This window comes from Rattus rattus, chromosome 11, assembly GCF_011064425.1.
Source record: "Rattus rattus isolate New Zealand chromosome 11, Rrattus_CSIRO_v1, whole genome shotgun sequence".
In the NCBI taxonomy this organism is placed as follows: domain Eukaryota; kingdom Metazoa; phylum Chordata; class Mammalia; order Rodentia; family Muridae; genus Rattus; species Rattus rattus.
This window is the reverse complement of record NC_046164.1, coordinates 30,122,156-30,194,244: the sequence shown is the minus strand read 5'-3', so window position 1 is coordinate 30,194,244 and position 72,089 is coordinate 30,122,156. Positions and strand designations below refer to the sequence as shown.

The window sequence follows — 72,089 nt, the reverse complement described above, 5'->3', positions numbered from 1 at the left end:
TCACATAATGGAGATCCCATGACTTAGAACCATGAGGACTTTAATGGAACAACTAAGACAGAAGTAAATTGTGTACAGCCAGCCACAGTTCAGAGAGTCCGTTTAGAGAGGTAGAGAGGTAGTGGGAGACTCTTGGCTCCACATGATGTCAAATGCAGCACCTTCTGAGTTCTTCTTCAGACTTGGTGTGATGCAGTTCACAAGGAGGTGTTCCGAGAGGGCCGCTCTCTTTGTTCCCAGCACCAAGGCACAGGGACTAAGGATGGCTATTGGGACATCACTGTCTGATTCATGAACTATGAAAGAAACCTCTCAGAACTGTTCCTCATGTGAGCATTGTTCAGGGAGTGCAGTCAGTCATTCCACAGTGACTGCACAAATGTGGTCAGCACTCAGACAATATCTGTCCTGTGAATTCACTGGAGCTGCTCAGTGAAGCTCTGAGTCAGGTTTTCATCAACACTCACCTCCTTTTCTATCTTTAATCATGGATCTAAGTAAAAACAAAAGCAAGCACATGAGCGAACAAAACGTTTCAAATGCTGGCCTGTAATCTCTCTGGCGATGAGTTATAAGTTTTACTTTAATCCTCAAGATTTTACAGAAAATAGTACTGCACAGGCAGTCTACACTCACAATGAAACTCGTCACGAATGCTTGTTGAAAACAGGCTGAAAGAAGCAAAACTTTATAACGCAAATCTTCAAGATGCTGAGGCAGGAGGATCATGAGCTCAAAGCCAGCCTGGAGTACATAGTGAGTTCTAGGCTTGCCTGGGTTACATAGTGAAAGCTTTTCTCCAAAATAAATATGTGTGTGAGTGCGTATGTGTGTAAATGTATATGTAAATAAATATATATTTATATATAGCAATAAATATAAATTTTTCCTTTGGGGCTGGAGAGGTAGATTAGCAGTTGAGAGCACCAGTGGACCCTGGCTCAATTCCCAGCACCCACCAGGCAACTCACAACTATCTGTAACTCCAGTTCCAGGGGATCCAACACCCCCAAACAGACAAACATGAAGGCAAAACATCAACACACATAAAATAAATAAATCATGTTTTTTTTTTCTCGCTACAGTTGCAGGGGACCCAAGTTCAGTCTCAGCAGCCATGTCAAGAGGCTCACAGCCACCTGTAACTGCAGCTTCAGGTGATCTGACGCCCTCTGGTGGGCTCTGAAGGACCTGAACTCACACATGCGCATACCCAAATACAGGCACACATAGAAAACATAACTTTAAAAATAATACTTGTGGTTAAACTGCAGAGATTTTTAAATCCTACAGAAAAAATCACTACAGCAATCTTTACTATCAGGACCTACCTGTCCAGGACAGGCTCCTGCCTGTTGTATCTGGTTCCAGTGTCACACAGTGAGGACCAGGGATCGTTCCCTAGCCTGCCCTTTCTCATTTTTGTTCAGCCAGGTCCTAGGTTGTTTCAGCAATGTTTAATTCCATACTAACCTTTTCTTTATTTTTAAATTTTTTGAGATTAGTGTTTTTTATCATATGAGATTTTTAAACTCCCACTTTCATCCCAGTTGCCCTCATATACACATGCATATACTGTAACTACTTACATACACATGCATACACAGTATCTGCTTATATATACATACATATACTGTAACTACTTACATACACAAGCACACACAGTATCTACTTACATACACATGCATACATAGTATCTACTTATATACACATGCATATACTATCTACTTATATACACATGCATACACAGTATCTACTTATATATACAAGCATACACAGTATCTACTTATATATGCATGCATATACTATCTACTTATATACACATGCCTACATAGTATCTATATACACATGCATGCACAATATCTACTTATATACACATGCATACATAGTATCTACTTATATATGCATGCATACACAGTATCTACTTATATACACATGCATATACTATCTACTTTATACACATGCATACACAGTATCTATTTACACATGCCTACATAGTATCTATATACACATGCATGCACAGTATCTACTTATATACACATGCATACACAGTATCTGCTTATATACATATGCATACACTATCTACTTATATACACATGCATACATAGTATCTGCTTATATACACATGCATAAACTATCTACTTATATACACATGCATACACAGTATCTATATACACATGCATGCACAGTATCTACTTAAATATACATGCATACACAGTATCTAGTTATATACACATGCATACACTATCTACTTATATACACATGCATACACAGTAACTACTGTTTTCCATTTAGTATAGGTTATTCAGTTACTGCACAAAAATGTCTTATGACATTTTGAAATTAAAATCAGAGGTATGTCAGTGCATTAAACATGCCTTCCTGTGATGTATAGATGATTTACAGTTCTTGATATTTTGCGTCTTGACTCTTATACCAAAAATATTCTGAAAAAGAAGTCACATATGGTCAAGCATGCTTGCTGGCTTATTTTAACTTTATGAGTCTGCAAATGTCAGCATCTTGCCATGTGACTTTAAGTACAATCCAATCAGATTGATAAACTAGGAAAGCCCTATCAGAATTATTCATTGCCAGGTTTGGCTAAGTGTAATTCTAGCTCCCAGGGATCTGACACCCTCTTCTGCAGTCTGTGAGTGCCTATACTCTCATGTGCAAATAACCACACACAGATATACACTCTCACATTTAAAACAGAATCTTAAAAAGATATTATGTGTACTATGGGCTGAGTGCAAAGTGCATGCGAAATTTCAGGGTAAGACATCCGAACTCCTAGCTCTTCTTTGACACCAATCTCTCAGATGTTGGGGAAACCTAGTTCACAACAATTGAACCTCCGTAGTTCTGTAAGCATTTTTAAGGGATACAGAACACACAGCCCTTTGCGCACTAGCAAGCTATGCATAAGTGAGTCTTTCGAGAGGGTGAGATTGATTACAATCTGACCCTGTAAGGTTTTGATGAAGTGCCTGTCATGACAGAGTCGTGGGAAGACAATGCAGAGAGAATCTGGGAAAGAAAATGAAATCTTCATTGTTCAGTGAGGAAACAAAATCCAAAACATTGGAGGAAGCGAAGGAGGGGTTCTTCTTTAGCTCAGAGGGCTCATAATGGAGACAGAGGGTGTAGCAGGAATAGACAGGGGCTGGCAGAAGGCTATTCCAGAAGGTTAGTGACACCATGAAGAGGAATGTCACCAGGGACAGGTGAGTTAGCTGTTTGGAGTTCAAAGATCAATGCTTTTCTAAAGCAGGTTTCCACCATGCATGAGGGAACAGCCTCCAACAGGGTCCCTCAAAGCAAGGACAAAGAATGGAACGTGTTCCTGCCACTCCACACAGGGACCAGGGTGTTCAGTGAGCAGAACCATACACATGTACTGGGACTCAGCTGCATACTGACAAGTTTGAACCAGTTCTGCTTCAGATCCATCCAACGTGCTTCTGGTTCCCCACCCCTTCTCCCCATCATCCCCTCCTTCTCCCTTCTCTCGTCTCTCTAATTAAGACACAGAAAAAAATCAACCAGGCAACGCTACTTCATTACCACAGCGAAGTGTGTACTGACTAACCAGAGGGTGAGTGACTCCTGCTGGGGGGAAACAGCAGTTGCCACACTGCCCAGCACTTGGTGTTGTTACCTGTAAGTGAGTGCCATTAAATCACCGAACTAGCAGTGTATGTAGGGAGACCAAAATAAAGTTTGTTCGTGACAAATTGCAGCAACTTGGCTGGGAAGTACAGATTCTGTATGATAGTCATCAGGGGTGGGGCATTCTAGGACATTAGTTGCCTAGGTTAATTTGGTTCCCAGTGTCTGGCACCCCGCCTCTGCACTAATGGAGAAACACGGAAGAGTCAAGCAGGTGGTGAACAAGAACTTAGCCTGTTGGACTAGGGAGACGGATGGCTCAGTAGAGTTGAGTTTGGATCCCTGTCTGAGTTACTCTTCTATTGCTGTGAAGAGACACCATGACCGAGGCAAGTTGTAAAAATGAACGAACGAATGAATGAATGAATGAATGAATGTTTTAATTAGGGCCTTGCTTACGGTTTCAGAGGGTGAGTCCATGATCATCATGGCAGGAAGAACAGCAGCAGACAGGCAGGCATGGCAAAAAAATAAGGAGGAGATGGGGTGACAAGATGACTCATCGGGTAAAAAGGTATTTACTGTGCAAACCTGGCAACCTGAGTTTGAGCCCTGGGACCCACATGAAGGTGACAAGAGAAAACCAACTCCACAAAATTATCCTCTGACCTCCACACAGGTTTCATGGGACATCACACACACACACACACACACACACACACACACACACACACACACACTTCATGCATACAAATACATACAAAATAAAATAAAGTTTGAAAAAAGTAAAAAAAAAAAAATGATACCCATCATTGACCTTTGACCTCTACCTATACACGCAGGGACACATATAATGCACACATACACACACACACACACACACACACACACACACACACATAAGCACATGCACAAGAACTTAGTCCTTAACGGCATCTGAATGTTGAATGGGACATGTGGATTAGATAAACAAGAAAAGGTCTCTAATTCAACCCTAGGCCAACACCACCATTAGCCCCTGTCCTAGAAACTGCAGGTGCCAGCTGCTGTCTGTATTCACAGAGCCCTTGCACACTGATGCTGTGGACAGAAGTAGAAGGGGAAGGCGCTGGATAAAGCAGACCAGCAACTCCTCCCTTCCCACGCCATCAGCTCATCCTCAGGGAGAGTTAAGAACATAAATCTGGCCAAAGCATTCACCAGTTAGTGTGGACTGAGTGTTTGGTGACATCAGTAAAGTAGGCGTGTACCCACTGGCTGGGTTCTAGGGCCAGCCACAGTATGAGGCTCATTGGAAGGGAGGAGCATTGACTATCCCGACTGGTCCAGTGTGTAGGTGGGACTTCTCATCCCAGCCAACTCCTTTATTTTGCTCCTCCAGTCCTAGGTGTATTGTCCTGGAGACACTGAAGGAAAAAGACAGAGGGATGGCAGAGGGAATCCTGGCACACTTTTCTCCAGAGAGCTCTAAGAGGCAAAGCCAGCTCCATGGGGGCAGGGATGGATTTGCATAAGAGCCCAGGGCTTTCTTTGAGAGGAGGAGGGTGGAGAACAACGCCTGTTTTTAGAGAGCTGGAGACTCAGAACTGGCCCATGGCAATGTAGTATTTTCCGGAAGACAATGACATTTGGGGACACAGAGCAGATCATAAGAAAAGAAAGCCTTTTTATTGAAAAATAAATAGAAGGTGGCAAGTTTTCAACAATAAGTCCCACGATACCCTGATATTTGTGCCCATGAACACATGCGTGCAATATTAGTTTAACAGCACTCAGTCAGTGATAGCGGCCACAGAGCAAGGCTGTGAGGACACTGTAAGCCATACCCAAGAGTGTAAGGTTATGGGTCAGTTAGTCACATACAAGAAGCTCGATACAGCGGTGGACTCCTGTAATCCAGCGTCTCTAAGACTGACATGGACGCCTGGAAGTTCAAAGCTAGCCTGGGCTACATAGCAAGACTCACTCTCAAACAAAACCAAACATAGTGTGAGTGAGAGTAGTGGTCGTGACGCGGCATAGCGACCACTTAAGCCATTCAATAAAACCTACATTTTCCACACTTCCCAAGGCAGCAGTAGACGTGTAAAATGATCACACGGGTTACAAATTATAATAAGCTTATGATTAAAAGATCTGATGTGACCTCTCCTGGCTTCCATTCAGAGCCGTGGTTCTCAACCTTCCTAATACTTCGACCCTTTAATACAGTTCCTCACCTTGTGGTGACCCCCAACCATGAAATTATTTTTGTTGCCACTTCATAAGGGTGATTTTGCTAGTGTTGTGAATCATAATGTAAATATCTTTTTTGATGGTGCTAGGTGACCACCATGAAAGGGTCCTATGACTCCAGAAGGGTTGTGACCCACAGGTTGAGAACTGCTGGTGTAACCCATGCACCGTATATAAGGTCCATAGTGTTGGGTTTAAAGCACATCTTAGAAATGTACTAGTTGGGTCCTGGGGAGAAATTAGTGTGCTCAGTGGTAGAGCGTGTTCACTAGGGAAGTTTCCTGGTGTTATTCCCTCCCCAGCTCCTTCCTCCCCCTTGGTGCCTCTCACGAAAAAAAAAAAAAGAAAGAAAGAAAAAAATGTACTAGTTGTTTATTCATTGTTGTTCATAAGAGGCCCAGGCTTCCTGATGCGCCCAAGGTCAAATCATGGGAGCAAAACTACACCAGTTTCCTATTTTCTATTCATGCTTTGGAATGTACATTCAGGAAAAAAATTAATCCTGAGTTCTCTCTGTGCTAAGCTGCCTTTCCACTGCTGAGTCTATACATTCACATTTTGATCATCCGTCTTGTTTCCACACAGACAGAAAGAACAGAGTGCACTATGTCTTTCTGTGATTAGGTTAGCTCCCTCAGGATGAATATTTTTCCAGTTCCCCAACACCTCCCTGAGGAACAGAAAATGGTAGTGTGCTGTTGCAGATCTCCGTTATAAATAAGTGTGAAAGACTCTTCTTGGGACCCCAGCAATGTGTTCACATTCAATGGCCTCAGACTGATTTAGAATGGTTGTACATGGGAGTTTTTCTTTCTCCGCAAATGAGACATTTAACTACAACTGGTGTGAGACAGCTCAGGGTTGTTTTTGAACTGCCCTTCACACTTCTTTCTTTGTGTTTTCTCAAAGGTTCCTCAGAGTTCTTTGTTTTTGCCCCAGACAGTTGTCTCCCCTCTTGGATTCTGATATTTTTGGATAAAGGCCTCTAATTGATTTGGTAAAGAGTTTTTTAACTGTCCTAACCACAGTGTGCCTTAATTATTTTATGGATTCTTGGGGGGTGTTTTGTTCATAAATAAGGTTGGAAGCCACAAATACTCCCTCTCATTATTTTACTCAAGAGCAGAGGTTTTATTTTAAGATTAAACACACACACACACACACACACACACACACACACACACAGTGGGACGTGAAGCAAAATGCTTACTGTGAATTAAGGCAAGAAGGTCAGGAGAAATTAGTCTCACCCGAAGGAACAGATTGTAAAGGAAAGATTTCAGATGTTGCCCAAAGGCAATAATTAACCAAGAAGAAAAGAAATTTCAAGTAGAGGTAACACGTAGATTTTTTTTTTGACTGTTTGATAATCCCATTAGTGCCAAATCGTAATCATCAGAACACCAAGAGGGTACTTACTTCACGCTAATTTTACATGGTTCAGTGGAGCCTGTCAGCCTGACAACCCAGGGCCAACAGGGTGGAAGGAGAGAATTGACTCCCACCAGCCATCCGTCTGACCTCCACAGACACACTGTGTCCTCCCATACACATGCACTCTGTCCTCGCCCCTGAGTTTAAATAAATAAATAAATAAATAAATAAATCTAAAAATATAGTACTACATCAACTTTACCACAAGATAGACATTGTCGTGGACCGGCTGATGAGTTCAGCCAGCTCAGTGTTCAGGATTAGTTACTGCACAAGGAGACCAGGTAAAATCCTGGAGTCTTACATGGATGACCTCCATGTCCCCAAATTTGACCACAAACCTCCAAATAGACATGCTACCAAAGAATTAGTAATCTGGGGGGGAGATTCTTTTCAACTCTAAATGGCAAAGAAGCGTTGATGAACCGGGACAGATGGGAGTCTAAATTGACTGAATTCTTATTCTTGCTATAAAAAAAAACATATTCCTTTTTAAAGATTTATCTTATTTTTAATTATGTGCATATGTGCAAGTGTCAGCAGGGAACGTCATCAAATCTCCTGGAGCTGCAGTTACAGGCAGTTAGGAAGCTGCCCAACACGGATTCAAGAACTGAGCCATCTCTCCAGCCTTCATTTCAGTTTTTAAAGAGCGAGAAAGAGCTTTTAATATGGGGGGGGTGCTAGAAGAGGTGGGTGAGGCAGTAATTACTTGTTAAATGGTCTGCCTGTGCTGTGAGCTATTTGTTTTCAGTCTTTGGAAATGTGGAACTTTAACTGTAGTTCCTTTTCTTATGCTAAAATGTTTTCTGCACACCTGGTTTTGTATTTTTCAAGTGTGTGTGTGTGTGGTGTGTGTGTGTGTGTGTGTGTGTGTGTGTGTGTGTGTGTGTTTAAATTTAAAGAAAGTCCTTATAACTGAGTAAGCCACAGGTTCCACAAAGCCTGCCCTGAGGTATCAGTCAATAGCCTCCTTAGTAACATGAGACTACTGTGGTCTCTGTGGTCTAAGCTGTACTGAATGCTTGCCAGCAGGTGGCGGTGTTGGATAGCAATTCTAAATAGCGGAAAGCATTTGTGGTGGAAGAGATCAATCAAGATGAAAGACTGTGTGTGTGTGTGTGTGTGTGTGTGTGTGTGTGTGTGTGTGTGAGAGAGAGAGAGAGAGAGAGACAGAGAGACAGAGAGACAGAGAGACAGAGAGAGAGACAGACAGAGACAGACACAGACAGAGACAGACAGACACAGACAGACAGAGACAGACAGACAGAGACAGAGAGACAGAGACAGAGAGACAGAGACAGAGAGACAGAGACAGACAGAGACAGACAGAGACAGAGACAGAGACAGACAGAGACAGAGGCAAACAGAGACAGAGACAGACAGAGATAGAGACAGACAGAGACAGAGACAGAGACAGGCTGGTCTGGAATTCACAAAGATCTTCCTGCCTCTACCTCCTAAGTGCTAAGATTAAAGGCATGCACCACTATGCCCAGTGAAATGTTATTTTTAATACTGCCTTGTATCGAATGTTTGTTTTGGCTTCGGATATGTTTTTGGAAAGATGTGAACCATGCCCGGAACTCTTTTGTACAGTTAAGACACTGTATTCATGAAGTAGCATGCCGATCCCCACTCGTGTTATAGTCAGCTACCTATTACCAGTGCCCGAGCTTTGCTCTGGGGTTGTATGAGAGTTAAAGGGATTCAAAAATGGGTACTCAAAAAATAAATAAATAAAATAAAAAAAATAAAAAATGGGTACTCTTCCCTGCTATACTCTTCTAGAGAGGTCGCAGTGCTTGTATCTAAGGACAGCTTCTAAACTTCTGAAGAAAACACTCATTTGCAGGCTCTGACACAAACAAAACTAAACACATGTCCTATTGATAAACAGCTGGAGCTATTACAAACCTGACATGTGTGACCGCAAGGCAAAGGTGACACCTCCAGGTCCTTCTCAACATGAACGCCCAAGCATACAGAAAGAGCAAAGAATCAATGACGAAAGGCAGTGTGCCCATGGGGCTGGCTTTGCCGGCCTGGGTTCCGTCCGCATTCCTTGCATGCGTATTTACTTGAATAATGCTCACCAGTTATGATGCCAGGTGATGCTTTTTCCCTTCTTGTGCGCAGATAAAGAAACTATCACAGCTATTAGTAACTTACTGGTATTGTTTAGATCCTAAATGTCTCTCAAGGTCAGCATGGTAAAAAGCCAGACCATGGCACTGTTGGGAGATGGGAAACTGGAGTCCGATGGGAGCAAATTAGGTTGTTAGTGTGTGTCATTCAAAGGCATGGTGTCTCTCTTTCCCTGCCTCCCTCTCTCCCTCCCTCCCCCAGCCTTCTCTCTTGGCCCTGACAATGAGGTGAGCAGTTTTGCTCTACCATCCCCCTCCCTCTACTCCCATCTCTTCTGCCAGGGTATGCTGCCTCACCAGAAGCTCAGAATCAACAGGCTTGGGCTGGTGAGATCAGTAAGGTGCTTGCACGTAACCACGAGAACCAGAGTTCACATTCATGAGGAAAGCTAGACAGGGTACTGAATGCTTATAACCTGGTACTGGGAAGCAGGAGATGGGAAGGTCCCGAGGCTTCTGAGTCACTAAAAAACCTTGTCTCCAAAAATAAGGTGGACAGCAACTAAAAAAGGCACAGATACCCAGACAGACAGACGTGCACACACACACACACACACACACACACACACACACACACACACACACACACACAGGCACATCAGACTAAACAAACCAATCATGGACTGAAACAAACAAAACAAAACAAATCTGTCGAGCCAAAAATAGACCTTTCTCTCTGTGCATGCTGGTTATTTTAGATGTCTGTCACAGGGCTGGAAACCTGAAGTCACAGTGTCAGTGACACAGCCAAGTTCAGCAGCCTGTCTGTCACATAGCTGCCAAGCTATTCTGCCTTCTGCTACAAGACCAGTCTGCTTTGTTCCCTTCAAGAGAGAGCATCACGCTAAAATAATCGGTAGGCTGTCCCCAAAATACAACCTTTTCGATAGTCTAGTCTTTAAACAGTGGGGGAAGATGGGACTATTTTTCACTGCCCCACCCATTGAGAATGCTGCACTGCCCCACAGGAAAGAACTCTGGATCCCCATTCTAGAGGTGGATCAGGACAGCAGCCAGTGTTGAACCACGGAGACTTCTGACCACTTGTTTCTCTTGAGTCAGCCTCTGCTTGGCAAGCTCTCTGCAAACAGAGAGTGCCTTCATTCCCACCCACTAATCACCCATCCTCTGGTCTTCCTGAAGCTTCAGTCCTTCAGTTCCCAGGAAGCCTGTCTGAGGGAGGCTCCCAGGAGCCACCCATTAGCCACCTCTCTAGGCCTCGTCCCTCTTACCTGGGTTTTACAGCCACTCTCCTAACCAACTATGCTCCCCTCTCCCAAGTCTTCATCCTTCCTCTTCAGACACCCCTGTCTCTCTCCTTCTCGGGCTCACTCCTCTCTCTTTCTCATCATTCTAACTTCAGCTGTTCCCCAGGTCCTAGAAACTCCAGCAGAGACTTGTTCTAGTCTCTTTGCTCGGATCATCTTTCCTGAACTTCGTCAAGTACCTAGCTCTCTTCGATGTCCTCACCCGCTAAGTCCAAAATCTCTCCCGCTCACCTACCACATTTCCCTTCTGACTTGCCCATGGTGGTGATGGCAGTGCCATGCCCCAAAACTGAAAAGCACCGTACCATCCCTTCCCCAGATCAGTAAGGGGTGGGGACATTTCCTCCACTGTCCCCAATCTTGTGTTCACTGCCAGTCTCCTAGGTCAGTCTACATTGTCGCAGTGCAATACCTTTTCGTGTCTTCCAGCCTTTCATCTGCACTACCCCACCTACCCCCGACCTCCTCCCCAGCACACTTTTCTTCCTAAAACCAGGACAGAGCTGTCAGACATTGACTGTAAGATCGTAGGTGGCCTCCCTGGGTGTGTACCATGTTCTGGCTATGATGACCTTTAATGACTGCCAAGTCCTTATTGCTCCTAAAGTTCACCTCTGCCCTTTCTGTTCCTTCGCTCAGACTCTGACTAATTTGGCCACACGGGGGCACTTTTGTCCGCAGCTAGATAGTGGTGAGAATAAGCCTCTTAGTGACTGGGCCTGTGGATCTGTATCTTACTCTGCCAAAAACTATTTAATCTCCTTGTGCTTCGCTTCCTTGACCTGTGAAATAGCCACAACGTCCTTTCCTGAAGGATGATTAGTTGTCAAACAAATATTTATGGAGAATCTGCCAGCTCATAGAGCATTGCTCCCAGGTCTCAATAAACATCAGTTCCTTCTGTGTTAGCTTCTCGGGACCTACTTCCCCTCACGTTTTAAAAATGGCTCCTTCAGCAAACCAGCTCACTCAGTACTCAGTGCTCAGTGCTCGGAACTCAGTGCTCAGAACCAGAACTGTCGTTTTCTTACCTTCCTGCTGGGTCTGTTTCCTCTTGTGGAGGGGAACATTGTCAAAGTAGACAGAGTAGTTAGGAGGTTGAGGCAGTTGAGGTTGAGGATTATGAGCTTATGCAAGCCTGGGCTACACAGAGAGAGTCTGTCAAAGGAAGAGAGAAAGGCATGGTGGTGTCTTTTGTGTCTTTGCATCTTGGGCATCTCATTATGTGCACACATCCCTGGAAGAGAAAAACAACAGCTGTGTTTACCTACTGTTACCAAGACTCTCTTTTTATGATCCCTGGGAATTAAGTGTTAATGTGCTTTGTGTTGAAGTATCCTGGACATTTTCATATTGTGCTGAAAAATTGCTTACCCTGATACAATATAAAAACCTTTTGAACTCCATTCCTTTGTAAAGAAGGTAACTTTGAAGTCCATTCTTACATTTTGAAACATTTGTAAGGAGACCAGTTGGTGAAGTAAGTAGCTCCCTAGGAAGTGGCCATTGTCTTGGCTTGTTCATTATTTTAACAAAGTTTCAAATTAGGGTGGTTAGCCTTGCTAGTTTCTCCTGAAGCATTCATTTTTCCTATCTGCCTCCCCTTAGGACAACACAAATGTCCAAAAGTCTGACACCACGTCTGACTTACTGCTGTGTTAGCAAAGCCTAAAGCAACATTGAATGCTTGTTGATTAGCAGCTGGAGAGATGGCTCCGTGGTTAAGATAAGTGACTTCTCTTCTGAGTTTAACTTCCAGCACCTACATGGTGTCTTACTATTCTCTTTAATTCCAGTTACAGGGAACTAGTACCTCCCTCTGGCCTCTGAGGGCATCAGGCACACACAGAGTACACACATATACATGTAGACAAAACACCCAAACACATGAAAGAAAATAATAATGAATACGTGTTGACTAAATGATGAATTTATATATGCTGTTTTCTAGTGTTTAGTAGACTACACATCATGAAAACATTGTGCTTACACAGGATGTTTAAGAAATTAATGGAGGGTTGGGGATTTAGCTCAGTGGTAGAGCGCTTGCCTAGCAAGCGCAAGGCCCTTGGTTCAGTCCCCAGCTCCGAAAAAAAAGAAAAAACTATTAGAACATCTAGTATTTCCATTAATTTCTTTTTTTCTTGACCTCTTAGGTGCCCTTCTATTGGTGGTCCTAAAGACAGGAAGCAGACCCTGTGCGAAGGACAGGGTTAGCTGACTGTGGGTTTGCTGTCTTGAGGGAATGTCAGTGTCTGCACAGTTGTAAGGAAGTTACTACTTCAGAGTGGTCCAGCCCATCTTAGACTCTAAACGACCGAAGCAGCCACGCTTTCTCACTTTTATATGCATAGGGCCTCTTGCAGTTCTGTAGCCAAGAAAAATTATGTTTCAGGGTTATTTCAGAATATTCTGGTTTTCTGCACTTGCCTGTATGCGCGCATGTGTGCGCGCACACACACACTCACTTGTCCTTCACATAGCATCTCCCCAAGGAAGCCTTCCACCTTCGTTCCCCGAATAAGGTCAGTGTCCCTGTGACCAGTCAGCAGATGCCGACAAGAAAGCGCTGTGCTAAAAAAGGAGATTTTTTTTTTAAGTTAGCCCAGAAGGAGTGGGGAGAGAGAGGTGGAGGATGAGTTGTAATGTCCTGAGACCTGGAGAAGGCAGAGCAGGGTAGCGGTCATTTTCTACAAGGCTAGAAAGGGGGGCCTCCTGAAGAATCTGTCCTTACTGCACCTGCCAGAGTCACTACAAGACAGTCTTGGGTTTTAATGAAGGGAAAGAGCGGTTGTTTTCTAACTGCTCTAGTCCCATGGACATCGGTGTGGGCATACCTGGAAACACCTCACTACATGAAAGAAGCCAGCCACAGTTACCTTTTATCTTGAAATTCTAGTTACAGTCAATGAAATAGGCAGAAAGAAAAAAAGTAGACTTGGATTGCCCTCGGGGATGGGCAGTCGTTAGCCACATGAATACACACACACACACACACACACACACACACACACACGGATGTGCATACATGCAAACACACTCATGCACATACTCGCACACATACACACACATGCATGCACACATGCATGTGCACACGTGCAGGCACATGAACACAGAGAGAAAGATCAAGGCTAGCCTGGGCTACTTAGTGAATCTGAAGTCAGTCAGGGCTACACAGAGAAAACTTATCTCCCCAAAAAATTAATAACTAAGCAGAGTTGTATAATTAAGGTGTACTTTACATGGTGTAAATTGCATCTCAGTAGAGCTGTGTTTCTTCTGGGTTACTGTTCTGAGTTGGTACAAAGTGACTCCTGTAAAGACATGGCTTATTTTCTCTCTCAACCGATGAGATAAAGAATAATCTATGTGAAATGCAGAAGAACGTGCAAGTTCCCCCACGTGCGAGATGATCAATTACACCGAGCAAACGTCTTCATTCATGAGGAAACCACTCCTAACAGTTTTATTATCATATAAAACCGCGAGGTGCGACTTAAACATCCAGTGTAAAAAGTGATTAAATGATGACAGCCCCTCTGTGTGGAAAGACGTGTTGGTGAGAATTTGAAACAACATGGGGAAATAATAGTGAAATTTCTGTAAATGGTCCAAGAAGATAGAAAGGGGGGTTGCCTCGTCCGACCCCAGCATCATAGAGCAGATGGATGGGCAAACTCAGCATGCTCAGACTGTAAAGAGAGCTAGGTGGCGCTCCAGGCTGAGCAAGGAGAAGTTAAGTAGCACCAATGGCAGCTAAGGACTATGTGGTTCAGATGGTGGGGTGCTTGCCTAGCATGAGCAAAGCCCTGGGTTCCATCCCCAGCAATGAACAAACCAGCATGGTCGAATATGCCTGAAACCCAGAACTCAGGAAGTGCATGCCAGTGAATCAGAAGTTCAAGGTCAGATTGGAGCGGTAGGGTAGCTCAGTGGTAGAGCACATGCCTAGTTTAGATGCTTCGAAGCCCTAGGCTCAATCCTCCGTCCTAGGGGTCGCTGTGGGGGAAGCCAAGGTCATCCATGGCCATAGAGGGAGTTAGAGAGCAGCCTGGATGAGACCCTGTCCCAAAGTTAAAATAAATAAAAGGTACCTGTGGGTATATGGTGAAACATTCTTGTTCCTGCGATTGTCCTTTAGTTCTTAGCTCTCCCGCCCCAGAGGCAACAAGGCAAGTGCTTGGAAAGTCAACAGGCATGCCAGGGCAGGAGACCTCTGGTATCCAGTGGGGAGGGTGAGCAACTGTCCCAGAACAGAGGGGAAAAAAGTGTTTCTAACTACCTCTTCTCCCAAGCAGTTCACCCTAAAGGAGCAGAGCGCATGACTTCCCTAGCACGAGGGCCACACTGGTGTGCTGGGGCTCCTTTGATCCTCTACGTTTTTTTCCACTTTTCTCCCTAATCCTAAAATCGCTTTAACTGGAACTTTTCATGCATCATTGAAGATAAAAGGCTGCAGATGCCAGCAGTGGGTGAGCTGGACATGGAAAAATTTATCACACTGAGGCAAGACTGGTCCTGCCACTGCCAGGTTGACTTTGGGGTCCGTACATATCCACCTGCTGAGTTTTCCCCTAAATTAACTAACTTGAGCCTTCTTAAAAATCCTTTAAGAGGAAATGGCCTCTTATTATTGCCCAGTCATTTTGTTTCCTTTTGTTGTTATTTTGTTTGGAAAGCAAACCTGGTACCCAGGGCCTCCCGAATGCCAGGCTAGCTCTACAGTTGACGGACAGACTCAATCCATGGGTTACTCTTGTTTTGTTTTTTATATTTGAATATAGCATTTAGAGTTTAAAAATATGTCCATGTGCCTCAGGGCTGCATGGAACACTGAACAACACAGAATGAACGAGGCGGGCCGAGTGGCGGCTGAGTCCGAGGACTCAGTCCCAAGTCACCGAGTGCACGTGCCCACCTGGCTCACCCTGCGCGCCCGCTGGTGCACCCGACATTTTCTAGGAGCCAACTGGAATCCACCCAACTTTTTATTGCTAAATTAACCTCCCTAAAACACAAATCTAGTATTTTGTTCTCCTGGTAACCCCTTCTGTTCACTGCTCACTGCCCCATATCTGTTCACAGAAAGACATCCAAACGCCTTTAATTTGGCACTCAAGCTTTTGTGATCTAATCTAAACCTGTCTTTACTTTGTCCGCCATTGATCTATTGCGCATCTGTTATGTTTCCGTCTTCTGGGTTTTTTGTTTGTTTGTTTTTGGGGGGGGGATGTTTTGTTTTGCTTTTGTTTTGTTTTGTTTGTTTTTTGTTTTGTTTTGTTTGCCTGCAACACATCTTAACCCCTGCCAGTCCTCGACCCCAGAACTAGCCGACCTCCTTCCCAGGGCTGAGCCTTCATGCACACTCCTCTACCCCTCCCTCCGACCGCACAGTTCCTATCCAGCCACCTCAATCAGTCACCATGCTACATGCACTTCAGTTCAAATGCCCTGTCTTCCACAAAGCCACCTCCCATCCTTTGGACCAGACAAGATGTTCCCATCTTAGGCCCACGTGTAGCTTTGGAAAACTAACAGAGCATTGGGGGTATAACAGCTACATCTGTGCCTGTCCCCACACTTTGACCAAACGAGTGATCCTGAAAGTGATCTTGCCTGACCAGCCTCCCCAACCCCATCCAAGGACCAGCTCAATCTCTCCTGTCCTTTAATGATGTTTCTTGGGCTCGGTATGTAAACTAGACATGTATCCTAGCAACAGCCTACCCATTTTCCAAGAGCTCATGTTTTAAAAACACAAGTTAGCTCCAGGAGCACGCATGTGCTGGGCTGGCTGTCCCTCAGCCAGGAGTACCTGTATAGAGAAGTTTTCCAAGTTGGTCCACCTCCAAGCTCCCCATGCTGTGTCATTCCAACCAATCACATAGGGAGCCAGGGAGGATTGTATCCAAAGACACAGGGAATTGAAAATGCATAAATCGTATCTGTGCCAGCTAGTTAAAACTCGCATGTGGTGTAAAAGATGCCAAGAGGGAGAGTCCCCTGTGAGTCTACACAGTGGTCATGAGAACAAGACAAACATTTTCAGACGCCCCCGGCGAGATGGCTCCATTTTTCTTAGCCTGTGATCGAGAGGCCTCTGCATGCTTTTTGTACTTACTCCTTGGGCTTTTAGCCATGTTCAACTTCTACTCAATTTAAAGACTCTACCAGAAGAGGTGGTTCAGCAGAAGAGCATTTGCTGCTCTCCCAGGCGGCCTGGTTTGTTTCCCTGTATCCACATCAGTGTCTCACAACCACCTTGGAACTCTAGCTCCAGGGGAATCGAAGCCCTCTTCTGATCTCTGATGATCTGGACACACACACACACACACACACACACACACACACACACACACACACGCAGAAAAATGATTAAAATTGATCTTGAAGGACAATATAACTCATCTCTGGACCTCAAAAAAGCGACCTCACATTTGCTCAGAGCTTCCTACACGTGCACCTGCCTCTTGGAGAAAACATCCCAGAACTCGTGAACAGAAGAAAGTTAAGCAAAGCCATACTTGATCCTTCCCTCCCTTCCTTGCTCCTTCCCTGCCTCCTTTTATTTCTTTGTTTCTTCCTCCTCCTCCTTTTTTGAAAAAAGTTCTCAGTATGTATCTCCAGCTAGCTTGGACCCACTCACTAAGTAGCCCAGGCTAGCCTCATACTTATATCCCCCGGCATCCTCCTCCTCAATGCTGAGATTCGTTCTGAACCACCGTGGCCCACCAATGTCCTCATCCTTATACAGTGACAAGCTCTTGACAGGGAATCCCTGAGTGACCGGCCAGCCACCAAGTCTCACTTTCCTTCAGGACTCTGTGGCTCTAATCTCTCACCTCGACAGTTCCTTAAGCTTACTCCCTCAGTAAGGAGGCAGTTTATCGACGGATAGGAACCCTTTCCTTCCTCCTTAACATGGGCGAAGCAGGATAGGATTTCCTCAAAGAATAGAAAACCCTGTAGGGCACACAGGGTGGAAAACAACAGATAAAGAACCAATTCCGCTCAGCGTTCCTTCACACTGGGGTCTAGGAAGTATTGACAGTGTCCAGGGACATCTCTGCCACCCTGGGAGATGCTGAGGGGAAGCACTGAGTGGAGAACCCCATTCCCTCTGCTGAGGTTCCTCTGGTGCTGCCCTTCCTGCCTTCCCGAATGCCCCCTGCTGCAAGAACTCAGGTGATGGACTGAATCCCTGGTCAGCTTGCTCGGTTTCTCCTTCCCAGGCCCAGCCCTAGGTTATACTAATTGCTGAGATCCCTGCACTGGTTCCAAGGGGTTAGCAGGGACATCCTCTTTGACTCTAATCTGTACCCACATGGAGGACGGTGTGTGAAGACCTCCTTCCCTGGTCTCTAATCCTCTTCCTGTCTGAGAAAGTCCAAGAGAAAGGAAGGCCAACATGTTAGCCACCTACCTATAGTACAACCACTTTAAGCTTGTCCCTGTCTAGTTTACAAATAAATGAGACTCAGACTGTGGTTATTTTATTTGGCTTTAACAATTATTAGGGGAGTCACCCCCTAATCTACTCTTCTAACTGCTGGCCTGGCTACCTCCTCAGGGGTGTACCACAGATACTTGCTGTTTTTCTCCTGGTCATGTGTTCATGGTCCATCTTCCCTCAGGGAAGTTCGTTTATCTCTTCTGTCCTTTCTCCTCCTCTTCCTCCTCCTCCTCTTCTTCCTCCTCCTCCTCTTCCTCCTCCTCCTCCTCCTCCTCTTCCTCCAGTCAGGTCACTCCAATCCCACCTACCTCTAATCCCTCCACTAATTGACTGCAGCCAATTTTATTTAACCAATAGTTTTAATTCAAGGAACAAGGTTTGTACAACAAAAGCTCATAAACATGAGAAGTCACTCATAGATCTAGACCTTCAGATATGGAGTTTAGCCTTACAATACATAGCAACAGACCAAACCTCAACACCTACCCTTTCCCCATATGATGCTGAAACAGATATTTTGCCTGGTTGAGGGTACAAGTCACAACCCCCACATGGGACATATTCCTCAGGGGAATCTGTATCTACACAAAGCACATCTCGCCTCAGTTCTCGCCTCAGTGGGGAAAAAGTCATAGTTTATTCTGCAGCCAAATATGAGTGACTGTGGCCCAGGAACACACAATTGGGTAGTTCCAAATAGCACATTCCAATGTGAGAAATGTGTAAGGAAACCTTTATAGTTACAGAGCAAAAGGATATCATCAATCAAGGTGCTTTTCAAATGTGGGGGAGATATCAGGGAGGCAGATTTTATGGCACATCAAAGGGAGAGACTCTGCTGTAGTCTTCAGATACTGTCTGAGGACAGTCTTCCTTGTTAATACATATCGAGAGGTTTCACCTAAAAATGAAAGGGGCGCTAAGTTCAATACACAGATGATGAAATCTAAAGCTATCCCAAGACATTTTGGCTTTGGATCCGCATCATTTTGACTGTCTATACTCACAAAATCCCAGTCAGAATCTTTAACATAGTATGGTCTCCTCACTCCTGGGAATTTCAGTTCACGCGTGTATCTGTGGCTCTAGCTTTGTCTTCAACAGCATAAATACACCTTATGCAAAACTACCTTTATAACGTCTCAGAACATGCCCTCCACAAGAAAGCTGTTCAGGTGCAAGGAATAGTACGAATAGATGAGGAACAGTGACCCAAGTATCGTCACCAAAAGGGAAAGTAAATCTTTCATCAAATCCTGAAGCCAGGCCTGGCTCGGTGCAGGAGATACCACATGGAGAAAAAGCAGAGAGGAGCAACACACACACACACACACACACACACACACACACACACACACACACAAACGTGCACACACGATGGGGGGGCAAGCTAGCAATTACAGCCAACTAGAATTACTGTGGCCTTTGGAACTAAGTGCTGACTATTGAGGAACTAAGATCAGGAATGTCAGAAAAATGCTCCCAACTGCCATAGTTACCTTAAGTTGTAAAGGGAAAATTCAAATTTAAATCTGGCTTCCCATCCTGGGAATGGCCAGAAGCATTTCTTAACTTCAGACACCATTGTCTCTTCTGCCCCATCTGTCTAGCACAAATCCTACATTCCATCAAGGGCAAGGGAAGGAAGGAAAACGAGAAAGAGCTCTGACTCCTGCCTCCCTGGGCTTCTCATTCCTTTGCATGGGTCCAAACGTCCTGTAGGCATCCAAGATTACATCGCTAGGGAGGAGTGGGAGGCCTCCTCTCGCATGGACTCACATCCACTATCCTGCTGCCAGCAAAGGCTATAAGGCTGGACTGGGAGATTAGAAGATAAAAATGTAAATGCCCCTAAACTATGACCAGACACAGACAACAGAAGGCATTTCAAATGTCAGACAAGAGGAGGAAATGACAGAATGTAGAAGTGAGTTTGCTATCAAATATATGTTACATGCTGCCCAGGAGAGATTCGAAAAGTCCCTTCCAAAACTAGGGTGGGAAGATGGCTGTCAGTAAAGTGCTTGCTATAGAAGTGCCAGGAGCTGAATTCGAGCCCTCACATCCATGCAGAAAGGTAGGGCATAGACCTGTAATCCCAATGCCTGGGAGACAGCAACAGAAGGCTCCCAGGGGTTCACTGGCCTGAAGGTTTCAAACAGTAAGGGGGAAAGCTATGGAGACAGGCCCAGATGATAAAGGCAATGGGCACCAAGCTTGATAACCTGTGTTCCATTCCCAGGACTCACATGGTGTGAGAGGGTCAACTCTGACCTCCAAACTTGGGCACCATGACATGTGCACACACACACACACACACACACACACACACACACACACACACACACACAAAGCTACAAGAGTGGACAATATGCTCATCTGAGGTACAGTCACATGAAACCCACAAGTCTGGGCTATGAGAGCTTACTCCTGCCCTGTGGACCCACCGGGCATGATGGGATGGCTCCCTGCGATGGGTAAGCTTCTCCAAGTCTGAGAGATTCAAAGTAAAGAGAGAGACGAAGAAGCAAAGCAAAGGTCAAGAGCTAACGGCTTTCCATCCATGTTAGGAACGGGCTTTGTGCTCACCAGGACTGGCTACGCATTTTATAGACAGCATAGAGAAGATGGTGGATTAGAAAAGCTGGTAGATTAACTTGTCACTTCAGTTTGAAAGGGGCCATTGCCACCTGACCTGTGATTTTTAAATTACAAAGCTTAAGAGACACTGAACAAACACTTAACCATTGCTAAAATATTTGAGAGAACACAGAGGTAGCTGCATTTATAAACCTGGCTCCTATACAAGCACTATCTGAATATTCGGAAAGGTCATGAATTTGGTTGTCAAGCATTAGAAGCACTTAAGAAAATTAAGTGTATTCTGTGCATAAATGAAGTTGAAAATGTTTAAGGGACCTTAATTAAATTTGTGAATGAGGTCACATTCAAGGGAACTGAGTCTGTCCAGATGGGCTTACTTAGCACATCTCTACAGACCGTGAGAGCGATGGCTCTTAGTCCCGCGACTTTATAAAAAGTCTAGCAAGGGTTCTAAATTTAGAGTTAACAGCCTGAAAAATCAGTTCTTGTATTTGAAAATTAAATATTCACCATTTTAAATACAGCGGAGCCCTCTACCAGTAGGTAAATTACAAATAAAAGGGCTCTACCTCAAGCATTAAAGCGTCCTGGTGACAGGACATGTGACTAGGAATGCCTCCCAGAGTGTGTGTGTGTGTGTGTGTGTGTGTGTGTGTGTGTGTGTGTGTGTGTGTGTGTGTGTGTGTGTGCAGTGGTTGGTGTTTGGACCATCACGGCAGGGAACAGGGCAGCAGGCAGGTGCTTACAGCTAAGAGCTTAAGATGTAAGCAGAGAAAATGAAATAGAATGGCACGGGCCTTTGGATCCTCAATCCCTGACCTCGGGAACACACCTCCTCCAACAAGGGCACACCTCCTAGTCCTTACCAAAGAGTTCCACCTACCTTGGACAAAGTACTCAAACATATGAGCCTGGGTGGGCCGTTCTCATTCAAACCACTGCAGCTTGGATGGCTGTATGGGTACCCCAGTGTGTGTCTGCTGCCTGCAGAGGCCAGGAAAGGGCATTGGATCCCTGGGGCCGGAGTACAGGAGATTGTGAGACACTATGTGGGTGCTGAAAACTGAACCCTGGGTCCCCTGTGAGACCACCAGCTGCTTTTATTGACTCAGCTATCTCTCTAGCCCCATCCTACCAGCTTCTGTCTTCTGAAACAGGATTTCAAGCAGAGACGCTTGGAGGTGTAGATGGTGGTTTGCATGAGAACGGCCCCCACTGGCTAATACATTTGCATTTTCAGTCCCTGTTGTGTGAACTGTTTGGAAGGACTAGGAGATGTGACCTTGTTGGAGGAGGTGTGTCAATAAGGGTGGGGTTTGAGGCTTCAAAGACCCTTGACAGGTCCAGGCCCAGACTCAACACTCACTCACTCTCTCTCTCTCTCTCTCTCTCTCTCTCTCTCTCTGTCTCTCTCTCTCTGTCTCTCTCTCTCTGTCTCTCTCTCTCTCTCTGTCTCTCTCTCTCTCTCTCTCTCTCTCTCTCTCTCTCTCTCTCTCTCTCTCTCTCTCTCTCTCTCTCTCTGTGCCAGTCTGCTTTCTGAGTGAACTAACCTCTGAAACTGTAAACAAGGCCCCAGTTAAATGCTTTCCTTTTATAAGAGTTGCTTTGGTCACCAGTGTCTCTGCACAGCAATAGAACAGTAGCTAAGACATGAGACAAATACAACTTTAGAGTGACTTTTTAAAATATGGACAGTGTCTCTGTAGCTCCAACTGTCATGGAATTCCCCATGTAGATCAGGTTGGCCTTGAAGTCCCAGATCGATTGCTTCTGCCTCCCCCGGTGCTGGGATTAAATCTCAAGAAAGAAGAAGAAAACAAACAAACAAAAACGGGAAAAAACAAAACAGAACAATCTATTACTTGTGTAGTCTGAATGCTTCAGACTCCAACAGGATCCCATAATTCCCAAGGAGTCATTTGTCAGCCTCAGTAAACTTCTTATGGAAAAAAATACTGGAATTGATATACACACATGATGATTGCCCCTGAAATATATTGCCTGCATTCATCATCAATTTAAAAGTGCGGGAAGAGAGGGAAAGGAAGGGGGGAAGGGGGTGAGAATTTTGGTTTCTTTGAAAGCCCAGTTATATTACGTGAATATGTTTTTGTTTTAATCCCTAGTCTGGGATGTGGGGCTGCTTCAGTTTGTCCACAGCCGCTATGATTGTCTCATGCCCGAGAAGGGGCGTAATCTTTGCCAGCTGCAGACAGTTTATGTTTGAACTCTGGGGACTCTGAAGAGGGTATACATGGGACAGGGCTTGTGATTGCCGATGCTCCCCCCTGCTGATGGCCATTTCTGCTGCTGCATTTGCTCTTGCTGGATTGCTAGTTGGAGACATTCTGATGAAAAAGATTAGCCCCCCTGGAACTAAACACCCCTAATCAACAGGAAGTACTCTAATCTTTAGAGAGGAGGTCCATGCCTCCTTTCCTTTCTAACCTTTCTCTCCTGCCTAGGTTGGAAGGTTGGAAGGATGATAGATAGATAGATAGAACCCACTAAATTAGACCAAAAAGTACACCTACAAGATAGGGAGGGAGGGAGGACAGGGAGAGATAGATCATTGAAAAGAACTATTTTTTTGGCCAATGGGGTGGCCAGAAGGAACTCCTACAGCCTGCATATGAACATATCAACCTCAAGGTGGTCCGTGTGCTACAGAACATGCATGAGCACACAGCTTCCCACACAGCTGCAAACCACAAAGCAACGAACAGCGAAGGCTCACATCTTTCTGTCTCAAGGACCCACTTCTTCCTGCTGGGGGCCAATCTCAGCTTGAAAGCCACAGAAGTCTTTGGAACCAGTAGCCTAGAAGGAAAGGCTTGAGAGAAACGCCTTCTGTGAATGGACTTTGGCACCAAGCAGCCAGCACGGCCGCCTTCGGGGAGCAACTATTTCCGGTATAATACCAAATGTTCTAGAATTCGAAGTGGAACTATCCAATTTGCTTTATGGAACTACCGTGACTGATTGCTCACCCGGACACAGCCAGAACAAAAGGAGAAAATGGGAATAGGGAGTTTTCTCTGGAGAACTTTTTGGCACTGCTTAGCCAGATTAAACACGCAGGGGCCCTCTGACTCAGCTATTCAGCGCTAAGCACATACCCTTGGGGACATTTCTACACAGTCCCAGGAGGGGAATACCCTCTCTAGCTGGGAGGATGATCATCTAACATTTGCCCAGACACAGCATTTTGCAGCAGGTAAAAGTCACAGGTCGGACACACAACAGAAAACATATACTTTCAAATGTGTTCTTAATAACAAAATAAGAAATATAAAATATATTGTTCTACTACATTTGCCTCAGCTGAGGTGGGGTTTCAGCTGCTTCTGTTTTGAAGGTTTGGCTCCCAGAGGGGAAGAAAGTGGGAGCCTTGAAGAGGTTGGGCCTTGTGGAAGGACTCAGGTCACAGGAGACTCAGACTTGAAGGGAAGAGTGGAACCCAGTGCGTTCTTCCTCCTCTCTTTTGCATCTGAATTATAAAGTGAGCCACTCACTCCACGTGTCCTGATGTGCCCCATAGCCAGAAAAGCTTGAGACTGGAACTTCCAAATCTAGGATCCCAGATGAACTTGTCTCTGTGAGTTGATTACCCCGGGCATGTGTCACAGTAACGGAAAGGTACTTCATGTGAGCATAAAGCATGGTATTGTTAAATTAAAAAGCAATGCATTGCTCAAGCCAACATTTTCCAAAGACAGCCATATATAAATAACGACGTCCATTACAAAAGTTCATGATTGGGAGCGCGTCTTTGTCAGTATTATGTTGCTGTAAAGAGATGCCATGACCCAGACAACTCTTAAAAAGGAAACTATTTAACTAGGGTTGGCTTATGGTTTCGGGGGTTTAGTCCATTATCATCATGGTGGGGATCATGGAGTGGGCCTGGCACCGGAGCAGTAGCTGAAAGACACATCTAGATCCAAAGACTACAGGAGAACAGAGAACTAGATCCAGAATGGCCTTTTGAGACCTCAAAGCCCATCCCCAGTAACACACCTCCTCCAACAGAGCCACACCTAATTCTCAAACAGTGCTGCTCCCTGATGGCTAATCATTCAAATATATGAGTCTATGGGGTGGGGGAGAGAGGTGCAGTCAAAGCCCCACAGAGCAATGAGATTAAGTTATAGGACAAAGAAAACAAATTACTTCCACAGCCAGCAGCATCAGAACCCTTGCCCTTGTAGGCCCTTTCGCCATTGCAAATCGTCTTTGCCAGGTGTGGTGGTATGATGGCCCCCAGACCTTAGCAGGCTTCCCAGACTTTGGCACAGCTGACACCATGGTGGAAGGACCTTTCAGGCCTTGGAACCCAGCGCATAAGCAACAGCCTGTGCCAGAGTGAGCACAGAGACCTAATCCATCACAGTCCATAGTTCTGGGGAAGTCCCTAATGTTCTGACCTTGCTTTTTGGCTTCAGTAGTCCTGCTTCTGGCTTCCTGTTCTTGCTAACTGATGTGGTCAACCCAAGATGTGGTTTTTGTCCTGAGAGGCCCGCCCTGAGAAGGACTCTGGCAGTGCTAGAATCCAGTCATAGTCACCCATCGTAGTCACCGGCCAGCTAATAAAGACTTTCTTTTGGCTTGAACTCATATCCTAGTGGTCTTCTCTGGTGTGTACCTCACAGCAGTGGAAAACACTGGCGATCCCAGCACTTGGGAGGGAGAACCATGGTGATCAACAGTCCAAGGTTATCCTTGGCTGTGTACTGTGTTCATACCAACATGAACTACATGTGAACTGACCTCAAAACAACAACAGTCCCAAAAACAGGTTTTTGAAACATTTATAATCTTGTTGGTATGAAGACAAGTAAGAATGTTAATTTTATGGAGTAAACATCTTAAGCAATGGGATCAATTAGCAATAGGGGATTCCAACGAGAAGGATTCCATAGGGCCAGTCACGGACAAGGCCCATAACCAGAGACCCAGGTCATAGGTCCAGGAAGCACCTGGGGATCATTTAGAAACCATTAAGTAACAGCCTGAAAGAGACTAATTTCCAGTCATGATAATTTCAGTTAACGACTGCATATGTGTCCATTTCTGTTGCTATACCAAATAAATCAAGGCCGAATTCTGTATAAAGAAAAAAGGTTTTATTTAATGCATAGGATTTGAGGCACAAAAATCCAAGGTCAGTCAACCCTAGTTTTTCAGTCTCTGTGGAGGGTCTCATGGCAGATGGCATCGTGGCTTGAGCGACTGAGAGTCTAGTGCCTTCTTTTCTAACAACTCACAGGAATGGAGAGGGTCCCAGGACAACTACCTTAATTTATTCTGAGGACAGAACAGCCAGGAACCAAATGTCCTTGGGGGACAAGTCACATCTAATCATGGCAGGTGGGGTACGTCAGCTTGGGCAATGGAAAGGAGGCGTGTCCAATCTTGAGCTACTCAGCTTCAGAGAACACCACTGCCGATCTCACGGTCATCTTTTACGCAAGGCTCAGCTAGTGATTCTAAAATACGGAGGTGTGGGGAAGATGGAAAATTCTGCTTCCATATTTGAAAGGTAGAGTAAGTCAATAACCCCCAACAGCCAGTTTGAAGCGGTGCTATAAATAGAAAACAGCCTTTCCACGAGGCTCTCTGGCCATCTTGCGTTCTCAAGGGCATTGTCTGTACTTGATCAGTGGTCTCTGCTTACAATACTCCTTTCAGGGCTCATTCTGGCCAACCGTTAAGAACAGGTCACGAACCATCTGTCTGCACGGAGTTGGAGACAGGTAATTATATCTGGCAATAAAGGCAAGAAATAGCCAGTCATTAGACCCGGGAAGCTATTTCTGTCGCCTCAGACTACAAGATCCTTGTGACATATTCAGGCCGATCGTGAGCAGGCAGCAGAGGGAGGAAAATTTATTCCCACAGTGAAGTCCAGGGGGGTGCTCGCTCAGAGCCAGCACCAGTGAGGGCAGCGCCCAGCAAACACCCAGCGAGGGCCCATCCAGCGCCACCACCTCTCTGGGATTCTGAAGAGATGCTTCCTAAGTTTCTAGCTCCGCTTTCTCCTTAAACAGATGCAGAGTTCCTTCACCACTCGGTAACAGCAACAACAACAAATCAAGCAACCATAAAACTCCTAGATACTATCATAGGCTTTGCCTTAAACAAAGCGTGTGACACCCATGAGAACTTGTTAGGATGCTCGTGTCCCTACCTCGGGACCTCTGATTCTGATGCTATAGTTCTGATAGGGACCGCAGGCATCCGGGATGATGACCAGTTACTGGGAGGGACGGAAAAGGGCAGCGCAGGCCAAGAGGTGGCTCAGTAAGTAAAAGCACGCGCCACACAAGCCTGATGGCCTGATTTGGATCCCCACAACCCATATGGTAGGAGAGACCCATTCCCACAAGTCCTCTGCGTCCCGCATGCACGCCATGTCATTCACATGCCCACACACAAACTTACACGCACACACAAAATAAAGTGTAAAAAATACAATTGAAAAGATCCGTCCATAACCTCCTAAGTTAATGTCCTTCATTGATTCTCACCCAGCTAAAATAAATAACTGTAGTTCCGGGTTCTGCCTCTCCTCTCAGGGTCGGTATACCGGCTCAGAGACGACTGGGCAAAGTCTGCAATGGTAGGGTCCTGGGCGGGGGTCCGGGAGGTGTGGGGGGTGGGGGAAGTGCTGTTGAACACATACACTTGTTTCCGGGGTCAGCTAAGGTTTATATAGTTTGTGGGGGAAGGGCATGAGGATATTCGTGGAGGGAAAAGATCATTGGCTGAAAGCTAAGCTACCGCTAAGCTACCGAGATGCCTCATTTGCATGGGGAGGTGCTGGGCTCCAGGACTAACTACTTGTGACCATCTGGTTGGGGGTCGCTGTGCTCAGAGGCAGGCCCAGAACCGGGGAGGAAGCTGGTTCCACTCCTGCTGCTCCCAGGATGAAACTTTTAAATCTCAAGTGGTGAGGATTTCAGGGTTAACCGTGCTCTACCTCAGCAGTTCCTCTGGTGGCACAGTCCATGTGCCCTACAAATAATTATGTCCGGTTTTTTGGTAAATTATTTCTTCTTGTGTGGTCCTCATAAGAAATATTCATTAGCTTTAAACTGATGTCATTTAGTGCATTTATCATGCAAATTATTGTATATTTATTGGGGGAAATATTGAAGTGGGGTGATTAATAAAAGCAGAAATAAATTCCATAGATTCAACTACATAAGCATAGTATACAGATATATATATATATGATAATAGAAACCAAAAATCAGCAATGTTAATTAGTATCATCCGTGAGTGAATAACAATGTGTCTAGATATAATTACAATGTATATATTCACTTTATATATGTCAACCACCATTACAAAAAAGAATCTACCTAGCTACAATAGAAAACTAGAAGTTCTTTCATTTATAAATAAGCTCTTACTTAATTGGTGTTTGTAGTAAGTACCTTTGATGTGCCAAATGCAAGGAAATTTTTCCTCTTACATTTTAAATTATCATTTTAGTCTCTGTGTATGAGTGTTTTGTGTGCATGTGTAATGTTAGTGCATTGTGTGCATGCCTCAGGGCATTGGGTCCTCTGGGACTGGAGTTTCAGATGTGAGCTGATATCTGGATGCTGGGAATCCAACCCAGGTCCTCTGGAAGAGTAGCCAGTGCTCTTACTCACCAAGCCATCCCTCCAGCCCACAAGGAAAGACATCTTGACCTCAATAGCAACTGCCCAAGATCAAGTTAGTCCAGCATGGATAGGGAAGGGTGGCGTGAGACGCTATGCTCATGAGTTGAAGAATTATTAGTAGCTGATGACTGCTAGGGGAGAGAGAGACAGCTTGTTTTGCCTCATTTTGTTTTTTAGAGGCATGGTCCCTGGTGGGTTGTTTATGCTTCAGTGAATGGCCTTACACTCATGCATATGTAGGTAGCACTGACTTGACTCAGTGGGTTATGAGAGAGAGAGAGAGAGAGAGAGAGAGAGAGAGAGAGAGAGAGATCAAGGCGAGATGGGAGGAATTTGGAGGCAGGGAGTAAGTATGTTTTTTTTTTTTAAAAAAAGCACACTGTAATGTTACATTATCAAAGAATAAAAAATGTTATCTTAAATTTTAAAGAAATGAATGTGTTTTAGATTCTAGGTTTCTTGGACACACTGTGCTTTTACTCTGAAGGACAAAGCTTCATCAGTGCTTACACAGAGAGACGTGGTCCTGACTGAGGAACTCTTCAGAAACCCTCTCCCTTCTCAGTGTCTTCATACTGGTCCCAGCTGCAGCTGCGGATGGCGCTGCTCAACCTGGCTTCACTTTCACTCTGTTCTCCTTAATTTTCAGAGTGTGATGTCGTTGGGAGGTCCCACAGGCTAGCATTTGATGCGACCTCTACACCCCAGCAGTATATGAACCACCAAAGAGAAGAAACATCCCAGGCAAAATGGAATTTGGCCTTTGGAAGGCTGGGGAGGGTGGAAACACACCCGTCTTTATTTTAGCACAGTTTCAGATCTCAAGTCATTTTGGGGGGCTTAACTAGCTGATGAAATTAACATGAGATAGCTTACATTTTTAAATTAAATTATTTGCATATTTACAAATACGTCATCTGGGTGTTTTCAGTGTCCAAAAGTGTTCCCAAATGGAGGGTTTCTAATGAAATCTTTTAGAGAAATCTGTGAGAAAGTCGGGCTGGGGAGAAGCACCTCAGTGTGTCTGCTGTAAGCAGACCCTGTGTGCAGCTCATCTGATTAATCTCGGCAGAGTCACAGGGAGGTGGGCATGTTTGGCTCTCTGCAGGTGAAGCAGACAGGGTAAGAGGGGTCCAGAAAGCCACTTAAATGGGTAGTGGCAGAGCAAGAGTGGGAACCTATCCGACTCCAAAGACTGCAGTCTTCTGTCACTTGGATGACTGGGGGACCAGCAGCTGAATGGAGCTGCAGAAGAGCGTGTTTCTCTGCTGCCCACACACATCATCTGGAGTGTCCTTAAGCAGTCAACACATCCTGAGTTCTTGGTGTGCCGTTCTATTTCTGGGGTTCTCTGGGGGTGGGGGGAGCTCTCAAGCAAAGGACAGTCCCTCAACCTAAAGAGGGACTGGCTCATTGACTGAACAGCATGGAGGGGTGTCTGCACCGTGGTTCTCCTGACTAGGATTGAGAGCCCTCACAAATACAGCTCTGTCCAGCTGTGACACACGGGAAATGTCAAGATGCCACCCCCAGTGCTGTGTCCCCACACAAGTAATTCCAGTTCCCTTCATACAGTTTAAAATATAACTCACTGATCACAAGTACAGAACTGTGATATGGGTGTGGCCAAACATGGGACCTTTTCCCTGGCCACAGTGCATGAGCCCAGAGGTCTATTCTGGAGGCTAAAGCGTGGTTAATGGAAGAAATTCTACGTTGGGAGGGTGTGGGTGTGTCACGTAAGTTGCCTGCTGCCATCTTTCTGGAACAAGCCTGTCTGCAAAATAAAGCCAGCAATGACCATTGGTCTGGAGAACTGGCTGGTTAGGCTGGCACCAGTCACAGGTTCAGGCTATCAGGGGTTCCACCCCTGTTCCTGTGAGCTGTCGCACAAAGTCTCGGGTACAAGACCCTGAACATTTGCCTCTGGATTTTAAGCCACTTGGCTTTCTGTCTCTTGGCATCCACAAGACTTTGATAAACACTGTTGATTATTGCTGCCAGGAACTGAGAATTCCTTACGTTTCAACCAAGTCTCCAGTAATTCCATGCCTGATTTAGTTTACAACTTCCCGCAATGAGCTGCTTGAACTCGACCCATATCGTCACTCATTAGAGCCATCTATTGATTCAGAAAGAAATAAAACATCCTGGAAATTGTTCTGATAAAGACTTTTAGAGATAGTGATTAAATGTACACGGGGAGCCCTGGATGTGGTCCAGTAGTGGAGTGCTTGGTTCCCATGTGCTATGTCCTAGGTTCTAGCCCAGGTAGATCCCACATTTAGAGTAACAAATGCTGGCCTATAAAGTGTCCTCACTGGGTTTTATCTCATTGCCTGGTTTCATTAATGACAACATCGGTTCGCCCTTGCCTTTACAGAATGTGGGCTGACGGCTTACTCTGTGTGCTACACTGTGTGTTTACATGGCATCCTCCAGAACAGCTATGCATGGTAGGATATTGGATTGGGTGCCATGTGCCAGTAGCACCTCTCTCTGTTGGTGACTATCCAAAAGGTCTCCTGCCATTGCCAAACAGTCCCTAGAGAACACATTGCCTTCAGTGGAAAACCACAGTTCTACACCAATCACTGAGCTTGGCCATTGGGACGTTAAGGGCTTCTTTGATGCCTACCCCATTGTCCCCAAAAAGCACTTGCTAGGTTCTCCATATTTAGAGTTGACGACAATGAGAACACTCCTTTAGTAACTGCTGAAGTTGAGGATGTTGGACAAGCTTCAGTGATTCGTACTTAGGTACACACATGCAGAAAGACGGGGGAGAGTCTGGTTAGACTATTCTGCACTTTGTAATTGCCTCAGTCATAATCAATAGAACAAAGGCATCAATCAAGATCTGATTCAAAGGCCACCTCTGCCCCAGACCTGTCTTGCCTGCTCTCATGTCTGTCTGTGCAGTCCAATAGTGAAGCTTCCAGCATAAGCTCAGTTTCTTTGGGTCCCCAGATTTATCAAATAGAACCATGGGACATTCAGCTAAACCTGAATTTCCAGTAACCACAAATAATCATTTACTATGCCCCAGATGCTTCTAAACATCCAATAACAAGACACACCTAGCAACAACAGCAAGAATCCTACAGGCCGTATATTGTAGGAATTTTGCTAGAATTCTCTCCCGTGGAGTACTTAAAATATAGAGGGGCCCTTGTCCAGAGTTGCTCCTGTGGGCAGAACTGGTCAGATTCTGTTTGTCAGTGTTTCAGCCTGAGTCTAACCAGGAAGACGGTAACTAAAGCATTAAATGTGGATCTTTTCTGCATAAAGTACACATTTCAAGGAGTGATTGGCTCTGAGCAAGCCAAAGGTGGGTTTTGTTGCTGAACAAAAGTAACTAGATTTATAAGGTATCTGAAATATAAATATTTACAATCCCTGGCCAAATTCTATTTTTTTCTTAATTAAAAAAAAATTAGTTTCCCTTTATTAAAAAAAAAAAATCCAGTAAGTTTCCATTGTCACCTTGCTTAGCTGTCGAACCAGGTGAAAGTTAAGTGTGGCTCAGTGCACGGTTGCTGACCCTGGACCTGCTTATCCAGAGACCAGGGAATGATGGGTGGGGCAGTTTTCCTGACGGTAGGAAGGAAAATGGCTACCTAAGATTCTAAAGCACAGTCCTGTCCTTGTGTGCTCGTGCCTCCGGTCATAAAAACCAGTGATAAGCATTTGAAACCTTCAATCCCAGAGCCCAAGTTGTGCCACTGTGCACTTGCCCTCGATTATCTAGATTTGCTAATGTGATTTTGTGTGTGTGGATGTTTTGCCTCCGTGCGTGTCTGTGTGCCATGTGTGTAGAGCTCTCTCAGAGGTTCCCGAAGTGGGCTTGAACCCAGAGTTAGAGACGGTAGTAAACCACTGCATGGGAGCCCAGCTCCATTCCCCTGCAGAGGGTTTAACAGTTGGGCCATCTCCCCAGCCCCTCTTCAGTGTCCTCTTCAGTGGGTGGGGTGGACTTCTAGCCTCATCAGTCCAAACCAGTACTCACCTGATTTTGGAAGCTGCCTCTCTAGCCACCCGAAGTTTCTAATGCTTTTTTAACAATGTGTTCTAAGCCTTCTTGACACAGGCATTAGAAGACACTAAAAAGATAAGGTGAGATAGATGATATTTTTGCCTTTGTATCGTATCATACATATTTGAGAGGGCGGTGTGATACCTTAATGTATGCATACAGGCTTAAATTGGAAATTAGCATTTCCCTCCTTAAACATTTACCATTTCTCTGTATTTTCTCTGTATTAGAAACCTTCATGCTCTTCTCTCTCTCTCTCTCTCTCTCTCTCTCTCTCTCTCTCTCTCTCTCGTAATTATATGAGTACACTGCTGCTGTCCTCAGACACACCAGAAGAGGGCATCAGATCTCATTACAGATGGTTGTGAGCCACCATGTGGTTGCTGGGAATTGAACTCAGGACCTCTGGAAGAGCAGTCAGTGCTCTAACCGCTGAGCCATCTCTCCAACCCCAAACTCTTCTCCTCTAGTCCCTCTTTATTCAATTTAAAGCTTTACTCGTCAATAGTGTGTGTGTGTGTGTGTGTGTGTGTGTGTGTGTGTGTGTGCGCGTGTGTGAGTGCAGGTGTGTACCAGGAGTCATATATGGAGACTGCAGGACAGTTTTTAGGAGTCACTTCTTGCTTCCACCTTGTTGGGGCCGAGCTTCTCTTGCTGAGTCAGATGCAGTGCTACACCAAGCCAGTTGGCCTGAGGGCTTTCGGCAAATCCATCTGTGCTTCCCTCACTGGAGGAATGCTGGGCTCAGAAATGTGCTTCCAGATCCAGACTTTCATGTGGGCTCCAGGTGAGCTTGACAAGCTGCTGAGCCCTCGTCAGCCTCTCTCGTGGAACTGGAAGATTTTTCTTCTTTATTTTAAAATACAGTAAGTGTGTGTAAGCATTAGAAGTTAGCTGGATGTAACTCCCTGGAGTAGTGCTCTTCTCTCTCTCTCTCTCTCTCTCTCTCTCTCTCTCTCTCTCTCTCTCTCTCTCTCTCTCTCTCTCCGGTTTCTCTCTGCAGCACCCCATATGCACAACAACAAAGGCCCATTTCTATGTAACTGTACTTTGTACAGGCTCCACCCAGCCTCTCCACGCCCTTTCCTAGTAAGAAAAGATACTACTCCCTACCTCATGAAAGCGACTTTAAGACAGCTGCCAGTTTTACTGCCTTGTGTGAATTACCATGGGTTGTATTCAAGGAGAAATCTGCCCTGAAGGGGACCCTCTTCACCCAGGGTAGTGGACACAAATGCACTTGCACAGCAGAGTCTCCTGGATAATTTGAAACATTTTGCCAGACCTCTTATCAAATCTGATTTAATCCTTACTATTTTTACCTTTTAATGTAGCGAGCAAAGAACGGGATCAGGCATATCTGGGCCTGCTTTGTGATTCTATTGTCTGTTTGCACACATGTTAACATTTTTGCTTCGTGGTTTCTTTATAGGAAATCTTCTGAGGTTGTTTATTTTATGGGAGTTAAATTAATTAGAGCCAGAGGATATTATGGAAAAGGAATTATGCTAATATCTCTGAGCACTGTGAGAAAAAGCACAAAACAAGACCAAAGAAACCATCACCAATCCTTCTGTGTTCTGGAATGGTCTTTATTCTCAGGACACCTCAGCAAGTGGTAAGAAAGCCTGAAGGTCCAATGAGGGTCCCAGGTTGGTCCTGTGTTTGCAGTCATACTTCGCCTGGGATGCACAAACTATGCTGTGCCTGCATCTAATCCAAGCAGGTTTTGTTTTGTTTTGTCTTGTTTTTTAAATATGAAGCCTCCTTTTTTTTTTTTTTTTTTTTCTTTTTTTTTGGGGACCGAACCAGGGCCTTGGCGCTTGCTAGGCAAGCGCTCTACCACTGAGCTAAATCCCCAACCCCTGAAGCCCTTTTTTTAAATTGTTGTTTGGGTGCTGAAGACTGCACCCAGATCTTTGAGCTTGGTAAACTCGAGCTGCACCCCTGAGCTGCACCCTAACATCTCATGTCTCAGAGGCTTTTAGGAGAGTAGTAAATCTGGGCGTGGGTCCGACGACCTTCTCCATCACATCACTACTAAGACACAATCACCAAGCATCTGCAGCACAGAGAGCAAATGACTGGCTCGAAGCACATAGAAGACTCTTATCCCCAAGGACCAGAAACCAGACTGAGCAACGGGCCAGCCTGCCTTCCATGACAGCAGGAGTAGACGTGACAATTTCAAGACAGGTTTGACTCCTGATGTTGTCCCTCCTGTGTGGCACTGTGATGAGGGGAAAGACTCAATCTGAGATCAGTTAGAAGGTGGCAGGCTCAGCTCTGACCGTGGCAAAGGATTTCCGGTTTTCTACACACATTATGGGAATCTGCCTTTTCATTCCATGTCTTCTAGCAGTCCACCCTGATGAAAAGCGCTGTTAGATTGATTCATTGAGCATCCCCTAGGAGAATCCCTCTAGACTTTCTCTGCCAGACATCCAAGGGTATTCTATTCACTGTGACAGAATTATGCTGATACACGTAGATTATATTCAAGGACAGCCATTCAGAAGGGTGTCTGGTGGGACAATCTGTTGGGAATGATAAAACGTCTCTGGGAATGTGATAAGATAAATGGAATTACAGTTCCCTTCTGCACCAGCACCGTTTAATCAGGAAAGTGAGCACACTGAGAACATTATGGATTTATAAATCACGGAGTTATGCTTTAGATAACTTAGTGTTGCCACAGAAGAGAGTCCAGAAGCGCCAGAGAAGAGTCCTGGGCCTCCCTGATGGAAAGAAACTGCCAGAGCTGCTGGGGGATGTTAGGTAAAGAGGAGCTCCAGGAACTGAGACAGCAGCTCCCGTGGTCGAGAGCTTGTCCGGCTTACAAAGCGTTGGTTTGAGTCCCCTCGCTGTAGAAACTGAGCATGGTGACATCACCTGCCAAGCATGGTGACATCACCTGCCAAGCATGGTGACATCACCTGCCAAGCATGATGACATCACCTGCAAGTCCCACTTTGGTGGGGCGGAGGCAGGGGGATGAGAAGGTCAGAGACAGCTTCCGTATCATAGTGAGTTTGAGGCCAGCTGGGACTACACGAGACCCTGTCTCAAACCAGACAAAGGGCGGGGGGGTCTACCATGAGGGTCAAAAGTTCTGGAAGGCTGCCAGCTCTTTGCAGTGTCCACCTGTGTGAGCTCACTGTGAAGTGTGACAGCTCCCACGACAGTTCGTTCATGGCGGTCTGGGTCATAGCTGATCTGTGGGGCAGAAAAGAGCAAAGTGGAGCTACCAGAGTCCTCCATCGCCTCATCCAATGCCTGTACTGGGTATGTCAGGGCTGCTGCTTCTTCATCCTGCCTCTCAATGTCCCCCTTCCCCCGAGGGTTTTCTTGGGGTAGCTATACCCCTGATCAAACAGCTCCTGTTTGATACTTTAAATGAGTCTTTGACTCATGTTGAAATTTAATTGCATTCATGTCGATATTAAAGGTGGGAGCTTTAAGAAGATTTAGGTCATGAAGGGCACTGACGTGCTGAACCCTAAGCCCGCTATCATGGGAATGGAAGGGTTGATTATCAGTTAACAGAAATGGACCGTGTTTTAAAATAAAAGTGAATTTGGCTGGATTTCCTTGGAATGATGCAACCCCTTGCTCTTAAACCTCCCGGACTCCGGAATGGCAATTCTAATCAGCTTCTCTTCTTTATAGTTTCCCCAGTCATGGCACTCAGAAAACACCCTATGCTAGGTGACTGCAAGCCAACTTCCAAATCAGCTGATTCATTATGTGGAGTCCTCAAAGCACCCCACAGATACAGAGTGTGGCTGAACATTGTACTCTGCTAAGACCTGTAGAATAGAGTGTAGGACACTCCAGGCTCTGGGTCCATGTACAGTGGGTGATGGCTCTGCTTCTTCTAAGGGTGTATGGCTGCTTTCTTCAGGGCATCCATTCTGTATGGAGAAGTGGCTACGTTGACTAGATCTGAACTGTAGAGGACAGCGGAGGCTGGGAAGCAGCTGTATTTTGAGCCTTTGCCTGCCACAGGGGCCAGCTTTCCCACGAAGAGACGCAGAACTGCTTATAGAATGTGGACTTGGAGAGAACTCTGGCATCGCTCTGGATCCATGAATCATCCTTTGGGCAGCGACCTCACTGTGGAGAATGTTGGCTCCGTGCTTACCAACTGTAGGGACTTGTGCACTTCGATATTGTGTAAGAACTCTGTGTTCAAATGCATTCATGGCAGCGTGAACAAACTCTGAAGACAACCTTCACATTGGTCTGTGGGGGCCTGGTTAACTGAGAAAGTTGGGCAAAAGTCACGAAAGGTGATCAAGGAAATTCGTTATGTGCATAAGAGAGAAAGCTGGAGGCGTGGGACAGAGTTAGGAAGAAGAGAAGGAACAGACAAAGGAAAGAGAAAAAGGAGGGAAGAAAGAGAGAGGAAGAGAGGGAGGGAGGGAAAGGAGGAGGGCGGGAGAGAGGCAGAACAGTATTCACAGTTTTCATAAAAGACAAGAATGGAGATTACTACATATATTTTCATTTTGTTCAGATGACTGTGAACTTTGAAAGCAAACAAAAAGATATTATGGGGTTTGGTGGTTTGAATGAACCTCCCATACACTCCTGTCTGTGAGTGTTTGGCCCCCAGGTGGTGGAGTGTTAGGAAAGGATAGGAATATTATGACCTTGTGGGAGGAGACGTGTTACTGGGGATGGGCCTTGGGATCCAAAGCCTGCATCAGGCTGGGCACCCCTCTCTCTGTGGGTCAGGATGTAAGCTCTCCGCTGTTGCTCCAGTGCCATGCCTGTCCGCCTGCATCCGTGCTCCCTGAGATAATCATGGACTCACCTCTGGAGCTGTATGCGAGCCCCCAATTAAATGTTTTCTTTTATAAGTTGCATTGGTCAAGATGCCTTTTCACAGAAATAGAACAAAAACTAAGACACAGGGGAAGCTGACAGAAATGTGGTGGGTAAAATTGGGAATGAGACGATGCAACTTAATGCCAGACTAATCTAGTACCTACTCAAAATAAACAAATAAAAAATTTGGGGTCTGAAAAATGGCTTATTAGGGGAAGACATCACCAAGCCAGATGACCTGAATGATATCAGCGCTCACACAGTAGAAGAACAGAACCAACCCCCAGTAGATATCCCTTGGCTTCTGCATTTACACCATGGCACATATGTGTGTACATGCACGAATGCATGCACAAACACATGCAAAAAAGAAAAAAAAAGTAAAATGCAACCAAGAGAAGATTTCATTTGTTTAAACGAATTCTGATTCCATTTAAGCAGATGGCGAAAAGGGGGTCAGATGCCGTGCAGGTCTGTAATATTAGCTCTCAGTATTATAAGGGTGTAAACTCTTTGGTTTCCAGTTTAAGGGCTACGGTCCGTCATGGTGGGAAGGCATAAGAGCAGGAGGGTTTGTGGCACCAGAGTCGACTCACATCTGGACGCATGGGTAAACAGACATGGGCCAGGCTATAAACAACGTCAAGGCTGACTCTGCAGTCCACTGTCTCAGGTAGACCCTACTCCCTAAAGAGTCCACAACCTCCCAAAACAGCACACACAGCTCAAGACCAAGTGTTCAAACACATGGGCTCATGGGTATCATTTCACACTCAAAGCACAAGTTTCTCCCTGGTTTTTACAGGCTCATGACTGTCACATAATGCCAGGAGTCTGTCCGGGGGCAATAATGTCCACGCTAGCCCACGGGGTGATCCCTTTGCCCCTCTTTCTGAAGTATAGGAGGAGAGTAAATGCAGGTGGCTGGGACTCTGACCTGGCGTGTTGCAGACACTCTTACTCTGTTCACCTTCCAATCTTCTGCACTCGTGACATGAAATAAATCCACAAGTCCTTAAGGAGAAGCCACCCATCCCCTGTTCCTTTCCTGTAGTGGACACTTGTGTCCTGCCTGGATCCCAGTGTGCCAGCCCCAGCTCTTGCCAGCAACTTAGGCTGCCCTGTTTCTCGGGAATTAGGTTGTCAAATGAGAGCTACCTTCTCCGGTGTCTCACTGCAAATGAGCGGCTGGGATGTGCAGGTTGGTGTCATTGTGCAGGTGAAGGCACCAGTTAGGTCAAGGCCTTGATTAAACAGTAAAAAAATAAGGCAGCGACAAAGCCTTTGTAAGGCGGGAGAGAAGGAGAAGGAAAGAGAATCAAGATGAGGACGGGGAAGGATAACCCAGATCTGGGGTCGTCTTGAATTGCCAAGGTAGTTGGGGTGGATTTCTGTAGGCAAATTTATCTTCTCTAGGTGGGCGGTTTATGTCTTTATCAATTGGTTGTGAGTTTATTGTGTGGATGTATTGGGGATTGAGAGTTTAACATGTAAATCTGATTGTTGGGTTGCAGTTTGTTGAGTCATGATTTTCATGGGTTATTGGGAGTTTATACCATAACTATTAGGGGGCGGATGTTGGGGATGTGAACAGAGTCCACAGTAAGAGAGCCACCAGATAGGCGGTCTCTGTATGAAACTGGCGTGGCAGTGACCTGCTGCGTCAAAGAGAAACTTTGGGGGCAGCGTGGAGCTGCTGAGATAAATTAGCGCTAGTTTCATTGGCCAGCTGGAGTGGGAACTTGTGAGGAACCAGACTGCAGGGTACAAGGCAATTGTTCCACCATTTTTTATTTTTACAGCAACAGGTATATGTGAGAGTATTTTATGGGACAAGTCTCCAGAGGTCTCTAGAAACCAGGCTGTATCGGCTCAGACTATAGCCTTATTTTGTCCCTCCTATGACTTTCTTCTCCCTTTCTCTGTCTTTCACTTGGGAGCACACCTTCCACGAGCCACATCCGTCTGGATTCCTGCCTTGGACGCTGCCTCTAAGGAAGCCCAAGTGTAAAACATGGCTCTACCAACTGTAGCCTTCTCCAGCCACACTGCTCTGTTGCTCTTTCTAGGACCTAGGCAAGCAGACTTGGAAACATTGTTTCTTTTCTCACTGCAGAACCTTTACTGATCCCGTTGTTTTCCAGCTTGTGTCACGCCGCCTCCGGTTTCAGACCAAATCAACTCTCACTAACAATGACAATAAATAAAAGCCTGCCAAGGCTGCAAGGGGGAGGAAGAAACAAGTTGTTTGTCGGTGACATAGAACAAAGGCTCCATCGCCCTCAGGATGTCCTTTGCAGTTTGCTGTCCTTGGAATGTCCTATCAGTCAAGTCTATTGGGAGCACAAGGTCCTTGCCCTAACAGCAGTACAGAACTCAGGAGTGTTAACACGTAGGGTTGTCTGTCCAATGGAAAAGATGTACAGCCCGTTTTATACCCACAAGGCTGGAAGTGAAGTTAGCACATTGCCTAGATGAGCCTAGGGATATCTGCAGGCCAGGCCATACCAAGCTCCCACAGCAGGACGGGAGGTGGCTGATAACCCAGATGACCTATGTGGTATCTGTATGTAGACTACACCAGATCCCCCCCAGGCCTTAAACATAAGGCATGTAGCCTATCTCCAGAACCCATCTGCGTGGAAGAAGTGGCATGTACTTTGAGAAGAGTTTTGACGTAATTATGCCTCTCTGAGCTCAAGAGATTATGTTGTACCAGGAGACATTTTTCCAAGTTGCGCTGCACTTCAATCCGCCTAAAATAAATGGCCCAGTGTCAGACTCTAGAAGTTTGAACCAACCCCAACTACTGAGTTATGTCTAAGGAGACTTCCTTCTGGCCTTATGGGAATTGTCCCTCTGCCAGCCATAGTGGCTGCAGAGACCCCCACATAAGTCTATGGTGTCATGCTGGCTAACCTTAGTCAAGAAGAATTAGCTTTTTTTTTCTTGTAAATCTCAATAATTCTCCCTCTTTCTGTTCCAGTCCCTTTCCAGTCTACATTCCTTAAGACAGGCTCTCCTCTGTAAGCCATAGACAAATTCTCATTGAACCCAGGCTCCTCCTGCCACTTAGGTGCTGGGATTACACATGCAGACCACCACCTCCATCTTGGTTAGGGATTTATTGCTGTGAAGAGACACTAAGACCATGGCAAGTCTTGTCATTGGGGTCGGTGGCTTTCCGTTTCAGAGGTTTAGTCCAGTACCATCATGGCAGGAAGCATGGAGATGTGTGGGCAGACGTGGTGCTGAGAAGGAGCAAGAGTTCTACACCCAGATCAGCAGGGAGCAGGGAGGGAAGGCCACCCTAGAAGTGGCTTGAGCATCCAAGACCTCAAAGCCAGCTGCCAGTGGCCACTTCCTCCAACAAGGCCACATCTCTTTATAATGCCACTCCCTGTGAGACCATGGGTGCCATTCGATTCGAACAGTCACAGCACCCCACTTGATGGCTTTCTATATAAATAGGAACTGTGGTGTCCTAACGATGTTCACGTAATGTACATAGACCTAACCACCCTAGCACTAACTTTTCATTAATATAAATCACATTACGGCCTTTTCTTGTAATTTATGATTAAAGTCATGAAAGCAACCCAGAACCTCAGAGAGGAGAAATCTGACTTCAAGCACTTCCTCTAATGCAAGATGTATGTTCAAAGTTTTTAAAGTAGGACTCCATGCACAGAATCATTTGGTTCAGAAATTAAAGATTTTACTCAGTATAAATGTGTAACACAGTCATGAAAATTATCTTTATTTTCTATGTCCATGATTACTACTATCTATATCAATGGTTTTGAATTGTGAAAAGCTAGTACTGTTTTAGACTACATATAGCTTGGGTGGGTATAAACACTATCTATAGGGAAATGTTAATGGTCAAATTCCTTATTGAGAACTATTTACTTATGTGAATAAGAAAAAAAAAAAAAAACAACTGTGAGTCAGCTCCCATCTTTCTTGTTTTGTTTTGTTTTGTTTCTGTGAAGCCTGAACTGTACCTAAATTGTGATCCTCCTGTCACTCTCCTGAATGCTAGGATTAGGAGATTTACTACAATGCCAGCCTTCTAAATTTCCATTCAAATACAAACTACAGCGTCCTGTTATTTATACATAGCTCAAACCTCCTGAACACTGTTTTTTTTTTTTTAAATCCTGCATTATTACCTAATGTGCTTCCGTGTGCTCCCTTGGGCTCCCCAAGTAGGTCAGACCATTGTAGCGATGCTGTGGGCAGAAAAGGGCAGCTTGGTTGCTGAGGGACCGAGAATCAAATCTGTAAACTGTGGGCACCAGGAGTGTTCCGGTCATTTTATTATGAAGTTGTTCCTGGTGTTCTTTCTGTGGGATGTATTAAGGTTGTTGGGAGTATCTGTGGTAGCAAAAGGAATTTCAGTTCAGCAGGCTGGACAAGCCCAAAGGTATGCTCTCTTGTTTACGAATTTTGCCTAGAATAGATGATGCTTTGAAAAGATAGGAAGAGTTCTCTCTGTGTGTTGTTGTTTGTTTGATTGTTTTAAGTAAACAGTTTCTTGAAAGACAGTGCTCTTTTTCTTTTTTTTCCCCTGGGAAATCCCAGATTAAGAGCCAAAGTTTCCACTCCTGAGGAATCTTACAATCTGCTTAGTGACTTTTTTCTTTGTAGAAAAGCCAGTCTGTCTAAGAGTGGCGTTCTAAGCCAATAGGCTGGACCGTGGCTAATCTTGGGAGAAGGCTTCGGTCTGACTGCTCACCTCCTTGCTCTGGCTGGTTCTTAATCTCCACAGCACAGTTCACCGCTTTTCTTATTTCACCAGCCTGGAGTACAGACCTGCGCCCAGCGTCCTGCATGTGCCCAGGACATGCTGGTGACCAAGAATCAATGGCAGATCCACATTCTGATCCCACTTTATCCTATCATGAAACATTAACAATAAAGCCATCTGGGTCATTAAGGTAAACAAGTAACCAAAGTACTAGTGGGGACACAGATGGTGACAAGCTTTTTTACACTACTGAGCTACTCCGGCCATGTAAGCTACTCCAGCCATGTAAGCTACTCCAGCTATGATGGAAATCAGTATAGAGGTTCCTCAAAAAAATTAAACACATATTTACCACATGACCCAGATATATAAACTTGGACCTCAACGCATTCCAGAGACCCTTATACATAGCACTTACTACAGCTCTATGCACAATAAATTAACTCATGAAACAGCTAAATGTCCATCAACAAAGGAACCAACAAAGAAACATGTATGCTGGGGTTGGCAGTACAAGACTGTAATCCCAGTACTTGGGAAGGTGAGGTAGGGGTCATGGGTTCAGGGTCATCTTTCGCTAAAGTGTATTGAAGGCTAGCCTGAGCTACAGACCCTGTCAAAACACAACAAAACAGATATTGTGTGTGTGTCTGTGTGTGTGTGTGTGTGTGTGTGTGATACATACATACATACATACATATGTACAATGATTTTTTTCAGACATAAAAAACGAAGTTATATCATTTGTAGAACGATAAATGCAACTGGACCTGACATTGTGTGAACAAGTCAGTCTCAGAAAGATAGACATTTGGTTTCATTCATTTGTGCTTCCTATATGTCGCTATCAATAGACACACTGAATCATATATATTCATATATGTATATATACATATATGGCATGAAAATACAAGAAAAGCTATCTTAGAGAACAAAGGAGACTGACGAGAGGAAGGAGGGAGAACAAAGGGTAGATTAAGGATCTAAAAGTGTCCTCAGAGCACACTTCATGCCTGTGTGAATGTGTGCTCCTGCACAGGACAGTGCACACCTATACCTGACACAAAATGAAAGAACACTGTAACATGAACTGCAGTGTTCCTACTGAACTCAGGAGCCACAGTCACAAAATCATATCTGCTTTCTACCTTGTTGGTGACAATGATAAACTATGGTCCTAAATCGTCATTTGTCAGATTTAAGGGTCTACGTGTAAAATTTCTTATGTTCCTTAACTTTTCTAAGGAGGAGAATTCCGGCCCAGTGTTCGGAATAATGAAGTTACAACTGAGGAGTCTAAATCTTCAATTACTTGGAGTTAACGGACCACTAACCCAAAAGCTACACCAATCAGAGAAGATGTTATTGGGCTTCGCCTGTGTTCACCGAGCCCTAAACCCTGAGCTGGAGGTCTCAGCAGTGGTGCATGAAAAACCTAAACCTGTACCACAGGCACCGGCAGCCCCATGGCTACTGTCAACTCAGGAAACCCAGGCAGCCACAGTGTATCTGTTTATGTCAGCTGAGCACACCCTAGAATTGTACAGTTAAGCAACAATAAACCTTAACAAGGATTTCAACTGCTACAGTTACTACTGCCTCCCTAGAACAGTCTAATGTCTTCCAGTATTAACTCTCCTGTCCTGACAATTCTATGTCCCAGGACTGTCTCCTCCCCTGTGACATGTAGAAAAGTAGTCCCAGCACACAGCACACACACACACACACACACACACACACACACACACACACACACACACACACAAAGAGAGAGAGACAGAGACAGACACAGACAGAGACACAGAGAAAGACAGAGACAGAGACAGAGAGACAGAGAGAGACAGAGACAGAGAGACAGAGAGAGACAGAGACAGAGAGACAGAGAGAGACAGACAGAGAGACAGAGAGACAGAGAAAGACAGAGACAGAGAGACAGAGAGACAGAGAAAGACAGAGACAGAGAGACAGAGAGACAGAAACAGAGAGACAGAGAATTTTACTCTACTTTTAGTTATGTGTGTACAACTCTGTGTGTTTGTGTGCACAGGACAGCAGAATGTCCTTGAAGTCCAGTAGCGGGCACTACATTCCTCTGGAGGTACAAGTAGCTGTGAGCTGCCTGACTGTGTGCAGGAAGCAGAACTTGGATCTCCAGCAAGAACAGTATGTGCTCTTAACCTCCCAGCCATCTCTCAGCCTCTAGAAAAGCAGTCTTTGGAGTTAACTGGGTTAATCAATAAGTATCTAATGTGATCTGAACTTCAGTTCTTCCATTTTTCCCCCTGGGATAGCATCTCACTGTGTAGCCAAGGCTAGCCCTGGACATTGAACTCATGAGCATTCACCATGATCTCCTGTATGCTGAGACGCCAGACTTTATTCTCTTACGTTCTCTTGGTTTTTGATGCTGCTGTGCTTGGGGGATTGCGAAGGTCATGACATTCCCTCCTAAACACTTAAGCATGCAATTAAAAGCAGAAAAGGTACACCCTGCATAATGAAAAGAAACACTACCAAGCCCAAGGAGCCATTATCACTTTAATGACTTTTATAGCATTTATGACTCAAGCCATAGTCCACTTTCCATCCTTGCCCCATCATATCATAGCTATTTCAGCCGGAGAAACTAGGGCCCAAGGAGGCAGTGGGCTGTGTCAGGTGGTTGAGTATCTTTAATTCTTTTTTAAAGATTTGTTTTGTCTGCGGTGAGGAGATGGGCACACACATGGAAAAGTGTCCAGGGATGCCTCCTCATCCCCTGGAACTGGAGTTTCGGGGAGCTGTGAGCCACCCTTATGGATGCTGAGATCAGGACATCCTCCGGAAGAGCAGTAAGTGCTCTCCACCACCGAGCCACCTCTCCGTCTCCACTCCACTTAAATTCTCTTACTATGAAAAGGTCACTGTTTCTACAATGTTGATTTGCTGAGAGTCCCAGAGTTGTCCTGTGGAAAGCCTCATCTTTGGGGTTTGCCTCCTGGGCTTGGCCATGTGCTTGTCTGCACTTTACTGTCTACCTTTCAGGTAGCCTGCTTATGCCCAATAAGAAAAGAAAACAAAGCTCTATCTGCAGGGCACCATTAGTCTGTAAAAGAATTGGTAAGGTGGACTTCGTTAAAACTAGAAGTGCCTTCTCTACAAAGATAGTATCCAGGGAATGAACTGGCAGGATATAAATAGGAAGGAAAATATTTGCAAGGCAAATCTGATAAAGGAGCATTATTTTTTAAAAGTTTTTCCAAGAGCCAGACATGTTGATATACGCTTTAACCCCAGTATTCAAGAGGCAAAGGCAGACAGAGCTCTGGGAGCTGGGATCTGCCTGGACTACACAGAGTTTTCCAGGCCAGCCAGGGCTACACAATGAGACACCGTCTCAGAAGAAAAATTGCTTTTAAAAACTCAGCAATCAGAAAACAAAGAGGAGCAAACTGGGGCCAAGTGCCTGGTGGTTGGGCGCTTGTTCAGTGCATCCAAGGCCCTGAGTTCCATCTCTCATATCCTTTAAAAAGGTCAAAAGGACCACAGACTTGAATAGACAGCTCACGGCACACGCACATGTGTGTGAAGCAGCACTCCATCTCTTGTGACCTCAGGGAGCCCAAAACCCCACAATGAGATGCTAATGAGCACACTGGGAAAGCCAAAATTCAAGGTACCAACGATATCAGGTTCTGCCAAAGATGTGACTCTGAAAGGACTCCATGCACCCTGGGTGGAAACGTTCAGCCACTCTGCCTTCCTCGCAAACAGACGCAGCAGTTTGGTTCCTTGGTCTTCACCCAAACTGAAAACCTACATCCATATCTGAACTACATAGATGTTTATAGCCTTTACTCACAATTACCCCAAGCTGGAAGCAATTTCAATTTCTTCAACAAGCAGGTGATGGATAAGTAAACTGGGTACCTCTAGATAAGTGATTACTAGTTGTGTGTATGTGTGTGTGTGTGTGTGTGTGTGTGTGTGTGTGAGAGAGAGAGAGAGAGAGATCGATCTGTGTGCCTGTGTGAGCTATTAGCAAGGCACTTGACATTGACCTCTGACCTCCTCCGCATGTACATGCATACATGCACCCACCCACATGAGTGTATACACATGCATACATAAACACATAAAGAAGGATGGTCTATTGTGGACAACCCAATTGTCAGTCGCCAGAGCCCTGTCAAACAGCCAGATGAAGCGATGGACATCAGTCAGTGATCTGCCTTTATCATTCAGATAAAGGAATTAAGAGAAGTCAAGGATGAATTCTTGGGGGATTCTGGGAAGGTTCGGTCAGTCAAATCTGCAGAGTAGAAAAGCAGGCTAGAAGAAAAGAATCTTTGAAGGTTAGAACGGAGAACAAACAGCAACTGATGACTAAGGAACCTTCTTCAGTCATCTCTGGAGCTGAGTCACTGAGTAACTCCTGTATGAATAACAAGTATCTGAGACAAGACCCAAAATAACAGCTGTGAGGAATCGCATCCTGGAGAACCGGGGGCCTCTGCGGGAGACAGCTTTGTGAAGCAGACTCCACCGTGCACCGCAGAATTTCTGTTTTTGTCTTCAAGGCTTTGTGACATAAGGTGGGACTTTATGGCACACGCTGTGATTGGAGAACCCGGTCTAGCCACAGTTGAGGCACATCAAAGTGGGGCTTAGTTGCTCCGGCAACCAGCAATACAAAGACCCATGAATCATCAGTCCAGCTTGTTCCCAACTTGCAGTCATAAAAGACCTTTGAATCTTCAAAGGCCATGAGCCTAGCTGTGCTGTGGATGCTCAGGATATGGTCCTGCAGAGAAAATCTTATTCAACTTAACCAAATACAAAATGTTCCTGTGGCATTATTGAAGTGGACTTGATAGCCAAAAGGCCCTTCTGGTATCCTATGTATTAATTATTCCCCATCCCTGACTTTGGTAGACCTGTGGGCACATTATAGCTGAGGAATTTCTGTTCACTAGAATTTTAAGGAAGGCAGTGTTTTTAGGTCTCTAAAGGAAGCGTCATGTTCAGAAGCCCCACCCAGAAATTCAATCTCAAAAATTTGATGGAGGTATGACGGATATTTTCCATAATACCTATAGAGGGGGGTCAGGATGGGGTCATAGGGGATTGGTTAGGGTGGAAAGGATTCTGGAAAAGTCTTTTTAAAAGCAAGTCTTAGAACCAGGTGCATGACTCAGCAGGCAAAAGCACTTGCTGGTAAGGCTCGCTACCTGAGTTCAGTCCCTGGAAGCCGTGTAAATAGGCCAGGTGTGGTGATGGGCTTCTTATCCCCGCATTTCTACAGGGATATGAGAGGTCAGTCTGCTAGAAGCTTGATGGCCAACCAGCCTGGAAACAAGGGAGACCCAGCCTTGAAAACAAGATGGGAGGGGAAAACTAATTTGTAAATGTCCTCTGACCTCCTCACACACAATGATAAATAAATTTGTTTTTAATCTTTTAAAGTAAAAGCAAGTCTTCCTTCCCAACCTTTGCTTAGTGAGGTTACTGAAGATGTCTTTTTTTTTCTTTTAAGATTTATTTATTTATTTGATGTATGAGTACACTGTCATTCTTCAGACACACCAGAAGAGGGCATCTGATCCCATTACAGATGGTTGTGAGCCAACATGTGGTTGCTGGGAATTGAACTCAGGACCTCTGGAAAAGCAGCCAGTGCTCTTAACCGCTGAGCCATCCCTCCAGCTCGAAGATGTCTTTTAAAATGGACTTATGTCCTAGGAAGACCTCAGTCTGAGGCTCAACTTTATTGTAAGGAACCGTCACGAGAAAAATCAAATTCCTTCTTCCGGTTCAAACCTAAGCCAGGTGGGAAGGCAGCTCTAGGACAAGGCTTGGGACAGACATCGGGACACGAAGATGACAGCGTACAGGTAAGCTGAGGTAGACACCTGTCAGGCTGCCTCGGATGCACCATGCACTCTATCTGCCACCCCAGGACCGCTTTGGCCGCTGCTTATCACAGACCAAGAAAAAAAAAGCTTTGGAATATTAAAGCTGTTTGCTGTTAGGATGTCCATTTTGGCTTTTGGAGGTGGGGAGAAGGAAATGACGTGGCACAGTAGGAAGGCAACAGACACTCATCTTCATAGTGCAAACGCACCGCACTCGGTCCAAAGCTGTGTGGCTTTGTCTCTCGCTGAAAGTTAGCACATCAAATCCAGATGCTGTTCACACAGCCAGAGCCCTGGGCGATGGCTCCAAAGCCAGGCTCAGTGCTGGCAATGGCCTGGGCTGGCAGCCAGGCCAGTCCACTGGGGAAGAGAGACCCCGGGTCCATCTCTGTGAGACACCTCACAGACGTGAGCCGATCTGAGCGTATGAAACTTGACCTTATTTACTCCGCAGAGAAGCAAGGAGTGACTCATAGGACCCTGTGATTCACAGAACTGCTTGCAGAGCTGGGCAGATGGCAAATGGAGAGTTGGGATAGGGAAAATCAAGACAGGATAAAGACTGATCTGTCTCTTCACAAATGCCCACGATGCCTGCACACATATTACCTCCACAGGGATTGGCCAGAGCCCCCTTCCAGAGGTGATTTGGGGAGTCCTTGTATATTCTCATTTTGCATTTTTAAACCTTTTTTTTAACACTTATTTACTGGGGGAGGGGAGGCTGCATGCCACAGTGCACACCTACAGATCAGGAGACAACTTGCAGGAATCAATTCTCTCCTTCCACGTGTTTTCCAGGGAGAGTCAGGCCTGGGGCAAGCACTTTGACCCATCTCCCTAGTCCGCACCTGCATTTTGAAGTAGCCTTTTCCGTAGTAAGGCCTATGGAAGCAAGGCCACCCTCCCAAGCTTCCGGGCTGGGTTCCTCTCTACCCTTTGCACACCTTTCCGTGTGTGCCAGCCTGCCTCAGCCTCACAAGGCTCTGTGGTGTGTGGACACAAAGCACAGCATACAGATTAAGACGCAAATCACTTCGGCCCAGATCTTGTCACCGCCACTCCTCCAGTTTGCTTTTTTCTGTGCCCCATTTATTTAACCATTAAGTTCAGGTACCAGTGCCTATTTCTAGGTGGGTTTTTTCCCCTTAAAGACTTACTTACTTCATGTATGTGAGTACACTGTCTTCAGGCTCACCAGAAGAGAGTATGGGATCCCATTAAAAATGGTTGTGAGCCACCACGTGGTTGCTGGGAATTTAACTCAGGGCCTTTGGAAGAAGAGTCAGTGGTTTTGTTTGGTTGGTTGGGTTTTTTTTTGTTTTGTTTTTTAAATTTTTTTATTAGATATATTTCTTCACTTACATTTCAGATGTTATTCCCCTTCCCGGTTTCCTGTCCATAAGCCCCCATTCCCTCCCCTCCCCTCCCCTATATGGTTATTCCCTCCATACATCTCCTTTACTGCTCCCCCATTTCCCCCTGCACTGGGGGTCCAACCTTGGCAGAACCAAGGATTTCCCCTTCCACTGGTGCCCCAACAATGTTATTCTCTGCTACATATGCAGTTGGAGCCCAGGGTCAGTCCATGTATAGTTTTTGGGTAGTGGTTTAGTCCCTGGGAGCTCTGGTTGGTTGGCAATGTTGTTCTTATAGGGTTGCAAGCTCCTCAACTCTTTCAATCCTTCCTCTAATTCCCCCCAAGGGAGTCCTGTTCTCAGTTCAGTGGTTTGCTGCTGGCATTGACCTCTGTATTGGACATGCTCTAAAAATATGGAAAACTTCACAAATTTGCACGTCACCCTTGCGCAGGGGCCATGCTCTTCTCTGTATTGTTCCAATTTTAGTTTATGTGCTGCAGAAGCGAGCATGAGTCAGTGGTTTTAACCACTGAGCCATCTCTGCAACCTCAGGGCTGTGTGTGTGTGTGTGTGTGTGTGTGTGTCTGTTTGTGTGTGTGTGTGTGTGTCTGTGTATGTGTGTGTGTGTGTGTGTGTGTGTGTGTGTGTGTGTGTGTGTGTGTGTGTGTGTGTCTGTGTGTGTGTGTGTGTGTGTGTGTCTGTGTGTGTGTGTGTGTGTGTGTGTGTGTGTGTGTGTGTGTGTGTGTGTGTGTGTGTGTGTGTGTGTGTGTGTGTGTGTGTGTGTGTGTGTGTGTGTGTGTGTGTGTGTGTGTGTGTGTGTGTGTGTGTGTGTGTGTGTGTGTGTGTGTGTGTGTGTGTGTGTGTGTGTGTGTGTGTGTGTGTGTGTGTGTGTGTGTGTGTGTGGGTGTGTGTGTGTGTGTGTGTGTGGATCTGTAACTCTGTTGTTGGAGGCTCAGTTGTGTGGAGTTAGTTTATGTGTGTGTGTCAGTGTGTGTCATGTGTGTGTGGTTTGTGTGTGTGTCCACTGTGTATCTCTGCAGCCTCCAGGGTGTGTGTGTGTGTGTATCTGTAACTCTATTGTTGTAGGCTCTTTGGAGCACTTGCCTGGTATGCACAAAGCTCTGGGTTCCGTCTTCATTGTGTTCACGGTAATCCATGCCTGTAACCTCAGCAGTTGGCGTGTGGAAGCAGGAGAATCAGAAGTTCAAAGTCATCTTTGGCTACACGGTGAGTTTGAGGCCAGCTCTGGGTTACATGAGATCTTGCCTCAAGGAAACAAAAGAAGAAAAAATGGGGGAAGCAAAGAGGGGCGGAGAAGAACAGCAAGAGAGGAAGAAAACTTAAATTTCTAATAATAAGTGGGCATTATCAGTCTCTCAGGACCTGCGTTAAGGTCAGTGTTGCCTGTATCAATCATGAGCTCATCACAGGCAGATGCTCGACAGATTAGCCTTCCCTCAAGGGGCTCACAAGGGAGAGCGTGACAGTGAGTGATTGCTGGTTCTGCCTGTGAGGACAGCAGAGGGAGAGCAGGTGCAAAGCAAGGGGCTCTGGGCTCAGCCCTGCCACTTCCTGGCTGTGTTGTTGAGTTACTGTCCCCTCCCACAGGACTGCAGTGGGATTCGGTTAAAGACCACATGGGGCCTGTAGATACTGCCATGACTTGGGAATGACTTGAGGGCAATCCTTACCCGACTCCGAGGGTTTGTGTGTCGCTTCCTCAGAGTGGCAGTGCTCGGACACAGGGCCACTCTTAGACTGCATTGCAGTTGTTTTCTTGGGCCTGCGCTTAGTTCCTGTGAGTGAGTTGTTATAAAATACCTAGTTCCCGAGCTCATCTCTGGCTTTGTGTCTTAAGATCATGATGCCTCCCAGCCCTCAATTGTCTATTATGCAGCTCTGGATATCCTAGGACTCACTATGTAGACCTGTAGACCAGGCTGGCCTCACACTCACAGAGCACACCTACCTCTGCCTTCCCAGTGCTGGGATTAGAGGCGTGCACCACCACACCTGGCACCTTTCTGTATAAAGTACTCAGTTCTGGGTAATTTGTTATAGAAACATGAAAGCTGGCAGGTGGTGTTTGAAATACGACGTGTGTTGCGTTTACTAGAAATGACTTACATGGGGAAGAGGGGCTGGCAGGCATCCACCGAAGGATGCTTGCTTGGGGAGGATGGCTTGGGGAGGAGGGCTTAGGTTAGGAAGGGGGCTTAGGTTAGGAAGGGGGCTTAGGTTAGGAAGGGGGCTTAGGTTAGGAAGGGGGCTTAGGTTAGGGAAGGGGGCCTAGATTGGGAGGGGGGCCTAGGGGGTGGGGGGCTTGGGTGGGGGGGGGACTTGATGAACTGCAGGCACCACTGAGGGTAGTCCAGCACAGAATATTGTAGGAGCTGGTGTTAGGAATGTTGGTCACTACACCCCTATGTGTCTTAAATTGTTGACAGGTTTTTCCTAGAACTGACTTCAAGGCTGAGTCTTTAACAAGTGAAAGGAGAGTAAAGAAGTAGATCAAAGTTGAACCAGGCTGAGGGAAAAGCAGAAAGGAGGGAGTGTCAGTCATTCAGCCTCTCCCTCAGAGGGCCTGAGGGCTGAATCATACAACGCCAGCTAATGAATCTGTTGTTTCCTGGGAACAACACAGGACTGCGGAAACAGTTCGCACCAGGGTCTGCCGGGAGCAGCTTGGCACATTCTAAACTAACGACTGAGAATCGGCTGTGCAGCCATGCTCCTCAGGCCCTGCTCGATGCTGAAGTAAAGACTAACACAGACTTCATTCCACACGTAAGGCTTGTAGGGCCAAGTCTGGGTCGATTTATTCTAACTTCTCATTAAAGGTCGCTCCTTTGTGGAACTGTCTCATGTTTTGTCACTCTGAGCATGCTTGTACAGGGATGCACCCGAGTAGTCAAACAAGTCTTATTTAGGGAGTCCGTGCTGTAAGCGTGACAAAGGGTAATTTCTAGCTATTTAAAGCATTTTACTGGAACATTCTGGTGGGAAGAGATGTAAATAAGGCACGCGCATGCACGTGTGCTCGCAAGCACACACACACACACACACATTCTCACACACACACACACTCACACACACACACACATGCACGCACACACACGCACACTCCAACACTCATCACAGCAAGACGGTGTAGGGTAAATGCCACTTACGTTTTGTGTGAGGTGTAAGGGAGACAGCTCATCTATTTCACACGTACACTTAGAAAGCTCAACTCTGAAAACCACAGAACCACAGAGGCTTATTTCTGACTTCTGGTAACAGAATATAAAATTAGCAGGCCTCTATTACCTTTAATTTGAGAGTAAAATGGGGTCAAGGGCAAATGAAAGACCACAGGGAGAGAATGCAGTGGGCTTTGAGAGGGCAGGTCTGCCACTGTCTGCGAGGGAGGGAGGGAGTGTCATCTAAGCCAACAGTATCTTTTTAAAAATATATTTACTTTAGTCGTGTGTGTGTGTGTGTGTGTGTGTGTGTGTGTGTGTGTGTGTCACAAGTGCTCACATCTGCCCACAGAGACCAGAGGAAGGCGTCTTATCCCTTGGAGTGGAGTTGGAGGCTCTTTCAAGCCTGACTCCAGTCCTCTGGAAGCGCAGCAGGCGCTCTTAACCGCCCAGCTTCTGGAGGGTTGGGGAGGGAAGGTGGATTTGTAATCAATCTCGTGTTGCCAATTTCAGAGAGGCAATCTTTAAATGATTAACATGTCTGCATGTAGAGTTGAGCAGAGATCTGATCTAGAAGGCTAAAGTACACCTTGCTGAGCTTCGGGACCTCCCAAAATGGAAAAACTTAAGTCAACTAAAGCAAGCGGAGGCGATGCTCTCACGGCTGTGCTCCTGTGCTCCTTCCCAGTGGATGTAACTGTGCCCTGAGAGGAACTAGCTTTGTCCTGAGCCTGAAGGACCAGGCTGGAGACCAGGGTAGAAAAGGCCATGCCAGGGCCTGGAGAGATGTTCAGGGGCTGAGAGCACCTCTTGCTCTGCAGGGGACTTGGGTTGGATTCCCAGCACCTGCTTGGCAGCTCACAAGCAGCTGCAACTCCAGTTCCAGGGGATCCAACGCCCTCTTCCGATCTCCATTAGTCACAGGATGTTGGTTTTGACAGAGAGTAGGAATCCCTGTTCTGATATATGTTTTTTTTCTTTCTTCCCCTCCCAGGGGCTGGGGACCTAACCAGGACCTTGCGCCTCCCCTAGGCAAGCCTCACCACTGAGCCAAATCCCCAACCCCAGAATCCCTGTTCTGAAGGTTAAAGCTAGATAATGTGTTTCGCTTCTGGACTTGTAAACAGCCAAAGCTCTCCTACAGCGTTGCGATACTGGTCAGTCTCTGCAGACACAGCATCTGTTCAAAAATGCTTGTTCACAACACACATTTACACAGGTACATATTTACATGCGTATACACACATTCACACACCACCACTCACATCCACACCCTCGCTCATCCTCCTATACACCATCACATGTACTAACACACATACATACTTATACTAAGTCACACACAATTACATGGACATACATACATATACATAACACACGCTCATATATACTTACACATACTCACATATATAGACACAGGTTTATACTAATACATACTAACATATACTTACATCCACACAGACACACATAGATAGTGTACTCCCATACTTACATTCCCACATACATAGGCACTTATATTCACACATACTAGGATACACACACACACACACACACACACACACACACACACACACACACACACTTCTGTGCCTTGCCTTCCCCTCACAGGCCAGCCATTGGGATGGGGAAAGTTTGGCAAGGGAAGGCAAAGGACCAAGGTGGGCTGCGATTGACTGACTCCCTCGGGTTGGGGACCCTACCGGGTTGTCCACAGCACAGTGCATTCTGAGGTGAATGCTTAAGTGCGGCCCAGGGAGGGGGTTCAGGGAAACACAGACAGTTGCAGTCGCCTGTGTTTTTGTCGGGAGGACTGAGTCACGTGAAAGACAACGAGGCAGACTGTACCAGGTGTCAGGAAGAGACAGGGAAGCGGGGGCTTCTAGAAAGTGCTGGATTCTCCCGGTGTCACCAACAGAGAACGAGACTACAAGTGGGGGCGGCACTTGCTGATTCTTGCTGGCGACGCAGAGGTGCGGGGCGGAGCGAGAGCAGGAAGAAAGAGGAAGGAGGGAAGAAAGGAAAAATCGCGAAGAAAGGTGAGGGGAGAGGGGCCCTCAGGATGGGGCGGTGGGCGTGGACGACGCGGGGGGGGGTTGTCTGCTGTCATCGTAAGTGTTGAGGGGGTGGGGTGGGGGTGGGGAGGAAGCTCCGCCTCGGTAGCACCTACCTGCTCACCCACCGGTATCGGTGAACCCACTGAGGGTGGGCTGCCAGCGGAAGAGGTAGCCTGGGGCAGTGTTTTTCTTTCCCGGGTCCTGGGACTTTGGCAGCCTCAGGGCCGGCGCTTCACAGGCTGTGCCTCTCCGCGGGGGGCCAGTCTCCAACCCTTCCCCGCCTGGCTCCTCTCCAGGTGCCACCAACTCCTGCGACCCCAAGCTGCGGTGCCGACTTGGAGTTTTGCTGTCAGCCTTCTTGGAAGGGCCTAGCCTTGAAATCTAGCTAGCTGATTCTGGGCCAACCTCCCCTCCCCCACCACAGACTGGGTCAGGCACCCCTAGTCCAGACCTAAGTGTGTGTGTGTGCGCGCGCGCGCGCGCGCGCGCGTGCCCAGAAGATAAGGCTTGATTAAAGGAAGCAACTGGGTTCTGGAGGGCCCAGCCCACCAACACTGAGGTTGCTTGCTTCTTGAGATGTATGTGGGTTTGGCTTGTGGAAAAAAAAATCTAATTTGTCTATATATAGGTGGCAAAGATTTCCTAGGGTCTTAATTCCTAGAAAATAAGATTCCCAGGGCCACTCTGACGACTGCTCCCCTACTGTCCAGACACCCACCCCTGTTCTCTGGTCCTGTCATCCTTCCACAGCTTAAGATTGCTATGCCCAACATTCAGGTGACAAAGTTGAGGCCCAGGCACTTTATGTTCCTTGGTCCAATCCTTGGGACCCACAAAGAAAGTCAGAATTAAAATTGGTGTGTTGCAGGACATTGTTCCAGACTTTTAATGAAGCACTCGGATGGCAGACAGATAGATCTCTATGAGATCTAGCCTGCACAGGGAGTTAAAGGGTGACATGGTGAGACTCTCTCTCGAGGGGAGGGGTGCACACAGTCAGGCTGTTATTACCATCTCCAGTATCTAACACTCCATCTCCAGTATCTAACACTCCAGTATCTAACATCATGCTACTCCCCAATACGAGGCACCCAAGATGAAATGTACAGGGAGAGGCCCTGGGCTTATATTTCTTGCCACTGAGTCACTAATGTAGGAAACACGATTCTCTATGAGCTGTCCGTTTAGTGGGAGAGTCGATGGGGCCCAGGCCTAGGAACAGGAGGCTTGTGGTCCACTTGGAGCACATCTGTCTTTGCCAGCCCCAGGCCATGCAATCACAGTTGATGGCTCCTTCCATGGTAGTTGCATCCGCCCTTCCCTCAGTTATTTCCTTGGTCGATGGTCTTTTTATTTGCTTGTCAATCCTCCTTTGGGTTCCGTGTTCACGTTTTCCAGTTCTCTCTGTAGAGGAATGTGTTCCTAGCTTTAACGTTCGTCCCTATGATGGTAGTTTTCAAATTCATCTCCCCAGCCTTCCCTAATCTGAAATTCCAGACCCAGATCCGCCATGTTAGTCTTTACTGGATAATTCCAGGGTTTGCACCCACCCCGAGCTCCCAGTTCCCAAATCCGATATTTCCTAAGCCAAATCTCTCACTTTCATGCTTCTGGAAAAGATGTCAGTTTGGGTCTTGGGGTTCTTATCTAGACAGGTTAATCACTGCCTAAACGAGCTGCCCGACTCCCGGACTCCCCCTTTGAAAGCTCAGGATCAGTGTGTCCTGCGGACTGCACACCTGAGGGGCAGGACAGACCTTTATCACTCTCCTTCCTTAGTGTCCTGTGCTTGCCTCTTGGACCTTCTGCTGGTGAGTAACTACCGACTCCCAGTCTGTGTTCCTCGTACACTGAATTTCTTTTGGCTCTCATAGCCTCATCCTTGGCATAGCAAAGACACTCAGCAAACATTTGAATACTTATTAACTTTTAATAACACGTTGAGCCATTTTAAAGACATAGTTTATAGGCAGTAAAACATGTGTGCAATAAAGCCCGTCACTGTTGGTGAGCGCAGGTTCATGTGTTTATGCGGTGTGTATAGATGTGTTTTGGGGAGTCACTAGAAATTGGGATCCTAGGGACTGAAGAGACCTAAGGTCAATTCTCAGCACCCACTTTAGGTAGTTTACAGATGTGTATGTGTAATCTCAGCTCCAGGCGGGGTTTGACTCTCCAGCCTCCATTAATACTGATCCATTATTAAAAAATTTTAAATTGGGGTTGGGGATTTAGCTCAGTGGTAAAGCGCTTGCCTAGCAAGCAAAAGGCCCTGGGTTCGGTCCCCAGCTCCGAAAAAAAAAAAAAAAGAAAAAAAATTTTAATTTTTTTTGTGGGTAAAAATGCTTTCCACCAAACCTGATAACTTATGTTTGATTCCTGGGACCCACAGAAGAGGAGAGAACTGACTCCTGCAAGTTTTCCTCTGACCTCCATGTGTTCATGACGCAATGCGCCCCCACGACACCCCCAATAATAAATAATTGTTTAAAACCTTGAGTTTCGAGATAGCTGCAGGTGGAAACTAACAATGAAATGAAAACAGTGGCGTCGATGTGAGGGGTGACTTGAAGCCTGGAGCACAAATATTCAGACCCTGTGTGTACAGTGAGTCTCTCCACTTCTCTTAGTCACCCGGGACACGGAGCGCTCAGAACACGCAACGGGGATAGAAGAGCGAGCGACAGCATCATGGCCTCAGTGTCCACTCACGGGAACCAAGAGAAAAGTCACCACTTGCCGCCCCTGAGCAAGCAGGTACGCTTTCGCTTGAGATTCTGCCGTCTGAGGAAAGCGATCACACAAGACTGTCGCTAGATCCTGTCCTTGGAGAGTCATCCATGACTGTGTGTGTGTGTGTGTGTGTGTGTGTGTGTGTGTGTGTGTGTTCCTGGCGTGGAGGCCAGGGATTGATGTTCACCATCTTCCTCAGTCAACACCATTTCCAAAACTATGCATGTGTTCGTTTATTTATCATGTGTGTGTGGCAAGTGTGAGGCGGTCAGGGGACAATTCGCAGGATCATTTCTCTCTGTATACCACGTGAGCTCAATGGGTTGATCTCAGGTCACCAAGCTTGGTCGCCAGTGCCTTAACCACCCCAGCTCTCCTCTTTCTGCCTTGAGGCAGAGTCTCTCACTGAGCCTGGAGCCCAGTGATTCAGCCAGACCAGCCGGCCAGTAAGTCACAGGTGTCCCCCTGCCTCGGCTTCTTTAGTACCGAAATTACAGACACATGCCACGTCATCCCGCTTTCTAAGCGGTCCTGGGGATCCAAACTCTGTCCCGCTTGTGTGGCAGGCATGTTACCAGCCAAGAACGCTCCTGACTTTTGTCAAGCACTTTTTTCTCAGGCCGGTTCTTTGTCAGATGGACACAGGCAGGAGGAAGGAGGAAGAAGATGCGTCTGCTGCGTTGTCTTGAAGGGCCTGTTAAAATTTTTGTTTACAAACTCTTTACTCTTCCCCCGTTAGGATCCAGCTTAACTCACTCCGCACAGCAGTCGGACTGAGCAGGCGTTCTGAGGCAGAGCGAAGCCATGGTTTGTCTCTAACAGAAAGACCCAGAGCCTTGTCTTCCCATTCTTGCCTCCCACGGTTATTATCCCGAACATATGCTGTGCGTGCTGCTTTCGGCATAACGGGGCTCATGATGATGGCTAATTAGCGGGCAGATCGAGAGCAAGAACGCCAGCCTGTTAGGAAGGGGCGTCGTGGCTCAGGCGCCTGTGGTAAAAGGAGAGCAAGTGTTTGATGAGTGACTGGAGTTCTCTGGAGTTCTCTGGAGTCAGCTTTTCAAGTGTAACATTGTTTCTGGGTGGAGAGAGCACTTAAGCAACAAATGCTTAAACGGGAGAAATAGACAAGTGACAGCAGCAGCTGCATTTGGACACCCGAGCTGCCCAGTAAACTAGACAATCCTAAAACATTCATGGCTTCTGTAAAAGATCTCCCGAGCCCCACTTACGGAGTATTCTCTGATCATGAGTGCTGGACTCTCAGAAATTATGATGGTTAGATCTGTGTGTGTGTGTGTGTGTGTGTGTGTGTATAGTGTGTGTGTATATGTGTATGAATGTGTGTATGTGTATATGTGATGTGTGTGTTTGTGGTGTATTTGTGAGTGTGTGTGTATATGTGTATGAATGTGTGTATGTGTATGTGTCTGTATGTGTATGGTGTGTATGCGTATTTGTGAGTGTGTGTATATATGTGTATGAATGTGTGTGTATGTGTATGTGTGGTGTATGTGTGTATTTGTGAGTGTATATGTATATGTGTATGAATGTGTGTACATGTGTGTGCGTCTGTGAGTATGTATTTGTGAGTGTGTGTGTATATACGTATGAATGTGGGTATGTGTGTGTGTCTGTGTGTGAGTATGTATTTGTGAGTGTGTGTGTAAATACGTATGAATGTGGGTATGTGTGTGTGTGGTGTATGTGTGTATTTGGGAGTGTGTGTATATGTGTATGAGTATGTGTGTGTGTGTGTGTGTGTGTGTGTGTGTGTCACCTTATACATGTTGGGAGGTTTCCTTTATTTCTGCCATGGCTATAGACAGGTCATGGTCCACTGCAGAGTGTTGTGGGTACCCCTTGTAATTTCACACGTAGTTAACCTGAAGCTGGTCCTCCATGCTGCTGTCCAGCATTGTGCGTAAATACCACACTGCTTCTCAGTAGCCTAGGACAAGTTTAAACTTCAAAGTGTTTAGAGTCCCCACTGAACATGTATCACCTTCAGAACATGTGTCTTAGTAAGGTTTTCTGACCAAGAGAAACTTGGGGAGAGAAGGATTCATCGTCAAAGGAAGTCAGGGCAGGAACTCAGACATGGCTGAAACTGGAGACGGGAGTCATGGAGGGAGCTGCTTACTACGGGCTCCCCCAGTCCAGCCTCTGCTCTTGTAGAATCCAGACCACTAGCCCAGGGTCACAATAAACAATAGGTTGGACTCTTCCCCTATGGAGGTCGGTCTCTCTCTCTCTCTCTCTCTCTCTCTCTCCCTCTCAACAGAGACCCTCTGTGTAGCCCTGGCTGTCCTAGAGCTTGCTCTGTAGACCAGGCTGGCCTCAAATTCACAGAGATCTGCCTGCTTCTGCCTCTGAGTGCTGGGGTCAAAGGTGTATGCCACCTCCACCCAGATGGAGGCCTTTTTGTAATTGAGGTTTCCTCCTCACACGACTTTAGCATGTGTTGAGTTGATGTGAAGCTACGAAGCACAACATGCTAAAGTAGAATAAAGTTTACATAAGTTTACAAAATGCCTGCTGTACAGGCACAAGGACCTGACTTTGGATCTTCAACATCGACATGAAAATCCTGGTGCAGCAGCACACGGCTGTGATCCCAGCGCTAGGGAGACAGGGATGGGAGGGTCCCAGAGGCTCCCCAGGCAGCGTAACTGAGTGAAGTGAGCGCTGGCATTCAATGAGTGATGCTATTTTCAAAACCAAAACAAGACAAGACAATACACACCAAACAAACAAAAAAATAGATAAAACATAGAGATACATAACCTCTGGCCTCCACACATCTGCATGTATATGAAAATGTATACTAACATGCAACACGCACACACGAGCGAACACATACGCACGCAGACACACAAATATGAGCCTCTAAGTCAGGGCCATCTGTGTTTACCCTGGAAATGTGTAGGGGGAGGGGTGCTCACTCTGCGGATCTAGAGTGTAGACGGCAACTGGGTTCCACCAGCGTGCATTGCCATAGCTGCTGGCTGCTGGGAGCCATGCTGACCTCTGCATTCCTCCACTGGGCTGTCAGGAGGGACAGAGAAAATGAGGGAGAGACCTGTTTGCACTATTATAGAATCATAGGCTTCACAGGGTCCTCTGGCCCTGTCGGTGCATTGGAGTGTCTGTGTGCTGAGTGTGAAAATGATGCCAGGAAATGGTGATCAACATCCATATAACTAGCCACAAGCAAAGAATCGAAAGCAAAATGAAAATAGACCCGACAAAAAACAACAAATCTGTCTTCACCAAGGACGCAATACTGAGCTGAAGCTTGAGACCCCAGAGGCCCAGGAACAAGCCAGCATGGTGATGACAGTGCACCTCGGAGAGCGCGGAGAGCAGGAACCCGGTGCCTGCAGTAGTCAGCCTAGGAGAGCTGGCTACACACTCAGGTCTCTGAGCTGCCCTGTCTCTTTTTTTTCTTTTTTTTTTTTTTTTTTTTTTTTTTCTTTTTTTTTTTTTTTTTTCGGAGCTGGGGACCGAACCCAGGGCCTTAAGGCAAGCGCTCACCGCTGAGCTAAATCCCAGCCCAGCTGCCCTGTCTCTTGAGCAGAAATTCCATCTTGTCTAAGTCAATGCACCATGGCCAGCTGGAAATCAGTGGCTAGGGGCCTCCAGTCTGTGCCGGGAAATATCCCATTCCCCTCCAGAGGATGCATAGCGAGGCTTCCTTCCCCACCTCAGTCTGTCACTGTCTAACTCTTGTTTGTTAGTTTGATGTTGTCATAGGATCTCACTATCTAACCCAGGCTGTGCTTGAACTCAGGATCCTCCTGCCTCAGCCTCCCAGGTGCTTGGGCTCAGTTAACCCACAGTGTCTTTCTTTACAGAGCCTGTTGTTTTGCCCCAAATCAAAGCTGCACATCCACAGAGGGGAGATCGCCAAGATAATCCGAGAGTGTCAAGAAGAGAGTTTCTGGAAGAGAGGTACTGTCGTCACACTCTGGGTCTTAATTAATAGTTTAATAATCATCAATTCAACAATAAACTGTTTGATTTAATAAAATTAATAAATACATTAATTAATAATTGATTTAATAATTAAATGTTGTAACAGTAGAATGCCTTCATGTCTCCTTGGAATAGCATCAGGATAACCAATTAATTTTGAGCAGGAACTTTGCCTAAGTCCGTAAAGAACCTGGGTGTTTACTTATGGATATTTAGAGCTCGATTCTACACTCTTCTCTTCAGGCAGAGATAATATGCAGTTATCCAGCACTTTACCTCACGCAGTAAAGACAGACACACAGGTGACTCTTCACGGAAGTAAGAACGTGGGGCAAAAATATTATGTAGTGGGCATTTCTTCCGCAAAGTAGACCGCTGCAAATTCCACCAGCATCTCGGTTCAGACGTGGTGGCAGGGTCATCTGGACTTTGAGCCTCACACACAGGGAGCCGTTCAGAAAGGACCTTTGATTGGGCAGGAGCTGGCAGCACCCGTCGATATTTCTCTCTACTCACAGTTTTCTGCTGAGACTCGTCCTCGTCCCAGGATCGCCTTACATAAGACAAGGCTGTGAGATCAGGCTCTATTAAAACCCTTTTGGGTTTAAAAAATTCATAATTTGACATTTGAAAGTGGCCCCATGGAACCCTGTCATCCAGCCCCGTGCTGGGGACGTTTCTGACAGACTTGATATCATAAACTGTCTAGAGTCTGTATCATCCACGTTACAAGTCGGCATTCGTCACGCATCACTGTGCTTACTGGTTCTCTAGAACCCCATGTCTTTTTCTGATACTCTCTGATCTGAACCAGGAGCTTTACTGACCTGGTAGATTCACACGGCAGTGTGGCCCATTAGTTCGCCATCTGCCTCCTGGCTGTAATGAGAAAACTGCCTGCCACCAGACTCGTTCTCAGTTGCTAGGAGAGGTCAACAGCTTATTGCAGCTCTTTGTTTCTGAAGAGGCCATCTGACACACTGTGGGAGAGCTAGAAGCCCTTCATGTCAGGATCAATTGCTTATACTGGAAACCTCAACTAAACACTGCATGTGCTTAGCAGAAATGTCTCCTTGGCAGATAAGGGGACAAAATGTTATGGAAGACAAAAATCAGAAGAGAAACAACAGGAAACTGCCCTAGATGGAAACAGATTGGACAGTCAACACAGTGCATAGTCCTGGGGGAACCTGCAGCTGTGAAGGACATTCTTGGACTAGGTGGAGAGATTTGAACGTAGATTGTATGTTAGAGACATCATTCCTCTTGAGTCTGAGTATTCAAACAGAAATTTCTTGACTATGCTCGTGGTACTGTGGTAGAAGCTCCCTGTTGAAAATCTTCAGTAATAAAGAGTATTGGTATTTGCAAACAGCAAGTGGCTCAGAGAAAGAATAATAATGACAGGAATACAAAGCAAAATATAGGGATACATCCAGAGAATGTAACAAGAAAACTGGCTGCTACCAGACTTGTCTCGGTTGCAAGGAAAGGTTAACAGCCTATTGCAGCTCTTAGCTCTCGGTGATGAGGCTAAAAGAAGGCTCTACAAAAGTCCATGATATTGCTTTTCAACTTTTATGTTCAGGATTGAAAATATCAAAATATAGATGGGTAGGATGTTGCATGCTTTTGTTCCCAGCACTGGGGAGACAGAAGCTGATGGACCTCTGAGTTCTAGGCCAGCCTGGTCTAAGATTGAGTTCTAGGACAGCCAGGGTCTACACCGAGAATCTCTGTCTTGAAAACCAAAGGAAGAAACACACACACACACACACACACACACACACACACACACACACACTCCAATTTACAGCTAAACACACACATTGAGAGACCAGTGTTGGATGTAGCCGCTGGAGTCAACATGGATGTCAGGGATCAAGTTGAATGTGGGTGCAGGTTTAGATTAAGGCTGTGCATCATGCTAGGGTACTGAATCCCAAGAAAATTCTCCATGTTGTTTTAAAGAAATACTTGTCGAATAGTAACGTTATGTTACGTTGGCCACGCCTTTAATCCCAGCACTTGGAGGCAGAAGCAGGTGGATCCCTATGGGTTCGGGTCCAACCTGGTCTCCATCCTGAGTTTCAGAAGAGCCAGGGCCACATAGTAAGACCCTATCTTGAAAACTAAAAGTGAGTAAAACTCACTGACAAGTTAGGTAAGAAAAAAAAAAAAGCTTAGAGTAATTATCCCTATTCTAGGTGAGGGGCTGAGCGATCGTCTGTTAAATTGATTGTATTTGGTGCGGGTGTGCACTCACACGTGCACGTGTGCACAAGTGGACGACAGCTTAGATTCACTCCTTTCACCTTGTGTGCCCCGGGGATCAGGCTCAGGTTGCCGGGCTTGGAGACATGTTTGTACCCATTGAGCAATCTCGACTGCCCGGAGGGACCATGTGTTAAGACACTAATACTGAGGGGGCTTTGTTTGTTTGTTTTACAGCCCTGCCTTTTTCTCTAATAAGCATGCTTGTCACCCAGGGACTGGTCCACCAAGGTAAGAGGCAGCACCCACGAAGGCTTTAACTTCAGAGAGCCCAGTTCCTGTGGCCTTCCCACAAACCTCTGGATGTTTATTTTACTGGTTGGAAGATTTTTTGCTTCATGCAGGCTTTTGCCTGTTTTTAGCTGAAGTTTCTGGCTCTACAAAAAGAGCCCCTCATCTTTGGAAAGACTGAATGTATTTAATTACTTGATAAAGAGACATTTGAGTTCCAGGTGGCATTAAGGTCGTTAGCTGACTTTAAAATAGATTATCATTGGTTTATTTCTCATCTAAAGAGGGACTTGGGATGGAGAAGGAGGCCAGGGGGCGTAACTAGAGAGATGCTAGTGGGCAGTGTGAGGTTTGGAGGCAACAGGACTGATTTCAAAGGCCAGGGAAAGGGCCATGAATGTGGAGGCTAGGGATTCCTGTTGCCATGACAACAAGGGCTGCTTAAGGAAGGAGGAGCTGCTTTTGGTTCTTTAAGAAAGGATGTAGTCTGCCTTCGTGGGGAAAGGCGGGTAGCAGGATCATGAAGCAGCTGGTCACATTGTAATTAAAATCAGGAAGCAGGAAGTGGGAAGGAAGTGCTGAAGGTTCAGGCAATGAATCCTCAACACCCATGCCCAGAGACCGTTTCCTTAGTGATGCTCTACCTCCTAAAGTTTCTAGCGCCTTCCAAAACAGCATCCTCAGCCGGCTCTCACTGGGTTAAAATCAAGGTATGGCTACAGTTGTGTTTCTCCTGGAAGTTCATCTTCTTCCCCCTCTCCAGCTTCTAGAAGCCACCTACCCTTCTTGGCTGGTGGTTTCTTTCTATGTCTCTAAAGCCAGCTACGCTGAGCCAAGCTTTCCCACCTCGGATCTCCTCAATACCATTCATCCATCACTGTGATTATGTTTAACCCACCCAGCCCATTCAGAACCATCTCCCTAGTTTAAGGTGATCTGACTAGGCAACTTAATTCATTCTGTGCCTTAATTTTTCTCTTTCTGTAGCATAATATGCCCAGAGTTGCTAAAGATTATGGGACAGACATATTTGAAAGCCCACTAGTCTGCCTAGTGCCTAGCATGAGCTACAGTGTTTGCATTTAGAAACTGTAATGAGCTAGGCATGGCGACATCTGCTTCCAGCCCCAGCACTCAGGAGCAGCGGCATGTAGATTTGTGAATTGGAGGACAGTTTGCTCTACAGGGCAAGTGCCAGGGGAGCCAGGGCTACATAGAGAAACCTTGTCTTAGAGAGAGAGAAAGGGGGAGGGGAGCCAGACAGACAGATCATTAAGAATTAAATTTAAATTTCAGGGCTGGAGAGATGGCTCAGTGGTTAAGAGCACTCACTGCTCTTCCAGAGGACCTGAGTTCAAATCCCAGCAACCACATGGTGGCTCACAACCATCTGTAATGAGATCCGATGCCCTCTTCTGGTGTGTCTGAAGACAAGCTGTCTTCAGTTTATAAAATAAATCTTTAAAAAATTAAATTTCAATGAATATACTATGAGCCCCTGTTGAACTTCTTCTGTCAAATCAGTCTTAAAAGTAGAGTGCAGTGACGAGTCTCTGAATCAAGTTAAATCAGCCTTTAATTGTGGGTTTCCTACTGTTTTCCACACGTTAAAACCAAGGTTTACCATTTGCCTAAGATAGCCCCTGGGAGTTAACTTCGACCACAGATCGAATCGCAACTCCTCTAAAACCATTCTTCAGATTAATGATGTGCTCATTTTGGAAACGTTGCATCTTGGGCCTTGATATTTTCCTTACACAATTAAATAAATAATTAAGTGAAATAATACATTTCTATATTACATTTCAGGCTATTTAGCTGCTAATCCAAGATTCGGATCATTGCCTAAAGTTGCACGTAAGTCATATTTACAGATGAGGGATGGGGGCCTAGGAAAATGGCTGACGTACCAGGCCTCAAGTTCATTCCCCGCACTAAAAGAAAGGAAAAAGTAGACTCATTTTGGCAAAGTGTATGAGAACTGAGGAGGCGAGTGCCCAGCTGAAGCACGTTGCCTGGACTGATCCTTACAAGGCCCTTTCTTTCTTTTACCAATGGCCTACAGCTTCCTGGTTCACCCCAACACTTTCTGACCTGCTGGTTAACAGCAGGAACTCGGGCCACTGCCTTCCCTAAAGCACAGGCAGACACTGGCAAGATGTATACGGCTTTCTTGGTGTCTATGTGAGAGAGGCTCCAGAACTCCTGGGTTCCCAAATCTGCGGGGGGCGTCGGTCCCTACTGCAAATTCTGGGTTTCATCTCCTTGATACACATAGATGGTTTTGGGTAGAAGAATTCTCCAGGTCATGAACGGAATCTCCTTTCCAGCTGGAGAAGATTTCTTTTACAGGAGGTCCCTCTCTTTATTGACTCCAGGGGCAAGGGTAGGGGGAGCCCCAGGAACATAGAGGCTACCTGCAGGCACAACCCAGACTCCCCCTCCCCTGTCCCCTTCCAACCTCAGCTGGGCCATGCCCTGGATGCCCACTCTAGGACAGGCTCCGTGTGCGCTCTGTCCTGTCCCTCCTGACGTCAGCTCAAAGCAGAGATCAGAAAGTCTCCAGAGATCAGACCTGCCCCCAGTAGAGGCTCGCGTGACTGTAAAAGGCCCAGTGTTCAGAAGGCGTAGCAATGGTTAATGGACAGGATGCTGAGGTCTCGATTGTCTGCCTTTCTCACCTGCTTTTACAGTGGCTGGTCTCTTGGGATTTGGCCTTGGGAAAGCTTCCTACATAAGAGTGTGCCAGAGTAAATTCCATTCCTTTGAAGATCAGCTCCGCGGCGCTGGCTTTGGACCCGAGCACAACAGGTTCGTGGTGATGGAGGGATTGTATTATGGTGATGATGAGATAGTGTATATGATAATGACAGAAGGGAAGTAGCTGCGGTTAGTGGTGAAAGCCTTTAGTCCCAGCACTGGAGAGACAGAGGCAGGAGGGTCTCTGTGAGCTCAAGGGCAGCCTGGTCTACACTCTGAGTTCCGGGATAGGCAGGACTCCGTAGCCAGACTTTGTCTTGAAAACAAACAAAAAGAAGTGAAGTGAGACTTTACTCACTATAAGATGAAGCACGTTAATAATTTTATTTCTTAAGGAAAATCCTTTAACCCTTACGCTTTGATTTATTACTATTGAACTTCAAGAATTATTTATTATTTAACTTAATCACTACTAATCATGCTTCTTAATGTGCATTTAATGAATACCTACTGCATTCTAGGCCTTGTAAAAAATCTCTGAAGGAGGTTGGGGATTTAGCTCAGCGGTAGAGCGCTTGCCTAGCAAGTGCAAGGCCCTGGGTTTGGTCCCCAGTTCCGGAAAAAAAAAAAAATCTCTAAAGGATTCATTGCATAGTAGCTCAACATTTAAAGTCTTCTTACTACAGAACATTTTAGAGTCTTTAATCTCTCTCTCTCTCTCTCTCTCTCTCTCTCTCTCTCTCTCTCTCTCACACACACACACACACACACACACACACATTCTGATAATATTCTATGGGGACATAAGCAGTCAGGTTAGAATGCACAGCAAGTCCTCTGCTCCTGGGGTTTGAAAGTCAGTTCTACTACAGTTTTCTTGAACTCTAGGCTCCTTATCTGTCTAACATAATGACCAGAATAACTTCCCTGAGGTGTTGTGAGGAAGGAAAATGATTATTCATGACATTCAAATAAGTACTATTTTTATTGTCCTGCCACAGAAGTAGTTAGTTAGGGGCACAGATCTCTCACTTGTCACAATGGGCTGCATCTCTTATTTTAGAGACCATCTCATGTAGCCGAGGCTGGCCTCAAACTTACTCTGTAGCTCAAGGATGACCTTGATCTTCCTATCCTCCTCCCTCTCTCTCCTGAGAGCTACCACGGCCGGTACACACCACCACAGCCTGTTGTCTATGGTGCCATGGTTGAAAACAGGGCCTTGTGTTCTCCAGAAAGAACCCTACTGAGCCTGTCACAGTTTGTTCTACTTGAGGAGCCCAGCAGCAGCAGCAGCAGCAATGTTGGGCTGGATGTCAAGGTCAAACTGTCTTCCTGGTTGTCTGACTTTAGAATGCTGTAGTCCCTGCTTGGTAGACACGGATGGCCTTTAACCATCACCTCTACACTGAGTTACCCACAGTCCAGAGCTGGGCATCTGAGGAGACATTGGTGGTCATAGGAAGAAGAGACTTCAACATCCAGTTTATTTGCAAACCCTGACATTTCCCTTTATGGTTGCAAGGCCGTGGGAAGCATTAACTCTGTGTACGGACAACTCCAGGTTGGCTCCATCCTGGCAAAGCTGTGCTTTGGACTCACCTCACAGTGCAGTTGGCCCAGGATTCTGATGTGTGCAGGCAAAATAGAGAAAGGCATTGTCAGCAAAGGAGGCGTTATGATGACTCTTCATTTCCTTTTCCTTTTTGGGAGGTCTTCTTGCTATTAACCCAACATCAGGTTCTGGAACAATGATGAAATCTACATTTTTTTTTCCAACAGCCATACTTCGTGTTTCAGCTTTTTATTCTATAGCTGTTTTGCCTGCCCACTTCTGGCATTAAAAGCCGCACTCTGGGCTGGCACCAGTGGGAGGTAACCGGAGGTTAAGCCCTGTGTGAAAGGCCACTACCCTTTCACCTCAGAGGCAGTAATTCGCAAGGCCATTTGATTTTTCTAGCAAAGTAAAAGTGTAACAGCCTCCTAACAATGTTGCAGTCCAAGAGGCAATGCGCACATAATGTTACTTTTTAGGCAAATATCTCACTATATTACCCCATAGGCCTCTTCACAGCCCAAGTCCCCAGCTCTTGGACTACAGGAGTAAGCCACTCCACCTGGAATACTTGGTGATTTTTGTTGTTGTGGTGGTGGTGGTGGTGGTGGTGGTAGAAATTACTCCACCTCCAGGTCAAAGAGTCACAGTGTTTAGCTTTTATGTAACCCTGAGCACAAGTACAACCATGTGTCTCAACATAAACATCATTATTGAAGGGTATTTGGATAATTGTAACCTAAGAAACTATTCAATTTAAAAACAACAACAGAAAAAAGGTAAGTTAGTGAACTATAAAATCAAATGTGTCTCTATGCATTCCTTACTGTGGTAAGATGAGTGCTTGGGAAGCTAGGAGATGGAACACACACACACACACACACACACACACACACACACCCCCACACACACACACACACACACACACACACACACACAAACAAACACACACACACACACACACACACAAACACACAAACACACACACACACACACACACACACACACACACACACACACACACACACACACACACACACACACACACACACACCCCCACACACACACAAACACACACACCACACCCTACACACACACACACACACACGCACGCACACACACACGAAGAGTTTCCGTTGTCAACACGTGAGTCACCACCTGTTGCTGCTTCTTTTCCAGGCACTGCCTGCTCACCTGTGAGGACTGCAAAACCAGGCGAGGATTAAGCGAGAAGGCAGAGTCACAGCCATCTGCTTCCTAAACCGAGGCTGTGGTTTCCAATCATTTTTAAACCTCTGACTTTGTACACATTTAAAATTTCAAGTGTACCTTAAAATAATATACTTCTATCGAAACAGAAACCTTGTAATTCTCTCACCCCTCTGAAATGCTTGCTGTGGAAGGATCTCGATTGACTTGAGCATGGTATAGTCTTCTCTTCTTTAAGAAGACATTGGGAGCTGTCCCACACTACCCAGGAAAGAAGTTAAAGCCCGCCTTGCTTAGAGCTTCCGGAGAGATCTTTGAATAGCTTCTGGGTCATCCTTCCCTGGTTCCCTCACTCTGATTTAATCTTTATTTTCAGTGTTTTAAGTTTTTTGGTAGAGAACAGGAATGGATGATGTGGAAGTTAGTTGGGACCAACTAAAGTCTAGAGCTGAGATCTGTAACTCAGTGTTGAAGCATTTTCTACGAAAGGGTCACCATTCAAACCTATGTAATCAACAATGTGGTCAATATGACTTGGTTCATCACGACGGTGGAGCTGTAAAAGTGACCATCATCTATCCATAGGTGTCCTGCTTGGCTCCTGGGCCCATTCTCAGGGTCAGCACCCAACAGTGGGTCCTTTTACCCATTATTAGAGACCTCAAATAAAAAAGACAACTTCTTCACCCATTCCCCCAGACAGCTTCCTAGAAGGACTGCTGGAGGACTGAATTAATTCTAGAAATGAGAATCTCTGGGAACTTTTGGGAGCTCAGAGGCAGCCAAGGCAATGATGTAAGATGGACCCCCAAACCAGGTCTGTTTATGGGAAGTGTGGTCCTTCCTTTTTGGAAACTTTTGCTTAAAGGCAAGTTAGCTGAGCACTGTGTGAAAGCTGTTCTTAGAGCTTTGCAGCTTCTCGGGGGAAAATGCTTTGTCTATACATCACCATTTAAATAAGGGGTCTGTGGGGTATGTGGGGTGTGTGGGGTGTGTGGGGTGTGTGGGATGTGTGCGTATTTTTTACTCAGCACACCTGCAAGCCTAAATCATGGAGGTAAAAAGGGATATTTCATTAGAGGTTCATGTTTGATGTAAAATATTTCAGTTTAAACATCAAAACTATTTTTGTGTGAACATTGAATGGATTTGCCTGCATTGATTTTTATATGACCTACCCTGTTGACAGTCAATAAAATTCTATTTCTGAAAATCAAAAGGCAGAGCCAATATGCTAGCTTTTTCTTATGTTGTTGTGTTGGGCGTGGAGTTCGGGACTTTGTAAATGCTAGACAAGTGTAGGAGGCACAGAGGTCCTTGTGCTCACAGGTAAGCACAGGTAAGAACATGGACTATTAAACACACAGGGTTATTCCTTCAAAGGGAGGGATGCATACCCTGTTATCCACGCAGAAGGCTGGGATTGCCATGGTTAATAATATTCTAGCGACCTTTGCACTATGAGGGCAAGACCACACTGAAACCTCCCCCAGACCCTTATCACGAGGTTATTATTTTTTGCAGCTATATATAGAACCCTTCTATATGTAAGGTGTTACATGTAGCAAATCTATAGAACCCGTCTTTATAGAAGTTGACATGTGTACTTTACAAAGAACTTCAATGATCTTTCTCTGGCTTCCTCTGTTCCTCAGGGAGATTTATGTACACCTTTAGTCCATAATCAGTTGAGTTCTCACCATGAGAGTTTTCATCAAATTGTGCTGTACTGAAATATGTCTAAGATAAACTACGCCAGGCCAGACTCCCAGAGTTTGAACCAACACCTAACTTAGTTGTGTTGAACCAAACGACCTTCTTCCTTTCCATGGATGTTACTCTGCTGGCTGTGGTGGTCACAGAGACCTCTTCCCCACACACACTGCAGACAAGTGCTCTACCAATAAACTACATCTCAGACCCTATCTGGCTTCTTGACTCTGACAAGTAGAAGTTATCGATTAAGATCACTCAGCTCTTGACATCAATTCAGAATTCAGCACAATCACTTCCTCTGTGACAAAACGATATCTCTCAGGAAACAACAAGTCAGTTACAAACCAGTCTCTGGCTACTGGGGAACGATGTCACCACCATCAAATAGAAACTTTTAAAAATTGTTGACATCTTTATATTTATCATTTAAACTGAGTTTATTGTTTGGGCTGTCTACTTTTTGCTAAGTGGATAATTTATTCTTTGAAATGTTTAATCGTGGTGGTCTGTCTTGTAGAGGAATTTTAATCCAGCAACATGACTGCTCTGGAAAGGGATCACATCCAAAGATGTTCTTGGTCTATGTGATCTGGCTGAAATAACACATCTTTAATCCTTCTGGCTAGAGATAGACACATCCCTAGTACACACTTTTATTCTCTAACAATGAGGGTAAAGTTAGTTGGTAGAAAGAAGCAGCCATGTTTGAAAGTGACATCTAATTGAGGGGCAGATGAAGTGACAAATCAGAAAAAGAGTCCACAGAATGAGTTAGAGATATACACAATTCTCATGAGGACAGGAAAGAGAGGTGACTTGAGAGAGCAGGGAGAGAGAGAGAGAGAGAGAGAGAGAGAGAGAGAGAGAGAGAGAGAGAGAGAGACAGAGAGAAGGAAATGCAGAGACAGTGCAGTTGAGTTTGTGCAGTTCAATGCGACCAGAGGCAGTTGAAACCAGTAAGAGCCGGAAGATTAGAACATGTTGCCAGAGTTAGCCTGAGGATAAGTGAGAAGCCCAGAGAAGTCAGTTTGAATCAGTCAGCTTGGAGAGGAGTTTGACCAGAACAGCTGAGTTGAACCAGCCAGCCAGAGTTCAGAAAGAACTAGAAAAGGTGAGCTTGTTCAGTGGTGAGTGTCTGCAATGACATCTGG

At 45.8% G+C, this 72,089-nt stretch overlaps 1 protein-coding gene and 1 non-coding gene across 2 annotated transcripts; one reads left to right on the top strand and one right to left on the bottom strand.

The window, feature by feature from the left end:
• Positions 1-49,715: 49,715 nt before the first annotated feature.
• Positions 49,716-49,819, bottom strand: LOC116913049. Its single transcript, XR_004389584.1, has one exon. It is a non-coding gene; the product is annotated as a U6 spliceosomal RNA (small nuclear RNA).
• A 4,604-nt stretch (positions 49,820-54,423) lies between these two features.
• Positions 54,424-69,786, top strand: Ociad2 (OCIA domain containing 2). The gene is made up of 7 exons (XM_032916525.1): positions 54,424-54,524; positions 57,173-57,299; positions 61,133-61,229; positions 63,705-63,758; positions 65,568-65,615; positions 66,452-66,569; positions 69,193-69,786. Exons 2-7 carry the CDS (start codon positions 57,234-57,236, stop codon positions 69,272-69,274), a joined length of 465 nt encoding a protein of 154 aa, XP_032772416.1. The 5' UTR covers positions 54,424-54,524; positions 57,173-57,233; the 3' UTR covers positions 69,275-69,786.
• The last annotated feature ends 2,303 nt before the right edge of the window (positions 69,787-72,089 follow it).

Excerpts from the sequence above, each read along its gene's own strand:
- Ociad2 (XM_032916525.1), top strand. The coding sequence starts at position 57,234 with ATGGCCTCAGTGTCCACTCACGGGAACCAAGAGAAAAGTCACCACTTG. Across the intron at positions 57,300-61,132 it reads TGCCGCCCCTGAGCAAGCAG|AGCCTGTTGTTTTGCCCCAA; the intron begins GTACGCTTTCGC and ends CTTTCTTTACAG. Across the intron at positions 63,759-65,567 it reads CCAGGGACTGGTCCACCAAG|GCTATTTAGCTGCTAATCCA; the intron begins GTAAGAGGCAGC and ends ATTACATTTCAG.